At 40.2% G+C, this 72,089-nt stretch overlaps 5 protein-coding genes across 6 annotated transcripts in view; 4 read left to right on the top strand and 1 right to left on the bottom strand.

Annotated features, from left to right (window-relative positions):
• LOC124130917 overlaps positions 1 to 7,735 on the top strand; it is a 13,236-nt gene extending 5,501 nt beyond the window's left edge. The window contains exons 6-10 of the mRNA XM_046493973.2: positions 303 to 391; positions 1,474 to 1,542; positions 2,239 to 2,292; positions 3,198 to 3,288; positions 7,140 to 7,735. Coding sequence (XP_046349929.2) covers positions 303 to 391; positions 1,474 to 1,542; positions 2,239 to 2,292; positions 3,198 to 3,288; positions 7,140 to 7,216 — 380 coding nt within the window. The 3' untranslated portion in view covers positions 7,217 to 7,735. The remainder of the gene's footprint in view (positions 1 to 302; positions 392 to 1,473; positions 1,543 to 2,238; positions 2,293 to 3,197; positions 3,289 to 7,139) is intronic.
• A 9,986-nt stretch (positions 7,736 to 17,721) lies between these two features.
• LOC124127986 (EF-hand domain-containing family member C2-like) lies at positions 17,722 to 34,600 on the top strand. Of its 2 annotated transcripts, XM_046491402.2 has the most exons (11): positions 17,722 to 17,904; positions 20,020 to 20,359; positions 21,390 to 21,613; positions 23,877 to 24,233; positions 24,605 to 24,743; positions 25,256 to 25,564; positions 26,666 to 26,689; positions 29,883 to 30,079; positions 31,737 to 32,068; positions 32,842 to 32,934; positions 33,465 to 34,600. In XM_046491402.2, the coding sequence occupies exons 1-11, from the start codon at positions 17,863 to 17,865 to the stop codon at positions 33,658 to 33,660; spliced, it is 2,253 nt and encodes a 750-aa protein (XP_046347358.1). In that variant the 5' UTR covers positions 17,722 to 17,862; the 3' UTR covers positions 33,661 to 34,600. The 2 variants fall into 2 exon arrangements, with proteins under 2 accessions (XP_046347358.1, XP_046347364.1); XM_046491408.2 differs by lacking the exon at positions 26,666 to 26,689.
• A 1,234-nt stretch (positions 34,601 to 35,834) lies between these two features.
• Positions 35,835 to 42,066, bottom strand: LOC124130950 (putative leucine-rich repeat-containing protein DDB_G0290503). The gene is made up of 9 exons (XM_046494004.2): positions 41,922 to 42,066; positions 41,698 to 41,772; positions 40,428 to 40,475; positions 40,150 to 40,204; positions 39,811 to 39,900; positions 39,450 to 39,513; positions 38,674 to 38,740; positions 37,208 to 37,319; positions 35,835 to 36,226 (listed from the first exon to the last, which is right to left on the bottom strand). The coding sequence occupies exons 1-9, from the start codon at positions 41,977 to 41,979 to the stop codon at positions 36,106 to 36,108; spliced, it is 690 nt and encodes a 229-aa protein (XP_046349960.2). The 5' UTR covers positions 41,980 to 42,066; the 3' UTR covers positions 35,835 to 36,105.
• Positions 42,067 to 44,401: 2,335 nt separating this feature from the next.
• On the top strand, positions 44,402 to 45,995 carry LOC124130916 (carbohydrate sulfotransferase 11-like). The gene is made up of 2 exons (XM_048390380.1): positions 44,402 to 44,470; positions 44,889 to 45,995. Exons 1-2 carry the CDS (start codon positions 44,402 to 44,404, stop codon positions 45,993 to 45,995), a joined length of 1,176 nt encoding a protein of 391 aa, XP_048246337.1.
• A 4,680-nt stretch (positions 45,996 to 50,675) lies between these two features.
• LOC124130949 (MFS-type transporter AFUA_1G00970-like) lies at positions 50,676 to 69,312 on the top strand. The gene is made up of 11 exons (XM_046494003.2): positions 50,676 to 50,867; positions 58,171 to 58,360; positions 59,505 to 59,628; positions 60,319 to 60,458; positions 61,840 to 61,966; positions 63,501 to 63,631; positions 65,089 to 65,197; positions 65,751 to 65,873; positions 68,015 to 68,224; positions 68,690 to 68,789; positions 69,203 to 69,312. Exons 1-11 carry the CDS (start codon positions 50,759 to 50,761, stop codon positions 69,253 to 69,255), a joined length of 1,416 nt encoding a protein of 471 aa, XP_046349959.2. The 5' UTR covers positions 50,676 to 50,758; the 3' UTR covers positions 69,256 to 69,312.
• Positions 69,313 to 72,089: the final 2,777 nt, after the last annotated feature.

Here is a 72,089-nt window from a genome sequence, read left to right as displayed (position 1 = left end):
TATTTTAACAGAAAAGGGCCCTTACCTTTCTCGTTTGACCTATTTGGAAGTTTTTAATTGAAATGACTCAGTGTGAGTAAAAAAACTAAAAACATACCTCACATTTTCAGATCCTTAAACAAACTACTGCAAAACGAACAATAAACACACTTCATTCATTCATACATTTAGTCTATATGTCATTGGAACTCGAAGATTGTTGCAAATATTAAACAAATCAGAATCTAACGAATACTAGTAACGTGTCTCTGTATCTGTTTTGTTTGTTTATATACCTTGTAAGTGAATCATCTGTTATATAGAGGAAAATCCAAGTCTGCTTGATCCGACTGGCACGTTTGTTGACTGGGCAGCCTGCAAGAAACACTTCCCTCATATGGCCAGAGAATTTGTGAGTATAACCTTTGCACCAAGAGACGGGCCCATTTGCATTGGTCAGAGACTGGACTAAAGTTAGTAAAAAAGATTTCCTCCCCAAATTGCGTGTATATTGTTTGAACCCAACTCCAGACATGATCATATCGTCCGAAATTGCTAGTCTATTCTCAAACCTTGTGGATCAGGGTCGTCCAGGGCTCACTTGCACAAAGCGATCTGAGCGCTAAGATGATCGTAACTCACATACTTTAACATAGGCTTTAAAAGTCGTAACACTAAGATCGCTTTGTGCAAGTGGGCCCAGGTCATCTACATTTCCGTTAGGTCTGCCAGAAACCTATGATCGTGGGTTCGAATCCCAGCTCATGTTTTGTGATTTCCACGAAAGTGGTAAACCTGCAACACTTCGGATTTTTCTCGTACATTAATCCGACATATATAACTGAAATAATGTCCAAAGCAGCATTAAACCTCTTGGTGCCACCGGACCTTATTTGGTCCTTCACTATTCACACCCTCTTAGTGCCACGGAACCATATATGGTCCCGTGAAAATGTCCCTTTTCAACTGTGAATTAAGATGTCAAACACTGAGTGCGCAAAATCAAAATTATAACCATCACCACCCCAATCATCTCAGCTTTAATATCGTGTAACTGTATATTTTTTGCCATGTTTGGACTTCATACACGTAAATATTTGTAGAAAATATCCATGTTCTTAAGAAATATTCTGAGTGGTCAGACAGACATGCTTTTCAAACCTGTATGTGTAATCATGTAAATACATTTCTGTTCACTCCTTTACTTTACGAACGAGTTTATTCTTAAGTTTGGCATATTTTTATCGACTATCGGTAATGGGGGAATGACGCTCATTGAATGAAAATGTTAAAAGCAAACATATGGAAAGATTGCAAGTCATATGTAATTTATTTCCAGTAAAACAGGGGCTTTATTTTATTTTTGAGAAAAAAAACCTGATTCCCCCCTCCCCTTTAAATGGTTGCTTACAGGAGTATAATAGTTTCCCCACCACTATTTACATAGCAAGGTACATATGTCAAAGACATTCAGCTGCACTTCTTGTGTTCCAGCTTGACGAACAATGGGAGCGATTCAAGGAATATGACAAGAATGGTGACAGGTCACTTGACTTTTCTGAGGTAAGACGAGCTGTATTTTGTGTTGTGATCTTTGCAATAATTGTTCTGTTTATACACCTGATACTTATTCTTTGAGCCAGACACATAAATTCACATGAATGAAATCAAGACTTAAGCTGAGATATTTTTTATCTTTTTGATCTAAAACATTAATATGTTGTTTTGAAATATGTCAGCAATCACATTCAGCAAGCAGAGGTCATTTGTTTATTTGTCACTCGAATAAGGGGATGTGCGGTAGTCTTGTGGTTGAGGTATTGGAGACCCGTGAAGATCCGGGGTAGAATAGGTCTTCAGCAACCAATGCTTGCCGTAAAAGGCAACTATGCTTGTCGTAAGAGACGACTAACGGGATTGGGTGCTCAGGCTCGCTGACTTGGTTGATGCATGTCCCAATTGTGTGGATCGATGCTCATGATGTCAATCACTGGATTGCCTGATCCAGACTCGATTATTTACAGACTGCCGTCATATAGCTAGAATATTGCAGAGTGCGGCGTTAAACAACAAATAAACAAACAAACGAACAAACAAACACAGATTGGATCATAACACAAAATACAACACTTTTTCAAAGCATATGATTGGTGTACCAAGTGGGGTATTGTTCAAAAGAGTAAAATCAGCATAAAAGAAGCGTAAAACCATAATCACTCTCTAACCTGACATAAAGACAAGATTGCACATTATTTTCAGGTGATAGGTGCCTTGAAAGCCCTGGGTATGCAGTTTACAGCTGTACAGGCAGAGGTGAGATTCACATTATTGCCTCAATAAGTCCCAGTGGGGATTCTGGGTTAGAATAGGTCCCCAGCAACTTATGATGGTCGTAGGAGGCAGACAAGTGGATCATGTGATCAGACTCGGTGACTTCGATTATTTACAGGCTGCCATTATGTTGCGGGAATATTGTTCAGTGCGACGTTAAACAACAAACAAACAAAAACATATGAGGTCTATACCTTGACCTGACAGTAAGACGTCCTGATTCTAATGGTAAGCCAGAGAGTCAACATAGACTCAACATCTAGTGGGGAAGGGGCGGTCGGGTAGCCTAGTGGTTAAAGCATTAGCTCGTCATGCCGAACACCGGGTTCGATTCCCGACATGGGTACAATGTGTGAAGCCCATTTCTGGTGTCCCTCGCCGTGATATTGCTGGAATATTGCTAAAAGCAGCGTAAAACCAAACTCACTCACTCTAGTGGGGATTTCTGGGAAGACTGCCTCCATGGTCTAGTGGATAGAGCATGTGCCCAGAGAACGGAAAGTTAATGGTTTGACCCCCTGCAGTGCCATAACAAAGACTCTAAAAGATGGTACTTGTTGTTACCCTGCGTGACGCACAGCCTGGGGCTGAAACAAGGACTGGTCGGCTCGGAGTCAGTATAGTGTGTCTGAGTGGGGTTCCCGTGTCATACACCAGCATGGTATCTCAGTGGGCTAGCAATATAAGAACGACATTAGTCTTGACAAGTACAAGCAACCACACTCACACATAAATGTGTATATATGTGGACGCTATGTTAAACTACATTTCACCTCACCTCAATATTATTTCCTGTGTTTTACTGCAATCATGCCAAAAATTGCGAATAACAGTTTTAGTCTCAATGCACATTTTGAGTTGTTACCGTGGTTACATGGCTATTTCAGGAGGCCATGAGGGAAATTGATGTCAACAGGTCGGAGACTCTTGACTTCTATGAGTATCTTCTTGTGGCTGAAATGATTGCAAAACAGACAGGTACGTGGGAGTATGTTATAAGTGGCCTTGTCCTAACAAGCCTAGTACACCTTTGGCTGTCCTGTCTAAATGAAGGCCTGATACACCCTCCATGAACCCTGAGTAAACCTTTGACTCCCCAGTCTACGTGAAGGCGTGACACACCCTCCACTCCATGAACACTGAGTAAACCTTTGGCTGCCAAGTCTAAATGAAGGCCTGACACACCCTTCACTCCATGCAACTGAGTAAGCCCTTGACTGCCCAGTCTAAATGGAGGTCTGACACACCCTCCATGAACCCTGAGTAAACCCTCGACTGCCCAGTCTAAATGAAGGCCTGACACACCCTCCATGAACCCTGAGTAAACCTTTGACTGCCCAGTCTAAATGGAGGTCTGACACACCCTCCATGAACCCTGAGTAAACCTTTGGCTGCCAAGTCTAAATGGAGGCCTGACACACCCTCCACTCCATGAACCCCGAGTAAACCTTTGGCTGCCAAGTCTAAATGAAGGCCTGACACACCCTTCACTCCATGCAACTGAGTAAGCCCTTGACTGCCCAGTCTAAATGGAGGTCTGACACACCCTCCATGAACCCTGAGTAAACCCTTGACTGCCCAGTCTAAATGAAGGTCTGACACACCCTCCATGAACCCTGAGTAAACCTTTGGCTGCCAAGTCTAAATGGAGGCCTGACACACCCTTCACTCCATGAACCCTGAGTAAACCCTTAACTGCCAAGTCTAAATGAAGGCCTGACACACCCTCCATGAACACTGAGTAAACCCTTGACTGCCAAGTCTAAATGAAGGTCTGACCCACCCTCCATGAACCCTGAGTAAACCTTTGGCTGCCAAGTCTAAATGGAGGCCTGACACACCCTCCATGAACCCTGAGTAAACCTTTGACTGCCCAGTCTAAATGAAGGTCTGATACACCCTCCATGAACCCTGAGTAAACCCTTGACTGCCAAGTCTAAATGAAGGCCTGACACACCCACCATGAACACTGAGTAAACCCTTAACTGCCAAGTCTAAATGAAGGCCTGACACACCCTCCATGAACCCTGAGTAAACCTTTGACTGCCCAGTCTAAATGAAGGTCTGACACACCCTCCATGAACCCTGAGTAAACCTTTGGCTGCCAAGTCTAAATGGAGGCCTGACACACCCTTCACTCCATGAACCCTGAGTAAACGCTTAACTGCCCAGTCTAAATGAAGGCCTGACACACCCTCCTTGAACACTGAGTAAACCCTTGACTGCCAAGTCTAAATGAAGGTCTGACACACCCTCCATGAACCCTGAGTAAACCCTTGACTGCCAAGTCTAAATGAAGGCCTGACACACCCTCCATAAACGCTGAGTAAACCTTTGACTGCCCTGTCTAAATGAAGGTCTGACACACCCTCCATGAACCCTGAGTAAACCTTTGACTGCCCTGTCTAAATGGAGGCCTGACACACCCTCCATGAACCCCGAGTAAACCCTTGACTGCCCTGTCTAAATGGAGGTCTGACACACCCTCCATGAACCCTGAGTAAACCCTTGACTGCCCTGTCTAAATGAAGGCATGACACACCCTCCATGAACCCTGAGTAAACCCTTGACTGCCCAGTCTAAATGAAGGTCTGACACACCCTCCATGAACCCTGAGTAAACCTTTGACTGCCCAGTCTATATGAAGGCCTGACACCCTCCATGAACCCTGAGTAAACCTTTGACTGCCCAGTCTAAATGGAGGCCGGACACACCCTCCACTCAATGAAACTGAGTAAACCCTTGACTGCCCAGTCTAAATGAAGGCCTGACACACCCTCCATGAACCCTGAGTAAACCCTTGACTGCCCTGTCTAAATGAAGGTCTGACACACCCTCCATGAACCCTGAGTAAACCTTTGACTGCCCAGTCTAAATGGAGGCCTGGCACACCCTCCACTCCATGAAACTGAGTAAACCCTTGACTGCCCAGTCTAAATGAAGGTCTGACACACCCTCCATGAACACTGAGTAAACCTTTGACTGCCCAGTCAAAATGAAGGCCTGACACACCCTCCATGAACCCTGAGTAAATCTTTGACTGCCCAGTCTAAATGAAGGTCTGACACATAATCCATGAACCCTGAGTAAACCCTCGACTGTCCAGTCAAAATGAAGGCCTGACACACCCTCCATGAACCCTGAGTAAATCTTTGACTGCCCAGTCTAAATGAAGGCCTGACACACCCTCCATGAACCCTGAGTAAACCTTTGACTGCCAAGTCTAAATGGAGGCCTGACATACCCTCCATGAACCCTGAGTAAACCTTTGACTGCCCAGTCTAAATGAAGGTCTGACACACCCTCAATGACCCCTGAGTAAACCTTTGACTGCCCAGTCCAAATGAAGGTCTGACACACCCTCCATGAACCCTGAGTAAACCTTTGACTGCCCAGTCTAAATGAAGGCCTGACACACCCTTCACTCCATGAACCCTGAGTAAACCTTTGGTTGCCAAGTCTAAATGGAGGCCTGACACACCCTTCACTCCATGAACCCTGAGTAAACCCTTAACTGCCAAGTCTAAATGAAGGCCTGACACACCCTCCATGAACACTGAGTTAACCCTTGACTGCCAAGTCTAAATGAAGGTCTGACCCACCCTCCATGAACCCTGAGTAAAACCTTGACTGCCAAGTCTAAATGAAGGCCTGACACACCCTCCATGAACCCTGAGTAAACCCTTGACTGCCCTGTCTAAATGAAGGCCTGAAACACCCTCCATGAACCCTGAGTAAACCCTTGACTGCCCAGTCTAAATGAAGGCCTGACACACCCTCCATGAACACTGAGTAAACCCTTGACTGCCCTGTCTAAATGAAGGCCTGACACACCCTCCATGAACCCTGAGTAAACCCTTGACTCCCCAGTCTAAATGAAGGTCTGACACACCCTCCATGAACCCTGAGTAAACCTTTGGCTGCAAAGTCTAAATGGAGGCCTGACACACCCTCCATGAACCCTGAGTAAACCTTTGACTGCCCAGTCTAAATGAAGGTCTGATACACCCTCCATGAACCCTGAGTAAACCTTTGACTGCCAAGTCTAAATGAAGGCCTGACACACACCCCATGAACACTGAGTAAACCCTTGACTGCCAAGTCTAAATGAAGGCCTGACACCCCCCCCATGAACCCTGAGTAAACCCTTGACTGCCCTGTCTAAATGAAGGCCTGACACACCCTCCATGAACCCTGAGTAAACCCTTGACTGCCCAGTCTAAATGGAGGCCTGACACACCCTCCACTCCATGAAACTGAGGAAACCCTTGACTGCCCAGTCTAAATGAAGGCCTGACACACCCTCCATGAACACTGAGTAAACCCTTGACTGCCCAGTCTAAATGAAGGCCTTCATTTCTTTACGTCACAAAAAACACACAAAAAATCCTTCGATGGTACTCATTTTGTGTGTTGATGCCATGTCACTTTTAAAAAAACCAAAACGGGGCGGTCGGGTAGCCTAGTGGTTAAAGCCTTCGCTCGTCACGCCGAAGACCCAGGTTCGATTCCCGATATGGGTACAATGTGTGAAGCCCATATTTCTGGTGTCCCCCGCCGTGATATTGCTGGAATATTGCTTAAAGCGGCGTTAAACCATACTCACTCACTCACTCTATTTAAAAAACCAGGGTGTATAGAATATTTTACTCGCTCATTCTTGAGATCCACACTAGTCTTTGTTTGTTATCATTAGAACACAGACGTATCTCCCGTATACAAAACATTGTTGATTTTTCAAGAACATTTCTGTCCATTTCTTTGTAAAATACAAGAACAAATCAACATATTTTGTTTTAATAAGAACTTATTTATTTTATTTTCTGTAGGTAAAGCAACGCTCTTCAAGTCAACAGTGGTGAAAACACACAGCAATGTTGTAGCCAAGACTTGTGCCCTACAGTGATCAGAATACCATGCACCGCATTCAACATACAATAATCATAATGTCATCCGCTGAATGTTACCAAAGGACAATGCAATATAAATGGTGTGATATGTTGAATGTTAGCAAAGGACATTGTAATGTAAGTGATGTGATCTGCTGATTTTCAGCAGAGGACAATGTAACATAAGTGATGTTATTGTCAGCAAAGGACATTATAATATAAGTGATGTGATCTGCTGATTGTCAACAAAGGACAATGTAATATATGTGATGTGATCTGTTGAATGTTAGCAAAGGACAATGTAGTATATGTGATGTGATGTGTTGAATGTTGGCAAAGGACAATGTAATATATACGTTATGAGACCTGATAAATGTTAGCAAATGACAATGTAATATAAGTGATGTGATCTGCTGAATGTTAGCAAAGGTGAGGTGAGGTGAAATTGGGTTCAACGTCGCGTCCAAGATTATTGCACTTATATAGTGACGTGCATGCACGTGTGTGTGAGGCTGCTTGTACTAGTCCGAACTGATGACGATTTATAGTGCTAGCACAATGTTTATTTGTGTGTTTTGTTTGTTTGTTGTTTAACTTCGCACTCAGAAATATTCCAGCTATATCATGGCAGTCTGTAAATAATCGAGTCTGGACCAGATAATCCAGTGATTGATATCATGAGCATCGATCCACGCAAATGGGATCGATGACATGCATCAACCAAATCAGCGAGCCTGACCACCCGATCCCGTTAGTCGCCTCTTACGACAAGCATAGTCGCCCTTTTATGGCAAGCATGGGTTGCTGAAGACCTATTCTACCCCGGATCTTTACGGGTCTGCAAGCCAACTGAGATACCATGCCACAGTTAAACTTGAATACCCCACTCAGACAAAGTATACTCTCCGAACCGGCCAGTCCTTGTTTTAGCTTCTAATGCCGAGCGCCAGACAGGAAACAGCAAGTATCATCTTGTAGCGTATTTTTGGTATGACGCGGCTGTGGATCGAACCCCGGACCTCCTGCTCTCCGGGCGGACGCTCTACCACGAGACAACGGAGGCTGTCTGTTAGCAAAGGACAATGTAATATCAGTGATGAGATCCGTTGAATTTTAGCAAAGGACAATGTTATATAAGTGATGAGATCTGTTGAATATAAGCAAAGGACAATGTAATATAAGTGATGTGATTGTCAGCAAAGGACAATGTAAAATAGGTGATGAGATCTGTGGAATGTTAGCAAAGGACAATGTTATATAGGTGATGAGATCTGTTGATTGTCAGCAAAGGACAATGAAATATAGGTGACAAGATCTGTTGATTGTTAGCAAAGGACAATGTAATATAACTGATGTGATCTGCTGAATGTTATACCTATTATTATGAAACTTATTTCATGTTGTTTTTTCACAAGGCGCATGGCCAAAAGGTGACTATGCTTGTCGTACGTAAGAGGCGACTTACTGAATCGGGTGGTCAGGCTCGCTGACTTGGTTGGTGCATGTCATCGATCCCATATGCGTAGCTCGATGCTCATGATATCAATCACTTGATTATCAGTTCGACTCGATTATTTACAGACTGCCTTATAGCTGGAATATTGCGGTGTTAAACAACAAACAAGCAAACAAAACATGGTCATATTTTGTTTATCATCTACAAGTCTTTAATGTTTTGACTTTGCCTTTTATTCTTGATTATTTTTTTGAATATTTGTGATGATTTTACTTCATTTACCTATGGGATCATTATTTTGTCATTATGTTTAATTCAAAAGTGATAATGTTTGAAAACATTCAGCATATCTTGACTCGTATTGTGATATTGTGAATGGCATATGGACATGTGTGTATGGAAGTATGAATAAAATATTTATATACTATGGAGTTGAGTAATATGGAGTACACGACAGTCATGTGTCACTATCAACCATATCTGCATACCAGGGTATGTCAGTTTGTAATCTGATATGCTGCATGATATGTGAAAGATTTCCCTTCCCTTCCATCGCCGTTCACCTTCACACAATGAGTTGATTTTGTATATAATCATATCTAAATGTATGATGGGGGATGTTCTTGACCAAAAATATTTTTTGATACTTTTGTTTATATATTTTAAGATTTTGCTAACAAAACTACTTTTTTTAAGTCGCAAATAAAAGGGGTGATGAACCGTCCCTCTGTGTTAGGTAGGGAGAATTTACATTTCACTGTTTTAAATTTGTAATGAAACTATTTAATTTTCCGGACAGACCACGTGATCAGTCTGGTTGGGGCTGTTGAACGATTGGGACCTTCCACCCCCAGTCGTCGATGTACAGCAGTCAACTGTAGGTGGACGACTGGCAAGATACTGGAGAAATTGCGACATCCTGGACAACTCGTTCGTATAGAACATTCTCAGGACGGGTTACAGTCCTGCTGTACCCAAGAACCCCCCTCTCTGTCTGTCTGTCTGTCTGTCTCTCTCTCTCCGCCGATTGTTCAATATCCCGAGACACTGCATTCCAAATTGAAAGAAGCCACTGACACACTTCTTACAGGTTTACAAGGGGAAGGTTTCCAATAGAAGGGCCAACATTACCAATGGAAAGTCCTGCCCTTTGGAGTTCCAATAGCCCTGTTGTTATTTACACGGGTAACCAAACCAATCGTGGCCTTTCTACTCAACAAGGGGATCCGTTGCAGCCTCTGCCTGAACGATGGAATTCAAGCTCATCAACAGATAGAGCTACTTCGACTTCAAGTGAATTTCACCCTGAAGTTGTTAACTCTGCTAGAGTGGTAAATCGCTTTTCAGAAGTTCGACCTCCAACTATCCTAAGATCTCAAGTTCTCAGGGATCAGGTTCCTAACCGGGCAGAGCCTTTGTCAGGTTCCAGAAGATCGTTGGATCAAAACCCACAGATATCTTCCAGCAGCTATTCACAAACAGATTTCAGTCAACCAATGGCAAGTGATCTTAGGTCTTCTCTCTTCCGACCAAGCTTTGACAGTACGGGGAATACTTCACCTGTGTCTCATCCAAACATTCCCCTAACCGTTCTAAGGCCACCATGCAAGAACTCAGACTTCGTCTTCCACAACGTTTGAAGAAATATCTCCAGTGGTGGGCAATGAAGTCGAAGGTCTGCGGAGGAACTTACGTGAACGGAATACAATCAACACCAATTTGTTGTTTGTTTGTTTGTTTGTTTGTTGTTTAACGCCGCACTCAGCAATATTCCAGCTATATGACGCCGGTCTGTAAATAATCGAGTCTTGACCAGACAATCCAGTGATTGACACCAAGAGCATCGATCCATGCATTTGGGATCGATGACATGCATCAACAAAGTCCGCGAGCCTGACCACCAGATCCCGTTAGTCGCCTCTCACGACAAGCATAGTCGCCTTTTACGGCAAGCATGGGTTGCTGAAGACCTTTTCTCATTTATGCTTATCCTGATTCAAACACTGAAACACCCACCTTGCCGTCCCCGCTCGCCCTGATGTGATTTCGGCCTTAAAGAGGTTAGGACAATGGTGTGTGGTGGGTCAGCCCACTGGAAATGTCAAATGTGAAATGTATGGAAAACTTTAAAAAAATTGGTATGAAAACTATCAGACATACAGCCTACAACTAACACTTTTTCTTTTTAACACTTGCAAGTTTCAACAACAAAAGAAAGAGCGAAAACGACCACTTTCAGGGAACGTCTGTCTAACTGTGAGCACGTCATTGAGCCAGAATTGTTTTTTCACCATATGTGTGTACCGTCTTTATTTCGATCTTCTAAGAAAATCTGCTTTGGTAAAAGACTTGTGCATGTTCATGTATGGTAAAAATCGGTTCCTGAAACATTATTCTTGTTGACATATCAGTGTACATTTAGTGTCGTTATAACATCAAATTAAACCATGGCTCCTTTGCCCGTGCTCATGATATCAATCACTGGACTGTCTGGTCCAGACTCGATTATTTACAGACCGCGGCGTTAAACAACAAACCAACCAACCAACCTTTGTCCGTGCTCTAACCACAGTCCGTTGGGCTCCAAATGAAAACGATGAATTGCAAAATAACTCAACATTTGGAAAAGTCTATTGAATGTTAATACGGTACACGGCAATAAATACCCTGTACCCAACAATATCTGCTGATTGTTATATTTCTTTCCCATCACTAGAAAAAGTTGTTTAAGAAACGTTCATGCTGTTATGTGTACAAGATGACATATTGAACAGATGGGGGCACAGCGGTAGGAGGAACAGCGCAAACACGCACTGCACTGGCAAAATATCTTTCATATAATGATTCAAAGTACAACTTAGACAATAACAAATCCACAATTTCTATGTTTGATACGCTGCATTTTGCAGCCAAAACTTTTAATTTTCAAATCACCATGAATAGGGACTTATGGGATATTTTATGAACACTTCGATTTACAGTTTATTCCAAACTGGTGACAACGAATTTTGATGCTTATGATGAATAAGTGAGTGAGTGAGTATGTTTTACGCCGCTTTTAGCAATATTCCAGCAATATCACGGCGGGGGACACCAGAAATGGGCTTCACACATTGTACCCATGTCGGGAATCGAACCCGGGTCTTCGGCATGACGAGCGAACGCTTTAACCACTAGGCTACCCGACAGACAGAATAAGGGTGAATCTTGGATTCGAACCAATAGTTAGCGGATCCTGGCACATATAGCCGAACACAATTAAGAGGCATCGGTGCCCTCTTTACAGCAAGTTATTACACAAGGGACTGTTTTTTAATGTCACTTCATTTTCTTTAAATGTACACACGCCGATCTATCTTTTTCAAATTATGAAATTATTTTAACTATTCAAATGTTTTGCCTGAGGTTTGCATCGTTGGGTCAATGTGAACATAATAATTGGCAGGTGCGAACAAACAAAATATAATTTGGGAACCTTTTCAGTAAACTACGGTTATAACGTACTCAAAGGGACTACTAATTTTAGTTCGTTATAACCTTAATTCGTTATAAGCATATATACAACATAACTACAGCATATAGGGGCTAAAAAGTTAGTCGGTTGCTCGGTTGATGCATAATACTGCATGTCGTCGTATCCCAATTACGTACATCGATGCTCATGATGTCTATCACTGGATTGTCTAGTCCTGGTTCGATTATTTACAGACCACCGCCCTATAGCTGGAATATTGCTGATTGCGGCGTAAACAACAATCAAGCAGACAAACAGACCGGAAGTTAACGACGCGTGCTCAATCGGGTTGTAAACTACGCATAAAACTTCCCGACGTCATGAACAATCGGATAATGTCATCTGTTTCGTTGATTTCACGACGGCAGTGTTGTATTATAAGGATAACGCTCTTTTTCAGGGCATTATCATTTGCAGAAGCCCGAGCAATATCGGTTTTGAAACATTTACTGCAATCAACACGAATGTCACTGACCCTCTTTTACAAATATGGAAACGTCATAGAACAAACCAGATGACGTCACTATTGAACGTGAACCATTTCCTATCCCCATGACGTCACCTAACAACGGGTGTGATAATGGCCATTATTACCCACGTGGTGAAGATACAGGTGGTAAGATACTAAATCCGTACGTCACACGTGTGTCGTACAAGGTTGACCTTGTTTTATTCGTTTTGATTGGATAACCGTGACCTCTGTCACACCGGGACTACTTTTTTCATTCATAAAAAATCGCGAGACGTCATTCATTTAGCGATTACAAGGCAGAACTGAAGAAATTCATGCGAACGAGAGATATGTACACACACTTTATTAAACCAAACAAGATAGTCACACGCATCAAATTCGGTTTGCATTCTATATAAGTTATGCATAGAGGTCCTACAGACATATAATCGAGCTAGATCTATAAATCGATTTACAATGTACGACCGCCGATCGAGCGCGTCCCTTGAGCGTGACGCACCCGACCATTTTCGCAACTTTCAATATTTGATTTAACGTAAAAGGATAGGCGTGGTGAAATGAAGTCTGTTTAAACTATCTGGACAGATATCTAGACTTACTTGGGATGATCCGGTTGTGCCATCGGTGTCCCCCTTGAAGCGTATTTTGTGGCGCTGTTTCGGGAGGTGTTGTTCATGAATGAACGAACACGACAGCACGACCAGATCACTTAAAGTTCACAGTTCCGATACAAATCATTCGAAAACTCCGTGGAAGTGTGCTTGACTTCTGATTTTGTGGCCCCAAACATCCCAAATGTGAACAGTAACATTCCCTATCTCTAGCGTAAAACGCTGTGAGTGGATCGCGGTTGTCTTTTCTTATTCTGGTGGCGACCTTGCCCTTCGATCGTTCGAAGCTGTCACTGACATGCAAGCAGATTTGAGTTTGTTGATTTTCACGTCTTCAGTTTATAGAGTGGTACAGTTAACATGAATGTCTTTGGCGAACAGTCTGATTTCCCTCTTCCAAAATGGTACGGACATGATATAAATTCAGCTGATAGATCAAGGAAACCGAACCATTTTGATTGCACAGACGGGACCCCGGCAGTGTGATGCGTGTGACTGTTGGTCCGATATTCAAAGCGCGGCGCTAATGTGACATTTCAAATTTTCTTATCGGTGTCCTGCGTACTAACAACATGGCGCTTGAATTACCATAAGTTGAAGACTTTCTTCCAAAAGGATCTTGAGCGTCGGTGCTGGTTTGTTTGCAAACAGAACAGCAGGCGCATGTTGTTAATGCGTATGCATAATCATGTCAACAATGCCCATATTTGGTCATATATCAATATTCATGCGCAACCAGATTTTGCAACCGGTTTCAGTTTGGTCTGTCAACGAACGAAAGTTGTTATGTATTTACACTTAAATATATATTTAACGTGGGTAATAAATAAAATACCACACTCATTCTCGTTAGATACCATTTTTACGAAACTCGTGAACTTTCTATGGTATCTGACCGAGCGAAAGCGAGGTCAGATACCATAGAAAGTCCACTCGTTTCGTAAAAATGGTATCTAACGAGAATGAGTGTAGTATTCTCTATTTATCAAGTTACAGTGGCCCGCTGATTTCTGATAACAACCGGGCGGTTTAATGATAATTCTATCCATTTTAGCTATAATATAAGGGTAACGCTATTTTTCAGGGCATTATCATTTGCAGAAGCCCGAGGTCTTTCATTAACTGCCAGACGAAGGAGGGCAGTTGAAAAGATCGAGGGCTTCTGCAAATGATAATGCCCTGAAAAATACTGTTACCGTTATTATAGCTAAAATGGATGGAATTTTATCAACTAAAAAGAAACAACAATATCGGTTTTGAAACATTTACTGCCCTCAACACAAATGTCACTGACCCACTTTTACAAATATGGAAACGTCAAAGAACAAACCAGATGACATCACTATTGAACGTGACGTCACGATCCTATCCTATGACGTCACCTAACAACGGGCTTGATAATGGCCCGTCGTCAAGCAATATGAGGGCATTCTCAAGTTACAGAGGCCCGCTCATTTCTGATAACATGCGGGCGGTTTAATGACAATTCTATCCATTTTAGCTATCATGTACGATAAACGACAACGAGTCGTTTATTTCTTATACATGTATTAGATATCAACATTATGTACAGCCTCATGAAGAATGTTAACAAAATGAACAAGCTGTAAAAATATTTTCCCGTATTTGAGTAATGACAACATCCTGATTGGAATCTTACCGCGGCAATGTCGGACAAGTCCATTTTATGAACAGGGGGGTAAATTTGGTCTTTCCAAATCATTATTATTCTCACAATTTTCACGTCGATCATCTGTATCTTTTCTCCCAATACCGATTGTCCTATCTCTCTTACTGTGGAAAGCCATCTTTCGGCCTCTGCGTTTATCTGCGTACCCCAGCTACATCTATGGGGAATAACTTACTAGACACTTCCCTCTAAAAGATAACGTTGTCCAATAGACTGACATCACCATTCACCAAGCGCATGTTCGAATCACCGGAAGTGACGTCATGATATAACAATGTTTTTTCGTGAAATAAACCACGCTTTGCTCTTCAATTTTCTTTGCGATTTATCGCGTAGTTATCCTATATATACACACACTGGGAAGAGTGTTAGACTGCATGCCCGTTCACAAATATCCTCGCTACGACCCGTCCTAGTGAACAAATCGAAGATTTGCTCAACCAAATAGTTGACTCGATCCGAGTCTCAACTGACAGTAGTTGGTTGGTTTGTTGTTTAACGCCGCACTCAGCAATATTCCAGCTATATGACGGCGGTCTGTAAATAATCGAGTCTGGACCAGACAATCCAGTGATTAATATCACGAGCATCGATCCACGCAATAGGGATCGATGACAGGCATCAACCAAGTCAGCGAGCCTGACCACCCGATCCCGTTTGTCGCCTTTTACGACAAGCATAGTCGCCTTTTACGGCAAGCATAGTCGCCTTTTACGGCAAGCATGGGTTGCTGAAGACCTATTCTACGCCGGATGTTAGTCTACAGCAATCTATGAATTTACATCAGAATATGTTGGACACATCTTTATCATCACCTTTCAGTGATCAGCAAATTGATCAGTGATGACTGACTTTGCAATCGCCACAGGTTCATTGACAACTTTGGAAATCTCTCCCGTCACGATTATCGTGTCGGCCATTTTGACGTCCTACAATTGAAACTGTGACTGACTTACTGAGATAGTTAACAATCCCTTTCCTATACAATGATGACATTATTTGAATCTATTTGTTATATCACGTCGGTGGGCACCAGAAATTGGCTTCACATGTTGTATCCATGAGGTAAAAAGTCGAACCCGGGTGTTCGGCGTGACGAGCGAACGCTTTAACCACTAGGCCACCCCACCGCCCCAGCCACGTATGTAAGTTATAGTTATTTTAGTCTCTGGTCGTTTGCTTAACTTTACAGCACTAGGTTGACCGCTAGGAACTCTGGGTAGAAGAGTGTGTTGGAGAGTAAACTAATAAGCCAATCAGCTGGAAGCAAAGATCTCGCCGCTGCACATACAAGACTCTGGACACGCCGGGTCACTGAGGTCATAATATTGCGTATTTTGATTATAAGAACAAGTGCCAAATCACTCAAGGGGACTATCACTTATGGGTTATACAAAAGAAAAAGAAAGATTTTTTCTTATGAATATTTTATTTTTGGTACAGCTACAACACCTGTGCTTGACGTCATATTTGAACTACTTTTCTCGAGTTAACAATGTGTCGCTAGTTGCTTGTCCCTTTGTGTTTTAACGAGTACAATTGCTGTTCTGAATATCACCTTAAGTGACAGACAAGAACTCGTTATGAAACAATGCAATTCAATTATACAGAGATTAGGGATTTTCTTACGTAATTCCTGTATAATCCCCAGGAGTTAATCAAGCGATAAGCCCAATTAAATGTGAAGATTATTGTTTGAAGATTTGAGACATCAATGTCTTTAAATTTGGGACAGTTAAACACTAATTAGAGTCGCTGGGTTTATAATAAAAACAAAACCTTTAATTAGTGCCATAGCAAGGTCATGATTTGTGCAATGACGTTACTTGTATACTGATTTGCGAAAACATCCCTGAAAATTCATTTACTATCTTCATAGACAATCCATTTAAAAAATAAATGGTTCTATATATGTATGACAAGCTAAATATGCAGTGATGAAAACAGAATAAAGATTGTTGGTATGTTAAACAATTTCAAGCAAGTATTGAATTTCAACCTACAACTCAAGGTTTACGCAAGAAAATAAAACTAAGATTTATTTTCGTAATTCCATGTCTGTGTAAAAAGGCATGAACCCAAATATCAAGTTCATGGAGAGTGTTTTTTCATAAATATTATACGTTACTCCACCGATTGTTGGTAAACGGAGGTAGGAAAATGACCATTTTGGCTCACTGGAAATGTCCCATTTGAGTTGCTGAAAACTTTGACATATATCAAATACATAAAGGTATGGTTAAAATGAGTGCAAAAAGGTCGATCTTCCCACCTTCAAATGAAAATCTAAGTCTCAGCAAATCCGCGATCCAATATGTTTTTAAACATATGATGTACTGTTGTGATCTGCATCACCTATGGTAATCAGCTTGGGTCAAAAACTTTCTCATGTTTAAATATGAGGAAAACACAACACGAACACCTAAGAAATCAACCTTTTTGACACATTTTATCCTTACCTATGCATTGTCTGTTGTTATAAATCACAAATAAATATATATATTCAGTTTTCTTGTGCAATGACACATAGCTAAAATTTGTAAAGTATAACCAGAGACAATATACATGTAACTACCAGTCAGACATTTTTTTCCAACTCAACATAACGAAAGGGATTCACCGTCCGTGCGATTGAGGAAATCATTGAGGAGATTGTACGCGGGGCCTAATCTCTGCACACGACACGCTAATCCTCTCGCCTGTTCATACAGACATTTTCAGCTAGAAGACCGAGTCTCGCAAAACTTCCGCCTAGTAACCGTTGACGCATGAGCAAACCGGCTTCACAACTGGTCTTCCTTGGCAACCCATCAACAGCGAGTCAGGCATCAAGAAATAACAGCTCGGACTGGATGTAAACTGAAGTCATCTCACAGATCCAGGAGAGTGTACACATTGCCCACATTGCATCGACTTGAACATGGCGTTGCCATTTTTACCAGGAAATTCCTTCAATGGAAGCGTAAGTATTTATCGTTGTTTACTTGTTGAACTATCGGGACAGACAAATGATGATGCGTGGTATTCCTAGTGTCTCACACTGTAGTCTGTGATACTGTTGTCGTCTTTATTTACAATGTGTTCTAAAATATTAAGTTCTAAAATGTAATAGTGTTAACTGACAGAGATCTAGTCTTGAAAACTTGTTTGTTATTGTTTCTTACTGACGTTAGACACGGCAACTATGGTGTCTTTGACACAGTTCAGAATTTCACAGGTGTCGTGTGTTATATTTAAAATATGTTAACTATATGATAACTACAGTATAATATGCAAATATGAAATGACGAGGGAGAAATAACGACTTCTGCCAACAATGACTGAATCCTAGCTGTGACTTATACGTTTTGCTAATGACATCTTAAATACATATGCATGAGACTAAAGGGTGCCCTGAAATGATTGTAAAATACAGTATGTGTCAATTCTGGACTGTTTATGAAAATGCTTATCGTATATTAACTATATGATCTAGTTATTGAATGTTATTTGATGGGCATCTAGGCCTACCTCGGTACCCCCATCTTTAAGTACACCTTATCAATATGGATATATGTAGGAATCGTTTACATGTTATTTTAAGACATTTTCTAGATAAATACAACACACACAAGCTCAGAAGTTTTAATTTAAAAACCCAAAACCACCAGCATACTAAAGTCGTAGCATTTTCAGCCAATTACTCAGGTGCTAAGCAGTTTCAAACAGGATTGTTTTAACTATTGTGGATGGTGTATATAATTTGGCACCAATATTGAAGGTTTCTACTGTTTTTTTTCATTATATAGGGTCAATATACCATGTTTAGTACCCATAGGGTTAGAAGTAACCGAGTTCATAAAAAACGTATGTGCTCCAGTGCACATATCATTCATGTGCAACTACCATATTCGATGTAATAAGCACCCCACTCTAATAAGCGGCCATGGCGATATTTGCTAATATATTGGCTAGTGAACAATCCCCATTAGCACCCCTTCCGATTGATCAATGTACACAAGACTTATTTATTCGGGTATAATACGCACTCATGTGTTATATGCACCCTTAATTATGGGCAATTAAATTCTGGAAAAATATGTTTGTTGTACATAAACATTTCTGTCTGTCAGCATAAACCACAAAATTTATCTTTCAACCAAAATGATATTTTACTAAGAGCCCCTTATTTCTAATTTTGAGAGTGCCCTGGGCGCTTATTACGTATGAATAGTTTACGTCATCGGAATTCTATTGTGACGTCGGAAAGACATCACACCTGAAGATTGTTAATAACATTCAACAATTTTCATTTATAAGACTGCGGTCGTGATCAGTGCATATTTCTAAAGGGGAGCTCAATAGGATTAAGAAATAATGTGTAATAAAGAAATTTCACATGCATGTCTGTCATACTGATTTATGAAACTCATGTAAGACTTCATGTATTTACTTCACCCTCACTCTGGAAATACAAGAATTTATTCTGACACTTGTTTAAAAAAATTAGTATGAAACAAATGCTTGTATAATAAACTTTATATATACTCCTTCATTCAATCTGTGAACACCTTATCAATCTGTGTTAACTAAGTGATTTGCTTGACTTTTTAGAGAAATGAAACAAGTACATTTTCCATGGGTGTCTGAAACTGATGATTCTATCAGGGTTTTACCTTGACTTACAAAATTGGGGGTGCAGGTGACCCCCAATAATAAATTTTAAGGGTCCTTGCAGGCCTTGATGCTGTGTACTGTACGTTTAGCTAATTACTTTAGAGCCTGGAATGAATCAGTGATCATGTGGACAGTGGTCGTGATTGATGGATAAAATGGCAGATGCCCATAATTGCTTGATATGCTGCTGATACAGTGAATATTATTGTGCATTCCATGGGACGCAGCATATTATATTTTGTGTGTGCATTCTCTACATTTGTGTGTACTGGACACGCGTTTGTGCGTTACATAAAGCCCTGTCCTATACTCTAAAATGATGATTAACTTTGAATAAATTAAAAATTTGGTGACCAATAAACAGTGAAGATTTCTGATGAAATTATACATGCCATTTTACTTTACATTTTATTTGTTTCAGATGGGAAAAACAAAGTACCATAAATCTCATCACTTTGACAACTGCAACGATGTCTCGATGTTGGTCGGACATGAGAAGCCAGGTATTGGCGGTGAGCCTCTCCTGGGACAGAAGTTGAGGCCGAAGAACTCGGTGTTCCCCAGCGGAGAGGGTAGCAATGTTCCGGCGTGGGTGGCCTTTGACAGGCAGGTCCTCTGTTTTGATGCTTTCTTCCAGGAAGCTGTTCACGAGAAGAGAGAAGAACAGTTTAGAATCAGGAATTGTAAAATCTATTTCTACTTGGAGGATGACTCCATCCAGGTCATAGAGCCGAGGGCAAAGAACAGCGGCGTTCCTCAAGGTTTGTGTAGCTACTATTCCGATTTCTTGTAACTAGTGCAGAGGTTTTGTCATGAGAACTTGTAACTGAAAATTGTGGAATCTGTTTGAAAAAAATGGTGTTAATGAGTATAGAAATAGATGATATTAGCTTGTGACTTTAACCACTGGTCTGAAACCTGCATCTGGTAACATTTCATTTGGTCTAGTGAGCTCAAGTAATAATAGTCTGTATAATAACAGTACAATCTATTGAAAATGATGTTAGACAAGTTTGGGGTAGCAGGCTCAATTTTTTTTTGAACAGACTGATAGAATCAGACAGTTTCCAAGTTGGATTATTCTGTGAGGAAATGGCAGTCCTAGGTAATTTGAGGTCGGTCACTGAACTCATTCAGACAAGACTCTATTCATCTACCAACTCATGTTTTTAACACTCGAAGTCAGCTCACTGACACCACCCTTTTCTAAACATTTGAGAACTATTGTTAATAATTTTGAATTTGTCCTTTATAGTTATTCAACTAGATTCACTTCATGCAGTCAAGTCTCGTTAATCAGACACTCGTTAATCCGACAATCAGCTTTATCCGACACTGATGATGGGAACCAATTAAACAGTGCTATTTAGACCCGTTAATCCAATAGTTTCGCACTCCGACTCCGACACACCTAATTTGCAACAAATTATTGAAATAATTCATTAATCAGTTCGTTAAGCCAACACTCTTATCAACATACTCCGTGGTCATCTGCCCTCGAGTACACAGCCCGTGTTTTGATGCGAGATGAGTCGGCTACTAGCTGCATACTACAACAGTTGCAGAGATAAACTTGCTGAACAATAAACATTTAATGCTTTGTAATAAACAGAACCTAATTAATCACATGCGTATATTAACTTAATCTCATTAAAATCAGATACAAGTTCTCGCTTAATTTCGTTTATCCGTCATACTCATTTATCCGACATAACCACTTGCAACCAACCATGTTGTATTAACGGGACTTGACTGTATATATATATATCATTATGTATTGGTATTTTCCAGGAACCCTGATCCGAAGACACCGAGTGCCAAAGCCACCGCCACATGACGATGTGTTCTACACGGTGGAGGACTTCAACATCGGAGTGGAACTCAATCTGTACTCCAAGGTGTTCAAGGTCACAGGCTGTGACCAGTTCACTCAGAACTTCCTCAGGAAACTGGGCGTGCGGATCAACGGCACAGAGGACATTCCCACTGATCCCTATGTACAGCACCGGAAAGCTGTAAGTAACCCGTGAGAATAGACAGAATGGAGGACATTTGTCACGTCACTGTTTGTTTTAGATAGAATAATCTGAATATTTGCAGAGCTCCAGATAAGCTGCGTATCTGCGTAAAATACGCATCAGAAATGCAGAAATACGCAGTAAAATAAAATCCAAGCCTATCAAATACGCAACGAACATTACAGATATGCTACAAAAATAAAACTTGTGCGTATCATCAAAATATTGTGAAGTAACCCTGCATATTCGATTAGCAAATCAGCAACTTATTTTGAAATTATAAACGGGCATTCTGTCAACCTTGCCAAACTCCACGTAGACAGTTACATCATGATCATTTTCCATCACACTTTCTTGTGGAAGTATCGTGGTATTTTTTAGCTTTATAAGCTCTCAAACCCTCACGACACCAGTTTGCAGGGACTAGATGAATAGTGTTTTTTAATATTTAACTTAAATACCCACATGTGTAAAAACTAGTGGGTAACAGAAATTTGAATACCCAGATAGAATTACTGATACCCAATGATTTTAAAATGCATGGGTAAAATACCCACAACACCAAAAGCTTATCTGGAGCTCTGATATATGTGTCAAATATGCTTTAGAGTCATGTAAAACACAGAGAGATGCTAACATTTCTTTGTGTTTTTCGTTGACAATATCATCTTTGATAGATCACTTGATGTGATGTTTAAAATTAAAGTAAAATTAAAGATATAGTACGGGTCTGTCATAAGAATTAATTTTTTGTGTGATGCCATGGGTTATGAGGTATAGGCAGTGGTATAGCCTGGTTCTCACTGACTGCCTCCGTGGTCTAGTGGTAGAGCGTCCGCCCGGAGAGCGGAAGGTCCGGGGTTCGATCCCCTGCCGCGTCTTGCCGAAAGACGTTAAAAGATGATGCCCGGTCTGGCATTCGGCATTAAGGGGCTAAAACAAGGACTGGTCGGCTCGGAGTCAGTATGCTGTGTCTGAGTGGGGTATTCATGTTAAACTGCGACATGGTATCTCAGTGGGCTAGCACTATAAATCGGCATCAGTCCGGACTACTACAAGCAGCCACACACATATGCATGCATGTCGCTGTATAAGTGCAATAATCTTGGACGTGACGTTAAACCCCCCATTTCACCTCGCATCAAGCTCTCACTATTTGTACCAAAGGAGGCACATGCAGCCCAATCATCATAAGCGCTGCAATTTGTATGCACAGAGTTGTGTCCCCTAGGCATGAAAGAAAACCATAACAAAGTGTTCAAATCCCAAATGACCCTAATTGATTCTGGGTTTGTCACCACCATGTCCATACTTGTGGGTTTCAACATGGTGGTAAACCACTTAAAGACTTTCACTACTTCTGCTTTCCCCTAGTCTGTCATACAGACCCTGAAACAAATATATCCAATACAGCCCATGCAAGTCTATATTGTTTGGCAAGTCAAGATTACTGCAGTGTCTGAAAATGAAGAGAGTCTCTGGGATCCTTGTTATTATATTTATAACTATAATTTAACAACTGTTTTTTCTGTAAAATATGTTCATTTCAGAGACCAGGGCCCACTTGCACAAAGCGATCTTAGCGCTAAGACTATTGTAAGCCTATGTAAAAGTATGGGAGTTACGATCATCTTAGCGCTAAGATTGCTTTGTGCAAGTGGGCCCAGATGTTAATCAAGCTTTCCCAATACGAGCTTACACCATGTACACACTGTGTTGTAAAAATGGAATATTGTTCAATGCAGTGTTAGACCGTGTTTTAATGGCCTACATGGTTACAATGAGTGTCATTATGTCCCCTCGTTTATAATGGCTGAATATTGCTAATAGCAGAGAAAATCCTTCTTGAGAAAATTTGAAAATAGTTTAGTCGACTTTTGGACCGGGTCGGGTCGGGTTATAGGGGACAGGTACCTGGGTAGTAAATTTGGATTCGTCCCAGCCCTAAAATCAGCATAACAGCCTGTGTGTTTAATGGTGTCATTTGTTAGTCACTAAATGACTAATGAGAATGTGGGTTTGTAAGATAATATATTGTACAATGATAAGAGACTAATTGATTAAATTTTCTCTATTGTTTAAGGGGGCGGTCGGGTAGCCTAGTGGTTTAAGCGTTCGCTTGTCACTCCGAGACCAGGGTTCGATTCACGACATGGGTACAATGTATGAAGCCCATTTCTGGTGTCCTCCACCGTGATATTGCTGGAAGATTGCTAAAAGTGGCATAAAACCATACTAACTCACTCAGCTGTTGTTTCAGATGGACGAGAGCATGCAGCCACTGCGCCCCTACGAGAAGCATGACACTCTCAAACAGTTCCTGGACCATGACCGTCATGTCCTGCGTTTCTACTGCTACTGGGATGACAGTGACAACATGTTCGGTGATCCAAGGGAGATGATCCTGCACTACTTCCTGGCTGACGACACAATCGAGATTCGCGAATCCATCCCACCAAACTCTGGCCGTGATGCTGTCCCTGTGTTTGTCCGCCGAGGCAAACTGCCCAAAGATGTCGATTCCCTCAAACAGCCTGGCACTGTCACTGACCGGACAGTTCTCAATGTGTTCGGACCAACTGGACACGGAGGCCGATATATTCTGGACAGCTTGAAGGTTGGTGTGTTATTTGGGTCAGTTTAGATATTGGTGGTGTGCTATGGTTAGTGTTTGTTTGTTTGTTTGTTTGTTGTTTAAAGCCGCACTCAGCAATATACCAGCTATATGACAGCGGTCTGTAAATAATTGAGTCTTGACCAGACAATCCAGTGATTGACATCATGAGCATCCATCTGGGCAATTGGGATACGATGACATGCATCAACCAACTCAGGGAGCCTGACCACCCGATCCAGTTAGTCGCCTCTTACGACAAGCATGGTCTCCTCTTACTGCAAGAATGATTTGCTGAAGACCATTGGACTCGTGGCTGAAGTTGCAGTGTTATTATTGTGTGCTAAACATGTGCATTAACTTTGCCATTTCAGACTGGAGCTGTTCACACTGATTTCTACACGGACACTGACCTGTCAATAGGGGCTGTGTTAAGTGTGTGGGGACGGAAGTTCCTGTTGACGGACTGTGACCAGTTCACGAAGGAGTACTACCAGACCAAGTATGGCATCGGTGAGTCATACACTTGATCCAGTCTCGTTAAAATCACATCTTTTACTCTGAAATGATACCTCTCTGAATGACGATGTGAAAAACTCTCCATAGGAGGTCATCAGGTGAACATTCACATCAGCCAATAAGTCGAGACTTCTAATTCTCTGTACCAGCGAGCGAAGCATTCAGAACAGCTTATCTGATTTCCATGTTTCTAAATGAACATGAAGGGGCTGTTCCCAATGTAAAATTGTAAAACCCACACTATATATGTTGTGGATATTTAATTCACCCTGTTTTTTCGGAGCATCTACATCTATACTCAAAATTTTGAACTATCCGTGGAATATTCCCATATGATTACAATGTAACAAAGCCCATCCTTGCTGTCCGTCACTATTTTTTATGGTTGGAATATTTCTAGAATGGACATTAGCTAGCTAGCTAGCTAGCTCGCTCCCTCCCTCACTCACTCACTCACTCTCGATGAAGGTAGTAGTTCTCCACACCAAGTTTCATTTGTGTTACAGATGAGTTCTCCCCCATCAGCTACAAGCAGAGCGCCAGCCGAGCGGTAAAGAAAACCTTCCCCCCCTTCAATGGGTTCGGCAGTGAGGAGGATTCCCTGTGCTCATGCATGGGCCTGATGCCTAAACCCCCCAAGAGAGACTTCATCAAGTTCATGGAGAAGGATCGTCATGGCCTGGACAGCAACGTCCTTCGCTTCCTGGCCCGCATGGACACCAACAAGCCCATCGACATGGACAGACGGTTCATCATCTCCTACTTCCTCAGTGACGAGAGTGCGCTTGTGTTTGAACCACCCATCAGGAACTCAGGTAACTCTTCTTACATTAGCAGATACTGAACAGTAGATAATTGAACATAATTTCCAGTGTTTAACAAAATACTTCAAATTATTTTTATTTCTGGAAAAGGGAACAGTATTTTCATTAGATGTACACAGAACAGGTGGCATTGGCTTGTGATGACTTCAAATAAAGAGTCACCTGTGTCTAGATTTTGTGGGACTTTTAACAGCAGTGATTTTATTTCTTGTGGGCTATAAACTTTTCAATATGATAAATATCTAAGGGTTTGTGTTAATGCTGACTCTATAAATGAATCTCTTACATTTTGTGATTAAGTAACATATAGCATACTGCATATGGTAATAAAATGTTTTCACCCTTGAGATGAACATTAAGTCCTTAGTATTTAGAAAAGGTTTCTAAACTGAGTCAACACAATCACTAAACATGTCTTCACTGACAGGTTAACAGAATGTGCTTAAATCCTTGTTCACTGTTGAATATGTTTCAGTAGTTGTTTTTTGAATGTTAATGATTTGTATTAAATTCTAATAGTTTAGCATGTTATATTTATATTGCAAAAGTATTTCTGATGATGGTCAAGGGACATTTAGACTGTTTTGTCACGTTTCACAGGCTGATGGAAGGGTGTTATTGGCAATGATATAACCTAGGTGCCGGGTTTAAGTGACAAGAATAATTCATAACAAGTTTTAGAGTTTCTATATATTGAGATTCCTGTTATCTTTAATCTTTCCAACTCACCAGTAAAGGGTGTAACATCTGATAATAATCCAACAATAACCCATTAATTCTGTATTTTTTCATCAGTTAATTAAAATTTGATACTGGGCACACTGTTTTCATCACCTATACTATACCTTTAATTCCATTTATATCTATACTATACCTTTAATAAACATATACCCTTTAGTTTCTGTTTTTCCAGTGTGCCTGATGTCTGTTAACTGTTTCTAGTCTTGTCTTTCAATTGATCACCCAAAGCTCTGCAATAATGTTAGTTGTTCCTTGACGTTTATGAAGTGCTGAAGTGTCAGAAATAATATTATTCAATTTATTATTGCCTTAAGCCTTTTATGTCATTGTTATTCTGATCATGTTTCCTAGAATCTCCACCACAAACAGAAGGAGGTAGGGTGACAATGGTTCTCCTTGCCTACCGCCTCTTTCATTTGCAATATTGATGATAGATGGCCATTTTCAGTGAAATAGGAGCTTGCATTATTTGTTATATATTTATTTGCTAAAGGAAGATCAAAGCCAAATTTTTGCTATACTAGTTAATATTTTTTTAGAGACCGTGACAAATGCTTTTTCAAAGTCCTTTAGGAGTAGTATTTTAGATTATTCTCTTTCTTCATTTCATACATTATAATATTAAATAGTCAAATGTTGTCTCCTATACATCTGTATGGGATAAAACCAGTTTGGTTTTCATGAATAAGAGTCTTTTTTATCCTTATTGTAATCAGGCTTACAAATCATTTTTTATATTCACTAGTCTTACAAATATACCGTAGTGGTAGTCCACATGGTAAAGTCATCAGAGGTTTACTTGCCTTTGACAAGTGGACTTGTTTATTTCCAACCCTGGTAGCACATGTACTTGTATTTTGTATATTGAGATCAAAATTGATATCTGTAACACTTCTTAAGGTATTTTCTAATTTTAGCATACTTACGGTCTGTGCCAAATGTTTGTCAGTCTACTAACTCAAACCTGCCTGTTGGTAACATTTTCAGTAGATTCTAGTGTTATATTATGTAGACTATAGTTAGCAAAGTTTACAAGACCAAACAGAATATTTATTCTGTCTTGTGGCTCAAGTTGCAGACTGAATTTAGGTTTACAAGTTATATCCCCTCTACTTATTGTCAGAGTTCGTTCATTATTCTTGTACACATCTTCCATATATCGATGGATCCAAAGCCATAACTCATTCCAGAAAAACATAAAATATTCTAAATCTAAACTCTAAATAGTCTATCTAATACTGGACTATTATTTTTCATTGATATAAAAGCTATAGCCATTTCCCTAGATTAATATTTTGTTTTCATTCACCCGTTTGATTGTATTTTTCCCATTTTCACTAGATAGCATAGAATATAGTCTTTCTCCATAAGAAATGTTTTACAAAACACGTTTTTCGTCAATATTGAAGTTTAAATAACATCCTCCATGCTATTATTCTCCTCAGGATTAATTCCATCTTTAGCATATTAGTTATAATTTTTTTTCCTTATGTTCCTATTTGTTGCCTAGTAGCCTTTTCCCCTTTCTTGACTGAGAATTTGAGAGGATTCAATGAGTGATACCTCTTTCTGAGGCAAGGGAGTTAACTGACTGTAAAAGTCCAGTTTCAAACCCTTACGGAGCACCTTGATTAAAAACCCCGAAAAGATTTGGAAAACATTTGTCGACGCCCTTTTGACGGTACACATGCTCAGTAAATACTGCAATTGACCGAAATCTGCAAGGGAGTCACCATGTTGTTAATGAACCAAATATTGATTTCACGGTTTTGATTGGTCTATGGAATGGGGATAACTGGACGTTTGTAGTCAGTTAACTCCCCTACCTCGGTAAGATGTGATTCACAGCCTGGCAGTATATCTGTTGACAAAGTCAGATTGGCCACATCTCTGGAGACAATAAGGAAGCCAAGTCCTCTGTCCAGATCTCTCTTTCACAATGTGTTTTATCTACTCGTTTGAGTTAAGCCTCTCCAAATGTCGGACAAATCACAAGTTGTTTACGTTCCTATAGGTTCTAGGTCTACACAGTATTTCTGGTATACCGGTATACTGCATTGCACTTTACAATATGTATTGCATATTTTTTCCGGTATTTTGGGTAAGAAAATATAACAAGTTTCGTTATTATTTGTATTGTTAAATCTACACAGAAATTCATTCACAAATGATTTTTCCCTTCAAAATTAACTGACCAAATTGTGGAAACATGGAAGTGATTACTCTCTCATATCGTTATCTCCCCTGTATCCATGACTGTAGAAACTAGGATCAGCATGTACAATCAGTGTCAATCGCTGTCAGTCACTTTAGCTCCCAATACGTTGCAATACAGATACCTGCACACTACAATTTCCGCCGGTCAATACATACTGCTTTAGTTGTTTAAGTCTTTTGATGGATTCAAAACATACACATCAACACAAATTACTCAAGAATTATTCTTAATATTTTCAATAAAATCAAATAGGAGTTTTTCTATTGTGGGATTTACATTGTTCTGTTTGTACAAGTTGGAAAGTGCAGTAGTGACAGCTGTAATATAGTTTCCTTTACCATCTTTATATATTCATCAATCTCTATTTCAGTGTTCTTGAACAGAATTGCTTCTTTTCTTGAGTTTTATTAATGTCGAGCCATACTACTGTGTAGACCCCACTCATTCCTCATTGTAGATTCCAGTGCCATAGAGATTTGTAAACCCTCATTGCAGCTATGGACAATTACTTTTTAATTATATTCATTATTTTTTTGCTTGTAAGCTTGACCTCTACAGTTTAAAGATGCAATCTTAATCTTACTTGCCATAGTCTAGAATTGATAACAAGCTTACAATGACATGTACATGATGAAGCGATACATCCGATACTGTCCTTTTCTTGTGCTGTAGTGTTAAGAGATAGGTATGAATCTGTTGGGTTCTTGTCATGAACCTAATGTTACAAAATAAAAGGTCAGCTGTCCCTAGATTACAATGCCCCAAGAACTGAAGGATCCCCATAATTTAATTCTAAAAATGATTTCCTTAAAAATGTTTGATGTGGTACGTAAATTTCTTTGTGAAGTTAACTTGGAAAGTGATGGTTTGCTGGTAACCAAATGGTTTGGTATTTAGAAATTTTAGAGTCTATTATTTGCTGGAGTAAACTTTATGCAAATAAGTTTTTAAGTAAACAGATTCTAAAATACAACCACTTTAATAGGTTTGATCATTTTAACCTCATGTTAACATTTATTTCAATCGGTCAATCAGATATAAGGAAAGCGATCAGACAATTCAAGATTATAGAAAAATATCTCCAACTAGAGATATCCAAACATATCCTACTGTGTATCTCCTGTGGAAGACAGTACTGGATTTTATATGTGTGCATGCCAGTGTTCGAAATTAAGCATGAAAGTCAAGAGGTCATGGTCATAACCCTGATGTTGAATGTTAGAGATTGTGGGAATCCCTAGATTCAAATACTATAGCAGCAAACCTCAAGGAACTGAGAGTCCTCTGAATTCTGAATACTTCACGCTGTCCATAAATTCTAATATTCATGTTAATTGTGCCATCATGTAGGAATCATTGGTGGCAAGTTCCTTGAGAGAGGCAGAGTGAAGAAACCCTGTCAGGAGCCCTACAGTACAGAGATATCCAGCTACTACACTGCCCAAGATCTGTATGTTGGAGCTGCTGTGGAGTTCAATAAATTCAAGTTCATCCTCATTGATGCTGATGAATATGCATTCAGATACATGGAGGAGAACCCTAGAGAAGTGAGTACTAGGTTTTAAAATAGGGGATCAACCATTTGATGTTCTTTGAGCGAGGTGAGAATGGTTTTACGCTGCTTTCAGCAATATTCCAGCAATATCACGATGGGGACACCAGAAATGGGCTTCGCACATTGTACCCATGTGGGGAATTGAACCCAGGCTTTTGGTGTGACAAGCGAACGCTTTAACCACTAGGCTACCCCACCTGCCCTGATATTCTCATCTTCCTGAGGCAAGAGAGTTTACAGACTGTAAAAGTCCAGTTTCCACCCTTGCCGAACTAGGCTGGTATTATGGAGTAACATTTTGGCTGGACTAATGAGTCTATGCATAGTCCAATCAAAATCTGTCCACAGATTTCGGTCGATTGCAGGATTTGCAAAGCATGTGCATCACCAACTCAATGTCAACAGATATTTTCCAAATCTTTTCATGTTTTAAATCAAGGTGCTCACATGATTTGATGCATTTGGCGATGTAAGACCCGTTTTATCACAATATAGATCTTGATTATGGATCAGAACATCTTGACTGGGTGCTGATTGGTCCATAGGAGAGGCTTAGAAGGGATGTAACTCGTAAGAGCCACTGGTGGCGCTACAATCGAGCCCAGGAATTCCAGCCTAGTTCGGCAAGGGTGGAAACTGGACTTTTAAAGTCAGTTAACTCTCTTGCCTCGAAATGTGATATTCTTAGAGACAAGAGGACCGTATAGGAGTTTTTAGAAAAATATAATTTGTTCTAGTAAGTTAATAAAATAAGAAACAAAGCATACATCATTAGCCCTATGGCATTATGCAGCCGCTATTGTTAATGGTAATCTCTGTAATCATTTCACGATAATGTGGTTTAATATATATACCTTTCAATTATGTGAGGTATTTTATTTGCGATAGAACCAACATGTAGACGGTCATATCACAGGGGGTGTAATAACCAGACTTGTATTACACCACCTGCGGGGTTGACATGGCTTGTCAATTGCGTTTTGAATGGGCGATCGATATCAGCCTGGGTGGTAAGAAATTAGAGTTACGTCCCTTAGTGTGTCGTCTGCTCGGCTAGCTTTCCCATGACAATGTCTTCCAAACAAGGTGAAAATGTATATGATTCACTTGAAAATAGATATGTGGCTGATATGGAGGTCTCGGGTTGATATTGGGTATGATATGAAAACTGCTATATAATAACCTCTAAATATCATCTCTATATCTGACGAAAACAGCATTTATTTTGCTCTCTCTGGAGGAATCCAAAATGTCTGACATTGGCTTTCATAGTCAGCAAAACTCATGTAATAATCTCCATGTCCCAACTTGTTTGAATATTTGATTGGTATTCTTGAAGTTGGTGAGTAAATAAGAAAACAATTATAGATAACTTCTTCTTATTGCATTTAGAAACATTTTTATTCTCTTTTTCCAAGGTAGAATCTCAATAGATTAATATTTAATATGAATGCATTTATGGTGCCTACCATCCACTGTTGGTCATGGAATTCATGTTATGAAAACTATCAACCCACACTACACTATGAAACTTGAAAAGAGGTCTGTCCAAGTGACATGGACATTAGCATAACATTTAATCTGACGATTATGTATTACATGCATGATATGCTTGTTGCCTATATTAACAAAGATGTATCTGTTTTCAGTTCCCCAAGGCTGATGTGAGAGCCATTAGCCAGAAGCTGTCCAGCAGGATCGGCGAGAACAAGGAGGATATCCAAGCCTTCTTTGCCAGGAACGACTCCAGTGGCAATGGACTAGTGTCATATGAACAGTTCAGTGGTCTCCTGCAACAGATGGACAGCTCGCTGACCGAGCACGAGATTATGACTGTGGCACGGTACTACAGTGAGCAGAGGGCGGAGGATGCCATGGACCAGATGAGACTTGTGGCCATCACACAGGAACAGCTCAGGAAGAGGAACTTTGAAGGGTTTGGGACACTGGTACAGAGCTTCCTGCACACAGACAAGGAAAAGTGAGTGAAAGCATAAAGAACTTCTGTCAAATTGCACATAAGGGATGTGACTATACCAAATGTTCCTCCTTATACTGAGCAGAAAATGGTTCTCTGTAGATGAGGTGTCAATGAGAATGGGTACCTTCTTATGCTTTGTGCCCTGTGGAGATTCTGAGGTAGACTTGATCCCCAGCAACTATGACAATTATAAGAGGCGAGAAATTGGATCGTGTGGACTTGGTGAATTGATCGATTGCGTGTCATCATACCCCGAAGGCATGGATCATTACTCATAATATCAGTCACTGGGTTGTCTGGTCCTGACTAAATTATTTACATGCCACCATCATATAGCAATCCAGCTGAGTGCAATGTCAAACAACAGACAAAACATAAATAAATGAGGCATGTGACTTTATTTAAAATACATGTACTCCTCAAATCACTGAGCATCAAATAGTACCCAGTAGGACGAGATGCTAATATGTATCCAAATCTTCTCGTGCTGGATTGGTAACTTTGGTTGTAACTTCCCCATAGAACTGAGAATAAGTACCACTGATCCATTGATCTGGCTAAAATGTCATGTGATCTGCGCATCACCCTTCTAGTAAGGACTCTGGTCATCATCATTGAACTATACTAAAACACTACATCAAACAGTAAACCATGTTTATTGATTTCAAAATTATTGTTTTGAAGAGGACGATGAGTCCATCTGGCCAGTCATTCTACTTATTTCTGCATGATATTCTGAAAGACAGCCTTAACACGAATGTTTGTTTTTGTAGATGTGGCTTCCTAGATGGAGAGACCATCCGCACAGTATTCCATGCACACCATGTTCCCCTGCCTGATGATCTCCTTCGTGCAGCACTTGCAGCGTAAGTACACCGACAGCCTCGGGGTTAAAATAGGTGCTAGTTGTAATAGGTGACTTAGTGGCCAGACTTGGTGACTTGCTTTACTTATATTCATTGTACCCCTATGGCGTGGATTGTTGTTCATAATATTTATCCCTGTATTATCTGGACCCTGTATTTATAGTTATATATATAGCTGGCATATTATTCAGTGGACATACACCCCCCCAAAAAAAATAATAAAAAAATAAATAAATATATATACAAAATACAAAAACAACAACTATTATTATTGAGATATTATTCAGTGACCTTAAAAAAGTGTGAAAATATGGTCTCAATATACGTGCCTGTGTGCGATATGTTTTGTGACAGTCCCTCACTTAGCATGAATCCAGTTTTCTGCATACGTAGGATAAGGGTTCCACTTATGATTATTATAAGATATTGAAAATCATATTCAAGCAGCAAACAATCAGTGCTTGGAATGATTTTTTTATGACTACATTAAATGCAACAAAACTGTTTCACCAATGACTTATTCTTTGTAGTGCACCAGCCAATGAGAATGGCTTAATCCAGTATGAGGAGTTTGTGAAGCAGATCAACTGGCGTGATTTCCCAGTACCGCCCATGCAGTATCAGCCTGTGTCTGAAGATGCAGAATGGGCAGGCACTGCTGCCAGGAATGCTGTCAATGCCGTCAACTACCAGGCCATGCTTTCAGACATGTATGGTTCTAGTTAATTGTGCACATGCATTCACAGACTCAAGCAGCAATGCTATAACATTATAAAAGGGAAATATCTCAAGATAACTAAACTATGTGGAAATTAACTGACATTTGTATATATAGATATGGAGAGTTGTACAGGAATTTGTCTGAAGTTCATGTAAGTCAATAAAGTGGTGTGTCTCCCAATTGGTTACCAGTAGAGAAATTCAATCACATGATTTTCATTAGAAGAACATTCATTATTCATTCCGGAAACATTTTTCAACGCCAGTTGTACGGATCAAATATCAAGCATAGACATGATTATAGCAGCATTTTTGTGCTGTCGTTATTTGACCACTTAAATCAAATGTTATATGGTATGGAACAAGTTGAAATTCATACCAAGTTGTGAAAGGAGGTTTATATCATAATTTGCCTTTGTTTACATCCTTGTTTTTCATGAACACTTTGTTACAGTATCCTTTAGACGTTTTTATGGCTATTTATGAAATAATGTTTTCATGATTTTTGAGGTCTGTGATATTAAGTTCAAATATATACATGTTTAACCAAAAGATGCAAGATCAGTCAGTACTATAGTTTGGTCAGTGCTAGTGAAATGAATTCAACTTTGCCACTGTCACTATACTCCTTTACACACCAAGCAAACTGTAGTTTCAGTTTCACTGTCTTGTCGAAGTCCTTTCAAGATCGCCGGAGATACATTTTAAAATGGACAGCTTTTCACAGTTTTATTACTGGTACACGTGATATGTCTGAGGACTGGACTTGTGATCTATAAAGATCTGGACATTGAGACACAGCTTTAACATGTATTCACTCACTGCTGATGTAGTAACATGTCCATTGCAAATGTAGTCATCTATTCTTATATGCCTACATTTGTGAAAAGTGTTTTGTAAATACTGACTTATGCTATCCAAATAAAGTTGTGCATAATAGTGAAAATGTCTGTTTTGCCTTTTTTCACCTAACCTTGACAGCGCTGCAAGACATATGTGTTTTCTCTGAAAAGGACCCAAACAATTGTTTGGGAACCATTGTTTGGGAACCATAACTGATTATTTTCTAAATAGCAGGTTAGTGTTTATTTCTTTCAGTGATTTTACACATATCTAGAGGATAAATTTGAGTGAGTAAATGTTTATGCTTTAGTCAGCAATATTATTACTACATTTAATCCTTGATATCTGTAACTTTCATTGGTGCTGACATCTAGTACCTAATATCTAGATTGTGAAACTAGTCATTACAAATACTTTTACCCGTTATATTGAGTGAGTGAGTGAGTGAGTGAGTATGGTTTTACATCGTTTTTAGCAATATTCCAGCAATATCATTAGGGGGGAAACCAGAAATGGGACCCATTATATTGATATAGTTGCATAAATATACACCGATATTCTACAAACATGATGTACATGATATATATATATACTGATTCTGTGAGTCCGTCCAAACAATATACTAGTAGACATGAAGGTGTTTGACACATGCAAACAAAATCTGGGCCTCTCTCCATGAAGCGATCTTACCCCAAACGCAATCGTAACTCCCAAACTTCAACCACAGAACCTTTTAACAAAATTCATGCATATTCATGTTCTTACCAGTGACCATGAACATGCATGAATTTCACGAAAAGGTCCTGTGCTTCAACATATACTTACGACAGTCGTAGTGCTAAGGTTGCTTTGTGGAATTGTGCCCAGGTCTAGATAAATCAGAGGTCAATTAATGCTGAGCAACCATAGATTTGGGTATGATGACGTGCATCAGCAGGGTCAGCCGACAGTTTCTTCTCTTCCCACAACTTCAAATTGCAAGGGGCACGGTTGCCCAGCAGTCGTCTAAAGAGCCACAATTCGCTATGCGAAGAGTTGCGTTCCTTGGGCGCCAGAAACCTGTCATTGTTGGTTTGAATCCCGTTGTTTCTAGGTTTGTTAGCACCACACCTGTGCTTGTGGGTTTCACCAAATTGGTAAGCGTCTGCGACCTGCATCACTTCTGTCTTTCCTCCCACATTAAGCTGACATGCTGTGATATAACTGGATATACTGTTCAAAGCATCGTTAAACCCAAATAATTTTTGTAAATTTTTGTCCTTTCATTCTGCTCAGGGTAAACAATATAAGGTGACTGACATTTTTAAATATTAAATGACTGACATTTAAAATTTAAATATGTTGAAGAAAGCATTTATTGGTATCATGAATACAAAAGAAGAATGAACTTATGAAGTTAATACACCAAATCTTTTACAAATGTGGTTCCTTATGATGCCTTCATAGCTGGCAGCTCAATACATCCTAGATCCCTCATACTTATTGACTGGGAAGTTCTGCTGACTATGTTAACACGATCCTGGAGTAAGAATAATTAGTCTAGATGTATAACTTGTGGTATGCTGATTCATTAAGTCAGTTTGTATGATGTACATAAGCTCTGTCATGTTAATCTATTGCCATTTTCTTAGTCTCCTGGGACAGGGTTGTGTCGTGAATAACCTTTAAGTCTGTCTGCAGCTGGTTCAGGTAACTGTGAATTGTCTGGTTCTCATCCTTCATCATTTGCCTGCAACATACACAGAACAATTATTGTGATGGCAACAAGTATTGTAAACTGAATGGGACTTCGCTGCACATGAGACCGCCTCCGGGGTTTGATCCCCAGCCGTGTCACACCAAAAGACATTTAAAGATCATTAGATCGTACTTGTTGTTACCCTGTCTGGCACTCGGGATTAAAGGGCTAAAACAAGGACTGGTCGGCTCAGAGACAGTTTACCTTGTTTGAGTGGGGTATTCATGTATAACTGTGGCATAATATCTCAGCGTGCTAGCACTATAAATCAGCATCAGTCCGGACTAGTAAAAGCAGCCACGCACGCACATGCATGCATATCACTGAATAAGTGCTATAACCTTGAACGTGACGTTAAACCCCATTTCACCTCACCACTGCACAAGAATACTTTTCTTGATAAGTATCTTTTTCTTGTCAATCAAATAGCTGTATTCTAAGGTTAACAGCTTTAAGAATTGTGAAGCTATGAAGCAATATTAAGGTTAAGATATGAGGTTTAGTAAATGGAAATATACAAAGTCTTGTATTCTTTTTTTGTGTGATATTATTCATTTAACAGTGCCTCAAGAAAATAATAAAATTACATCTTTAAACATGGATGTGTGTTTTTACTGAACATACTTTATCAATATAAAAACTCATCAGATGGTATATGTACAATATAACACAAAAGTATCACTGCTGTAGGGGCTTAACTATGTGACCAAACTTTTTTAAAGTGCCCTTGGCAGGAAAACTGGGAAATAGTCATTTTTTAAAATAAACTGGGATTTTGTTAAAGTTCTTATTATCTCAAATTTGGAGGTTTTTCAATTTTCAGTCAGTGTAATAGTTTAAAACAACATTAAAGCCTTTTCAATCCTCTTTATTGGTGCTTTTAACAGTGTGTCACTTCCACAAAGTCCTGACCTTGGCTGCAGACTTGTGGGATGAATATTGTCCTCTAGATAAATACCTGTTATGGCTTACCAAATATGTTTGCATGTTTCCTCTGGTATTTCCTGTTCCTTGTCATCTGTCTGTGACTTGAGTTGTTCTAGGGCATCAGTGAGTCTCTTCACTTCCTGGTTCCGTTTGTTCACTGTAATGGTCGGCAACATAATATTGAGAAGTGGATGCTATAGTTTCAAAATGTGTTCTAACCTTTTCTCATTATCTCAAATGTTACATATAGCATAATATTCAGTACAGTTTCGTTTTTAAAGATAATTTCAGATTGTTAATATTGTCAAGGGTTTCTGGACACATTATTGATTGTACTTTAGGTTTGGACTGGAGATACAAGGAATGTTAGTTGCAGACTGCATTTTGTTTGATATACAACAGCATCAGAAATTGGCACTAACTCCCTTGAGCAGCATTTAGTCCTGTAGTCCTTGCCAAACTGCCCAATAGTTAAGGTATCATAAGGAATAGCAGAAATTTGCCATTTTTAAGGGTTTTGCTATATGTTATCATTATAAGGACTAGTGGACTAAAAATGTTAGTTTCTGCCGCTGTTCAGTGATACTGTATTAATACAAATAGTACTGCTCCAAGTGAAAACTCTGGATTGACAAATTTCTTAAATTACATGAATGCAGTCCTTTTAAATCTGTACATTTAACATCAATTTTCTGAAAAAGGGTGTCTTTCACTGTACATACAGTCAATGTCATGGTCAGATATTACCTTCAAAAAAAGAAGATGAACTTTTGAAGTTGCATAATTCTCGTTATAGTGTGTGGGGGCAGTGGGGTAGCCCAGTGTTCGAAATACCTGCCTGCCCGACCGTCCGAGACGGGTTGATTTCAACTCGGGCTGCCAGATTTTCAAATCCCCCTGCCCGACGGTTCGGGTTATATTTCATATGTGAAAATATTCTAAATATTTCCCGATGATAAGCATTAATTCACATGTAAAGATGAATGATAAAATGTAACCAAAAAGAAACGTTAGCTTATCCTGAGAAACATATGATTACAGTGGGCCGGCAGGTTTTGGTCAGGGCTGGCAAGTATTTCAGCTAGCCAGTCCTGTGGCCTGGCTGAAATTTTTGGGAGTTTCATACCCTGGGTAGCCTTGTGGTTAAATCGTTAGCTCGTCATGCCAAAGACCCAGGTTCGATTCCCCACATGGGAACAATGTGTGAAGCCCATTTATGGTCTCATCTGCCACGATATTGCCGGAATATTGCAAAAAGGGGTGTAAAACCAAACTCACTCACTCATAATAATGGGAAGGTTATTTCATGATGATCTTTTTTTTGCCTTCTAATTATTGCATAATCATATGAGCAGTCACTAACCAATGGGGCCAGACTCGATTATTTACAGACCGCCGTCATATAGCTGGAATATTGCTGAGAGAGGCATAAAACAACAAACCAACCAATGAACCACATTTCATTCATTATGAGTACCGGTAAATCAGGATTATATGCCTGAGAAACTTACAGTTCTGTGTCAGTTCATCCAATTTCTCTTTGCTAGAAACAAGTACATTATGAAGATTTTCGTCTTTCTATGAGAAAAGTACAAACAATTCTTAAAATAAATTTTACACAAGTGTAAAACTACATTTTCTGGGGCATGTCAGTGTTCAAAAGGTGAAGCAGGAAAGTCATGAGCGCCTTGTCATTACCCTTACACAGACACACACACACAATACTGGAATCAAAGTCTCATAAGAATGTAACTGATTGACATTTGATTGAAAACCTGTATTTATTTTTCTCTGTTGTCTTTAAGCTAGACATCTACTCATGTTGGTTGTCCCGTAGAAAGCATATGACAGCATGCTTATGTCATGCATTTACAAAATGATGTAATTCTTCATACCAGGTACCTGCTTCAGTAAATGTAAGGCCTTCATTTAGAAATCTGCAGCTTATTGTGACAAAGTAATCAACGTGTAAATTTACTGCAGGTCATAAGGACCCATACAAATCTGAAACTGCAAGCCCGACACGAGATCTACCTGCCATGGGCCTAAGGGCTGGCGCTTATTTTGAACACTGGTGTTATTAGAGTTGCATATCTTATAAGATTAGTTAATTTCATGGAATTGTGATGATCACTTATCTCATGGTTAATGCTGAAAGTTTCAAATGAAATTCGTACATCATGTCAAATACTCAAAAAAACCTGCAAGTGTGAATGCACATGATAACTATTTACTTCCTCATAGTTGAAAAATAGTAAGATGACCACTAATAAGATTTGATACCTACATAATGTGCCCTAGCCCTCATCAAATCTTCTGTAAGTTCAGACAATTTGTCTTCAAAGCTGTTGCTGGAAAAAAACAAAAAGATATATAAATATTTTAGTTCACTTCATTTTCTTAAAAGCAATAAATAATGGAAAATGTTTTATCATAGTGGCTTTCATATTTTAGTACCTGTAGGTAAGTTAGACAATGAAAAGGACACCACAAACAAAGGCACGAGTAGCTAAAACAGTCAGTGTACAATTTTACAGTTTAACTGCAGACTTTGGCATCTATCATTTTAACCATGCTACATGCGCCTACCTACATCAAAGTAACAAAGCTTTATTTTTGAAATAACATTATCTGACAAAAAAACTTACATATTTTCTTGTTGTTTAATCTTCTCATTTGCAATGTTGTTATTAATGCCAGCTATTCTATCCCTTCTTCTCTGGTTGGCTTCCTCCAAACTTGAGTTGATGAAGAAATGCAAAGGCATAATAACATAGATTAAAAAAGCATGATAATGGTTATATTTGTCTTTATTTGATTTTATTTATATATTTTTTTGGTCCTTTTTGCTAATTTGTACAAAGAGCAGGAAAAGGGGATGAGGAAACATTCAGTTCCATAAACAATTTCAATATTAATTCTCTTGATATTAATATCACACATTCTGATTTTTCATAACACATTCATTTTCAGAAGAAATATTCTACCTATCTGTTTGTCCTTGTGTCTGTGTAACTTTCAGTTGGGCAACTTTCAATGTCTCTGTAAAGTTAAGATACTGCAATTTAATATCTTAATTCACAAATAATCAAAGAGTGGTTTGTTGATTGTAGCTCTTATTGTCCTTCAATCAGCGTTTTTTATTAGATTTTAGTTGTTATAACTACTGACTATTATTAGTTTAGGATTGCAATTCTACTAGTTTAGCCCTTAGGTTGACTTATATAGAGATTTGAGACTTGAGAGCAAATATATATGTACTTACCAACCATTTTGCGATGCACATCACTGACTTGCATCATCTTGCCTTCAACTTAAATGGAATAAAACAGTAAATATAGCATAAGTCATACACTCTTCCTGCCTCAGTAAAGAACATTACTTTTACAAATCCATGTTTTGATATGAATTTAGAAGTCATTCAACTTTACAGTAAGCATGTTCTTTGATACTAGATACTGTTTGATGTCATCACACCAACAGCAGTGGTTTAAATTAATTGGCAAGGTAGCTAGGGCTGGGATAAGTCCAGATTTACTGCCTGGGTACCTGACCCCCTATTACCTGACCCTCCCCGGATACCCACTGTAGGTCTCAAGAGTTGGGTACAAAATGACCGACTGGGAAATTTTTTAAAGGATCCCTGGCAAAAAGTATTTAGATACACGTATAAGATGATCTGGTCATGAATACACAGAAGTTGACTGAAGCTTTATTTTTACTTAAACATATAAAAGTCAGAAAACATGCATCACGGTGTATAGTCAGAAGGCTATGCTAGCATTAGCGATTTGGTAAGGTAACCATGGAGCTGTAGACCCGTGAAGATCCATGTTAGAATAGGTCTTCAGCAACCAATGCTTGTTGTAAGAGGCGCCCAACAGGATTGGTCAGGCTTGCTGACTTGGTTGATACATGTATCCCAATTGCGTGGATCGATGCTTATGACATCAATCACTGGATTGTTAGGTCCAGACTTGATTATTTACAGACCGCCATCATATAGCTGGAATATTGCTGAGTGTGGCGTTAAACAACAAACAAACAAATATGGTGTTACAGTAGATCTAGTGAATATTTCTCATTAAACAATATATCATGTGACTAACCACGGTTCCGGGTAGTCCTATGGGTACCGAGACCAACTGAGTACCCACCGGAACCAAGTACCCAGTGTCCTGTCCCAGCCCTACTGGTAGCTCTGGGACTCCTGGTATTGCTGCTACATTGTTTGTTCTAGGGACCTCTTTTCATTTTTAACAATAAGGTTATGACAAGTCCCTATGGACTTCATGCATTGTATAGGGGAAGAGTATAGAAAACAGTTTTATTTGAATCATGGGGGACATGTGATACTTGTACAAATATTTACCCCCCCCCCCCCCCCCCCCCCCACGGCCTTCATTTGTACAGGGTGTCGGAAGTGTAAGGGGTTTAACCCCTTCTCAATGTAATGTTTGAAACCATAGGTAGTAAGACCCAGTCAGGGTGAGAGACATCGAAAGAACATGTCTTCCAATGGCGATGTTATTCACCTCTTTCAAGTTCGCATTCACATTGTCTTCTTTTCTCACGACGTTTGTTAAGTTTCTGCTCTAGGCAATTCTTTTCTAAAACAAAATGTATATTCATAAAATAGAAGTATTCGAACCTGTTAGGTATAGGCTTTTTATTCCACCTTATAAAACCATAACTTTATTATTACTCAAATCATTTTCATTACATAAATTTACAATTATCTTAGACAATGATTACAAACCACTCTGCAAATCCTTCAGGCTTATAAGAAGCGAGTCAACTTTGAAATTCGAGGACATTTTCAAATTTAGACTTGCAAAAAAGTGATTAACTGGTAAAATTTTTAAAAATCTCCCTCGAAAACGTTCACACAGCAGACGACATTTCAAGGCCGGAAATTACTGCGACGCCTAGTGTTCCTAGCTCCTCACAGCGGTAACGTGTTCGCGGAGCTCTCTATAATTTGGTATTTTGCGAGTAATCTCCCCTTTAAGAATCCAAGCAACGCGAGATATACCGTTGTTACCCACCCAAATTTGGGTGGGTAACAACGGTATCTCGCGTTGCTTGGGTTCTTAAACGGGAGATTACTCGCAAAACGAACTTTTGTTAAAGAATGATTGCGACTAAAGTGGTATATGTTCACTATTCGAATCAATCAGCGTTAATATGATTGAGCTGTTTCTATTTGGCATTTTAAATATTTTATTAAGTGGGTGAACTCTGTCAAGATGATGAACTTTGAACAACCGAACCAACACCTGACCAACCAGCTGCGTTTCCTAATCAGAAATTAAATCTTTTACTTATTTGACATAGCGCTTCTGCCTCTCCAATCAGCGGGTAGGGTCACAGCTTGCGCACCAGAAACACGTAGAGCGGAATGTGGGTCACGTTGGTTGACATCTTCATAACCCCGCGTCCATTGCAGCATGTCGAAGACGGTGTTTATTCGACCCAAAGCGGTTGGGATTACATTCGGACTTGCGTCAATTATATTAGTTTTCCATATAATTTTAGGTGGTTCAGGTAGGTCAATATTTAATATATTTCCTGATGATAGATTGATATTATACTACAAACCTCAAGCGTTTGTCAACCAGCCACCAAAGCACGTGTAACTTAAATTCCACGTGGGTTTTTGTTGCCATAAACCCTTGAATAAAAGCACGGCGTTTATGTATTTCGCAAGGTCCCGATACCCCGACGATTATTCAAGGCAGGCGTTTATTTATGACAGAAGGGGAGTTTTATATCAAAGCCTTGTGTCTTTTTCTCTGACAAGAACATGTCTGAACAAGAGTATTTTTTTCATTTCCACCGAGCCTGGAAATCACAGGTCGTTTCTCTATCTGACACAGTCAGAAAGCTGACAATTAACAAATAATTCTTTTGAGAGGATCTGAATGTCAATTTTTGTCGCATTCTTCCGATATTATTTTGTACCCATACACAAGAAATGAAATCAATTTATATTTTGATCAACAGCAAATACGTATATTGCTGTAATGTTGCTGACCGCAGCCCTATACAGCAAGCAAGCAAACAAACAAACAAATCAATGACAAATATTTGAAAATGCATTTGATAAACGCATGGATGGAAATCCTCGATCGAGCGTGTAGTAAACAATATACTCCTATTTAATATTCACCTTGAAATAGTTGAACAACACTTTTTTATGTTAATATATCCAAAGCTTCCATGTATTGTTTGGATCTCATGTTTATGAGCGTCCAAGACACCACCGATACCTCTTTACTGACAGCGGGGAGGAGGCTGCGTGTTCCCCCATAGTGGCGGTAGTAGAGACTAACATTTAGTCCCAGAAATCATTTATCTTATTTAAAAATATATATCTACATTATAAAAAAAAAATCCAAATGGAGAACCAGAACAATCCTTAATTACAGGGACTAACCAAATCTGCAAAGCTCTAATTTGTTGGAATTTCTGTAATCTTGTCACTGCCAACCTTCATTCCTGTTTACATGCCACAGCTACCCAGACGGCATATTTCTGACCACTCCCTCTTCCCACGGTATCCCTTCTTCCCCTAGAGTGGCACCAAGACTATTGGTTTTTTTTGGTGCTTTTAGCTCTTTGTATAAAAAATTAGCCATTTCAAATGTTAGTGACTTTCCACTAGTTTAGACAGGTGAGTGGGGGTTCCAGAGGTGTCAGTTGGGGTCACCCACATCACCTGTAAACACCGGTGGACAGAACAAGATTAACTGATAAAAACAAGCCAGAATCACGCTTGTGAGCCCTGCAGATTTACAGACCCTAGGCAATCTAGACTTGCCAAATCATTCTAGACTTGAGTTGGACTCCTTTTATATTTTCTTCTCCAGGGTCTGGGAAACAGACCAGCGGGAGTATTGCATGGGTCATATCACATGATACACAGAAGTAGAGGAAGCAATTGAAAGGGCAGTCCAGTTACTATTGCCGTGGATAAGTTACATGTCATTAGGTCTCCGGTTTCTGGTTCTGTATTTGAATGTGTATGTCACTGTGCAAACCAAAATAAATGCATTTTGTCATGAAATTAAAAAATAGTATTCGATTTAAAAACTTACGATTTTATATTGAAATATAGATTAAACGGCGGTTATCTTTTTCCAGGTGTATATTTTAAACGATATTCGTCCAATCAGCGAAATTCGACCATCCCTTATTTCAAAGGTGACGTTTTCACGCCCATGCCTGACATGCGCAATGCGCGTCTCCAAGGGAAAAGTGTGGATGAAAGACATCGACATGAAAGGCGGACCTCTTACTCTGAAGGTGACACATTGTTTTATTTGAAGGAAGAGACTGCCGATATTTACCGCAGGATGCTTACAGACGCAACACCATTCCAAAAAGTGATCACGGGTTTAAAAAGAAAAGATGTCCCGGACCTTGACCTTGGGGGGTTGGCGGAAGTGCTGTCCAATAGGTCGTCTGCTGTGGAGCTCCAACACCATCTCTATCTGCGGCGTTATGTGCACCGGAAGTTGACGTCACAGATTCCGTTCAAAGAGTTCACGTCAAAAAAATCTGTATGTTGACTGTGTATTTAAGTATTGTCTTTAAAATGTTTTGCGTTTGCATACGGTATAAATCGGATTTACTCAAATTGTCACTTAACCTATTTGTTGGTACCAGTGGTAGTACATTGTTTTATGAATATTAATTCCTTTCCGTGTTATTTGTGTTTCAGGACCAGGAACTAGAAAATATATACTTGAAACGACGCGAAAGGCTAACACGCTTCTGCAAAACGAAACCAAAGGCCAAAGTACTGGTTGGGCGTTTTCATGTTGACCAAAAACGAAAAACTTTGTATTGTGGAACAGCCAAATGTGGTTCAACGTTTTGGCGCCGGATGTTCGACGTCATGACCGGAAATGATCGAGACATTACCTCCCCTTTTGAAATTTCCTATGGTTATGCCGATCCTGTTTTGATTGAGAACATCATACAGAAGTCACAGAACGTAGTTATCGAAATATTTAGAAAATATTTTCGGTTTATGTTTTCTCGAGAACCATATGGCAGGTTGTTTTCGGCATACTTGAATAAGTTTTTTGCGGTTGAAAAACATTACTGGATTTCTGTAGGTCGAGGTATTAAACAGAACGGTTTCAACCAATCGCTTAGAAGCAGAGCGTGTGGGCATGACGTCACATTTGCCGAATTCGTCAAATATGTGATATCTGAATCCAACAACACAAACATTGTAATGGATGAACACTTCACCCCTCAGAACACTCTCTGTGGCTTGTGTAACATTCGATATGACGTCATCGGTACCATGGAAACGTTTACAGATGACACGCAATACATTTTACGAAAGATGTCTTTTTACGGCAAAGAGTTTACCTTCAAGAATTTCGAGGAAGAAATAACTGGAGACTTTATAGCGGACGAAATTACTCAAACATATATATTTCGGGATGACGTCACTTCCTGTATGACGTTTCACGACAGTCTGAAAAGATTATGGCGATTATTCCAAATTTATGGCATCTTGTCTACAAAGGATGAATTTCCATTTAGCAAACGAGAAAGTAGAACGCTGACAATGTTGAACCTGACAGAGACAGTTTTTCAGTACCGCGGTCGTCGTGGTTCCTCTCACAGCCACAATAAACACGACGCCATGTTGCAAGCATACCGAACCATTCCACACGCGGATCTCCGAGCACTGCGCTCACTACATGAGGATGATTTCAACATGTTTGAGTATGAGAGCGAACCGGCAGACATTTTTAGTGTGACAACTTCTGTCAAACAAGATGACTTCGATTATTTTGACATTCTGTGAACTTGTCGTGGGACACAGGTGGCCCAGTCGTCCAAGGCGCCGCAATTCGCCGTGCAGAGTTGTGTCCCTTGGGCACGCCAGAAACCTACGATCGTGGGTCCAATCCAAACCTGGTTCTCCCCAATTATATTTCTAGGTTTGTCAGCACCATACCCGTGCTCGTGGGTTTCACCGAAGTGGTAAACGTCTGAGACCTGCATCACTTCGGGCTTTCCTCCCACAATAAACTGACACACCGTGATATAACTGGAATACTGTTCAAAGCATCATTAAACCCAAATAACTCACTCAATCATACACAAACCATTCAAGGCATCTGCGAACATGTAATGTTCTGATGCACATGAAGCATGAACGTTTGATAGGACTGTGTTTATGGTGTGTTTCATCAAGTAGAGGAAGATGGAAACACAGTGACAATAACATGATATTTGTTTGTTTGTTTGTCGTTTAACGCCGCACTCAGCAATATTCCAGCTATATGACGGCGGTGTGTGAATAATCGAGTCTGGACCAGACAATCCAGTGATTGACACCATGAGCATCAATCCACGCATTTGGGATCGATGACATGTGTCAACCAAGCCAGCGTGATGTAAAACATGGTATTTGATGTAGTGGTGGAGAGAAAATCTAATAATAATACCTATTTTGATTTGTTTGTTTGTTTAACACTACACTGTGCACTATTCCAGCTATATATGACGATGGTCTGTAAATAATCGAGTCTGGACCAGACAATCCGGTATTTGATATTGTTAGCAGCGATCCACGCCATCAAGGTACAATGTCACGCCATCAACAAAGTCACCGAGCCCAGCCGTACATGAAGTCGTCTTTTGCGGCCAGTAAAGGTTGCTTGGGACCAATTCTTAGGGGGCTTGATTCGCTGCGCAGAGTTGCGTCCCTTTGGCGTACCAGAATCCTGTGATCGTAGTTTCGAAACCCAGATTCGCCCCGATTAGGTTCCTAGGTTTATCAGCACCATACCTGTGCTCGTGGGTTTCACCAAAGTGGTAAATGTCTGAGACCTGCATCACATCCGGGCTTTCCTTCCTCATTAGCTGTCACGCCGTGATATAAATGAAATACTGTTAAAAGCAGCGTCAAACTCAATCACTCACTGTATTACCCACAGGGTTAGAAATAACCGAGGTAATAAAATCGTATGTGCTCTAATAATTTCATTTATTATGTACTTCAGTGTGAAAGACTGATTTTTCTCAAGTTGAGAAAAGTGATTTTTTCATTGCAGTGAACATAACACTTTGACGGAACTATTGTCAGACAAGAGTTACCTCCCCTTAAATTGTCTCCCTTTATCGTAAGTGTCCGTACACAAACTGTTGACGTCCTTTTCACGTTAGTTCCACATTGACAAGGCAAAATAGGTGAGGTGAAACTGTGTTTATTGCACTTATATAGCGACGGGCATGCACGTGTGTGTGTGTTTGTGTGTGTATGGCTGCTTGTACTAGTCCGGACTAATGCCGATTTATAGTGCCAGCTCACTGAGATACCATGCCGCAGTTTAACATGAATACCCCACTCAGCCACAGTATACTGACTCCGAGCCGACCAGTCCTTGTTTTAACCTCCTAATGCCGAGCGCCAGACAGGGTAACGACAAGTACCATCTATTAACGTCTTTTGGTATGACGCGGCCCAGGATCGAACCCCGAACCTTCCGCTCTCCGGACTGACGCTTTTCCACTAGACCACAGAGGCGGCCACAAGGCAAAATAATGGAGTTAGTATCACTTCTTGTCGTTTGTTATTCTCTCGAAAATGTTTCGTTATAAACTGTAAATTTCTCAATCGAGATTGTTCGTTTCGCAAAGCGCCATTTTTGTTACTTGACCAGCGTGTATTCTTTCGCTTCCAACAGCGGTCTCCTACATCGGTGACTCATGAAAATATCTCATTCACCCCCGTCACTCGATGAGAGAAACATGACAGTTCACTCGACACATGAAATTTCCTCTATAATTTTAGGTTTACACTGGTTCTTTCATGCTGATTGGCTGAATGGGTAGTCATGTGATCTGATATCTGGAGTTCACACATCTGTGAACGCACAGAAAAGTCCACACGATGTGAATTCTTTTTTTTATGAACTGTGAACTTTTGCTGGAACTATTTTCCGGGGTTTTCGATCGCTGTTCACAAGCAACTCGTTTTTCTATTTTCTTTTTTATCCCTGCATTTATCAGCAATATAATTATTTTAGTATATTGCCTGGTCTTGTAACATTTTATCTGATTTTAAAATAAATCATTGCTTTGGTTCTTGTGTTTGATGTGATCTGTTACATGAAACAAAATGGATTGTCCTTACGGTGATTTGGATATGGAATGGCTATCTATGAATACTAGTAACGCAAGTAGGAAAAGGAAATCTGCAAAATTATTGAGGTGAACAAAATTGAAGCTTACGTCATTTGAATCCTATTGTGACGCAAGGTCGAAATGACGTCACTCTAGAAATGACGTCATAGCTGAAGATTATTTACGTCATTCGACAAATTGTGGTTTTCTAGGACATCGGTGGTGGTCAGTGCATTTTTCCAAAGGGGAGCTCAAAGGGATTACGAAATAATGGCTGATAAAGAAATTATCACGCTCACATGTGTGTCATTCTGCTGTTACGAAACTCGTGTAAAAATTCATTCTTACCCTCGCTCTCGCTCGGGAAATACAACAATACTGACACTCGTAATAATACCAGCTCGTATAATCACTTCATTGTAACGCACTTGTCATCTACACTTCGCCAACGTATAAAGGGCCGACGGAGTAGTGTAGTAGTTGGCGTTGCCGTCGTCACGCCGACTTTTCGGTTTGATTCCATCTCTGTGTACAGTGCCTGTAGCCCACCCTTGCTCTCTGTCGCTGATATTTTGGAAAGAGTTGTGTAAAGCCATAGTCACTCACGTTAACTGTAGCTTCTCCAACCTCGTACTTTGTACCCCGAACATCTTATCGTAATCAATGAACGGCCTACGCCGCGATGACTCTGCACAGTTAACAGCCACAGTGCATAGTAGTCATCCTTTACTATTCTCTCTGGAGGTGTGTGTGTGTGTGTTTGTGTTTGTGTGTGTGTTTGTGTGTGTGTGGTGTGTGTTTGTGTGTGTGTGTGTGTGTGTGTGTGTGTGTGTGTGTGTGTGGTGTGTATTTGTGTGTGTGTGTGGTTGTGTGTGGTGTAGTGTGTGTGTTTGTGTGTGTGTGCGTGCGTTTTGTGTGTGTGTGTATGTGTGTTTGTGTGCCCCTATGCAATTTGTGTGTATGTGCGTTATGTTTAGTGTATGTGCGTTATGTTTACAGTTAACAGCCACAGCGCATAGTAGTCATCCTTTACTATTCTCTCTGGAGGTGTGTGTGTGTGTGTGTGTGTATGTGTGTGGGTGGTGGTGGTGGTGGTGTGGTGTGGTGTGTGTGTGTGTGTGTGTGTGTGTGTGTGTGTGTGTGTGTGTGTGTGTGTGTGTGTGTGTGTGTTTGTGTGTGTGTTTGTGTGTGTGTTTGTGTGTGTGTTTTTGTGTTTTGTGTGTGTGTGTGTGTGTGTGTGTGTGTGTGTGTGTGTGTGTGTGTGTGTGTGTGTGTGTGTGCGCGCGCGCACAGGTTTTTCTCTTAGTGAAAATAAATCATGGGCAATTTGTCACTATATGTCATATGGTTACTTTCAAAGGCAATTCATACTACACACGACTTATTTGTACACAGTGTCAAGGTTACACGAATAACGGCATTATTTTTACAGTGTCATGGTTACATGAATAACGGCATTATTTTTACACAGTGTCATGGTTACATGAATAACGGCATTATTTTTTACACAGTGTCATGGTTACATGAATTACGGCATTATTTTACACAGTATCATGGTTGCATGAATAACGGCATTATTTTTACACAGTGTCAAGATTACATGAATAACGGCATTATTTTTACACAGTGTCATGGTTACATGAATAACAGCATTATTTTACACAGTATCATGGTTACATGGATAACGGCATTATTTTTACAGTGTCATGGTTACATGAATAACGACATTATTTCTTACACAGTGTCATGGTGACATGAATAACGACATTATTTTTACACAGTGTCATTGTTGCATGAATAACGGCATTATTTTTACAGTGTCAAGGTTACGTGAATAACGGCATTATTTTTACACAGTGTCATTGTTACATGAATAACGGCATTGTTTTACACAGTGTCATGGTAACATGAATAACGGCATTACTTTTACACAGTGTCATGGTAACATGAATAACGGCATTATGTTCACACATGTTCACTTGTCACTAAACACATGCCCACCCGTGTATAGGAAAGATTCAGGGCCTTCACTCCTTGAGACTATATGATCCTTCTTATTTATGCTATTTCAATAATTGTGTCAATTAAAATGTCTTCTTATATTATTTCGGTTTCTTTCAAAACTTTTTACAATACAATATTTTACAATATTCTGAAACTGTTCTGAAATATGCTCCAGTTAGCAATGTAAAACCCATTCATAACATCCCGTGAGATAACAGTAAGCAGTGAAAGAACTGATAACCTCAGCATCCCCAAACACGCTGGTTTATCGCGGGAGATTATCACAACGCGTGACGCAGTGACCAACTTGTTTTGTCTCTTTGACTACAGTAAGCGCGTCACGTATCTGATGATACACTGTCCCACTTTTCTCGGCCATCTGCTGGATTACCAGTTACTCAAAGAACAAACATACTCGTCTCTGAAACAAGCATGGAAGAGAAGGAGACAGGAAGATGTCACAATTTGCCACGTGGAGGAGTTCTTACCATTTTTGGAAGCATCTGTATTGTGTTTTGCATGGGGAATGGATATACCTTCGGTAAGGTGGATTTAACCATAATATTTCTTCGTCTTGTAGTTCAAAAGTTGGTGTAAATGATACCGAGTGGTCTAGTTTTACGCCGCTTTGAATAGTACGTTTTTGGTGAAATTGTCATACAGCTATACATTTTATGTATATATATTTACAATGTGCATACATATTTCCACTTATAAGCATAAAGAAATATAAAGTTAAAAGTTAAATTATTTAAGTAAAACCTTATCGTCTTGCACAGTTTGCGCACTATTAAGTACTATTATATAATTATGTGTCAAAACTTGGCCTGATTGACACCCCAAGCGACATGCCACCTGCGGCTTCACTGTAGATTAGTTAAGCATCAATGTCAATCAAGCAAAGTCAATTTATTCATGTTCATCCAAATGAGTGAGTGAGTATGGTTTTACGCCGCTTTTAGCAATATTCCAGCAATATTCCAGAAATGGGCTTCACACATTGTACCCATGTCGGGAATCGAACCCGGGTCTTCGGCGTGACGAGCGAACGCTTAAACCACTAGGCTACCCGACCGCCCCTCATCCAAATGAAAGTGTATCCTATTCATTGTACATATTGTCCAATCAGAATGTACTACGTACTTCTGTAAATGCATTCACTATCATGTATAAAACTATATACACTGTAATTGTACTACCAAGTGAGTGAGTGAGTGAGTGAGTGAGTGTGGTTTTACACCGCCTTTAGCAATATTCCAGCAATATCACGGCAGGGGACACTAGAAATGGCCTTCACACATTGCACCCATGTGGTGAATCGAACCCGGGTCTTCGGCGTGACGAGCGAACTCTTCAACCACTAGGCTACCCGACCGCCCCTTGTACTTGTAAGACAGAAGATACGGCCTGAGTGGCAGTCGACTTATAGGACTCGGGACCCACTGTCACGCTCTTGGTCGACGCCTACTTTTCTTTCTTTGTTTGTTGTTTGACTCCGCACTCAGCAATATTCCAGCTATATGACGGCGGTCTGTAGATAATCGAGTCTGGACCAGACAATCCTGTGTTTGATGTCATGGGCATCGATCCACGCAATTTGGATACGATGACATGCATCAACCAAGTCAGCGAGCCTGACCATCTGATCCCGTCAGTCGCCTCTTACGACAAGCATAGTCGCCTTTTACGGCAAGCATGGGTTGCTGAAGACCTATTCTACCCCGGATCTCCACGGGTGTCGACGCTTACCACTCTCAGTGTAATGAAGACACGGTGTACAGGAACACTTGATACTCATATGCGATCGCCTATCGCCAGTTAGGGGCGGTCGGATAGCCTAGTGGTTAAAGCGTTCGTTCGTCACGCCGAAGATCCGGGTTCGATTCCCGACATGGGTACAATGTGTGAAGCCCATTTCTGGTGTCCCCCGCCGTGATATTGCTGGAATATTGCTAAAAGCGGCGTAAAACCATACTCACTCACTATCGCCAGTTAGGTTACTGTAACGCACCAAAAAGTAACGGGTATTCGCCATCGATACACCCATAGGAAACAATACGTCAGTTGGTGACCTGGTCTCACCAAGAAGTAACAGTACCACTGGTATTTTTCGTCCATCTGACGGTATTGCCATGTAGTCAGGGAAATGATTTCTTATTCACCCAGGTTTCATCAAGGTCAATGATCTGGATGCGCCGACTCCGATTGTCATGAATGGTGCGGAGATAGTGTGACCTCATAAAACAGGATGGGATATCTTCCCCTGAAAACGGCAAGGTCATAAACCATCAAGCAGACTTATTGTGTTTTCAACTTCCTCCCGAATCCTACGACAAGTCTGGGTTACCTTCTGCTCATTAAACGTTTACACTGTACGACAAATCACCACTGTATCAAAGCTGTCTGATATCCTTTTACGTCCTGGATGTTTTTGAGACGACCCCTACCTTTGTTTTATTTATCATACCGTAGACTTGTTTGTATGACGGCCACAGACATTGGTCAGTTCAGTGATACACCCTATGTAAACTGATAAACGTTGCCTCTATCTCTCTCAAGTATAAAGAACGTGTATACATTTCCTACTACATAATCCATGTCGTGTACCTTGGCTATGGCGATACATGCATCATGGGAGCAGTGTTGACAAAACAAATGCAGCGTCATTTTGTTTATTTCTAAGATGCACATCTAGAATCTAATATAATTGACTTGATGAAGACTACATTATTATTGTAACGGAGTCACAAGCGCACATTTCTATGTCCGTTTCAGACTTCCCTCACTGGGCTTAAAGCTGAATTTGCTTAAATCGAAATTTGCTCTTGTAAAATTGCCGATAGAACTCCTTGTGACTGAAATACTTCAAACCACAGGTAGGTAGATCGGTAGTTACTTGTTATTTTAAAAGCAACAGTCTGTGAAACTTTCTATCTTGCTTTAATGGGCAAAAAATATTTCTTTAGCATTTTCGTTAGTACTTTAGCGAAGCTTACTTACTTCCTTAGTGAGTTTCACTGTCCACTCAGACACTAACCTGTTGGGAGATTTTTCTAACCAGATAGTAAATACTTGCTAATTAGACCAGTACATGTGGAGTAGAGTATCGTAGATCAGTTTACTAAGATGTAGGGAGAATCTAAGTAGAGATTACTATCCATCTTTCAAAGAATCTTTAGAAAGAAACTGCAAAATGCTCCAAATAACTGCTCACTGACCGAAATAATGTTTAGTTACCCAGTTATTCAGCGAATTTCACTGTCCACTCAGACACACTTGATTTTACTGACCAGTTAGTAAATATTTGCTAATTAGACTGGTATAGGTAGATCGTAGACTAGTGCAGATAACTAATCAGTTAGTAGAGATTACTGTCCATCTTTCAAAACATCTTCTTCTCATAATTTACTAACTGCAATAGTATATTTACTGAGCTTATGTGTTTTACTACAATTTAATAAAGGCTCGTGTCGTGGTCATTTTGCGATCCCTGTTGACAGCTGAGGAGATACAATTTGAAAAAAAACCCCAAGCAAATAACAAACAATACAGGTGAGAGATAACGTGCAATGATTTTCAAGGGCATTTTTAGTTTATTTACACAACTCTACGTAGACGTAATTGACAGGTAAAATAAAATGAAGAAATATGATTTTATTTTGGCAAACTTTGCAAACCTTCATTTGAGTACATGCTGTAAGGTCATGAAAAAAAATGCATATACAACATTACAAGGACAATATGTACCAAACACTGACTCATAATCGTCTTCTTGTCTCAAAAGCAAGAGCCTGACACCGAGGAAGGTGGAAGTGTGGAATGTCAGGTGGTGTACACGCCCTAAATGAATTAAAACACATTTGTGATGTCATTCTCTCCATTCCGAGTCACGACTTTATTTCCCTATTTAAAACCTACTTTCACACTTTGACGTACCATCTTGCGGAAAATATTTGAAAAATAAACCAGAACACTTTATAGACTGTATTTATTCTGTGTGAGTCAATCTTGCGTGATGTTCGAGGAATACATTCTCTGCTGCTGTTGCACGTGCACCAAGCTCTGTCGCGAGCTGATATTTACAATGAATGGTACAGGGCCATCAAGAGTTCGTTGGGTACGAACATAGCTTTTCAGGAATTGAGAGTTCCTCCACGGAGGATACCCGGATTCTCCACCAACTGTTACATATGCCACGTACGTATCCTAAGAATCGTTAAGGAAGTAATGGCGTAACAAGGTCGCAGACTGACCACATGGGATCGAACATAAGTCTTATTGTGTGAAGAGCCATTTATTACCCGACATCTTTTATGTGTGATGTCAGTGCGCCAACTCTGCTAGAGAATAAGGTTTTACCTAAATGAACTTCTAACTTTATATTTCTCTATTGTTATAAGTTATGGAATTTTATCATCCAAAACTGGCTCCCACAGGAGATATCGCTTGGATGAGATCAAGCGATATCTACACTGTAGATATCGCTGCAATGAAATTGCATCACAATGCTTTGCAGACCATTGTGACGTCACTGTTACATGATGTCACAATCAAATGACATCACTAATGGCTCTGAAAAAGTTTGAAGAATGATGTTGGATGATAAATAAAATCTCACCTTGTGTCTTTTGATATCAAATATATCAACACTCGTTGATATATTTCATATCAAAAGACACGAGGGTGAGATTCTCTATATGTGTGCACATTGTATATAGAATCAAGAATTTTATTGTACAGAACACCCTCATAGGGCAGGTTACAAACTATCTACATATGGGAATAAATATAATTATAGACATGAAACGTAGGTATACATATAATGTACATTATACTTAGATATATTACATATATTTGCAATCACAGTACGTAAAGATTTATATATATCATAAGGTGGCTGGCAGGATACTGTACTGATAAGCCACAGTAATTGTATTAAAGATTTAACGTCATATCTAAACGTTTTTTTTAATAATCATATACACATGTCAGAGATAATTCTTGCAACAGATTTTGCTTTTCTTCAGAACAGGAGTTCAATATACTTGCAAACATTTTGTTATCCTTTTGGCAGTTTAATAAACCTAGTGTAGGAAGAAGTAGCTATATAGCTGTCGTTCGTAACTATAATTCGGAAGGTACAAAAGAAAGTGTTTTTTATCTTCTACCTTGTTTTGTAAGGAAGAGAATTTATGGATGTCAACTTCTTTATTGTGAGGAACACAACGTTTCGGAGTACATGCTTACTCATTCATCAGGTGTTTTGGTTACATATCTTGCATATTCTCTGGTCGACAAGGCCTGTTAATGTATCTGCCTCTTTCAGTCTCCAGATTATGGCAACTGAGCCTTAATGTGGTTAGAGCTAATCCACGATCTTCACATTTTACTGCTGAAACATACTTCTTAAGTTCAAATTTATCTTTAATAAGTCCTAAATGTCTAAGTTTGTGGGAGCTGTTAGTGTTTACATGGTCACTTTCTATGAGAAAGATATTTCAAAATTTGGTTTGAAGAGCTTCATGGAATTTTGGGTAAGAGGCATTTTCACTTTTGGATTTGGGAAATACGTGTGCCATCACATGTTTAATAGACGTCCAGGATATTTTTGGTGAGGCCAAAAGAATATCCTCCTAGTACTCAGGTTGGTTGGTTTGTTGTTTTACGCCGCAGTCAGCAATATTCCAGCTATATGACGGCGGTCTGTAAATAATCGAGTCTGGACTAGACAATCCAGTTATTGATATCATGAGCATCGATCCACGCATTTGGGATCGATGACATGCTTCAACCAAGTCAGCGAGCCTGACCATCCGATCCCGTTAGTCGCCTTTTACGACAAGCATAGTCACCTTTTACGGCAGGCGTGAGTTGCTGAAGACCTATTCTACCCGGGATCTTCACTGGTCTGGTATTCGGGTATATATATCTAACATACCTATCAATGATATGAGGCATTTTGCTTGTGTGATAGAGCCAACATGGAGACGGTCATATCACAGGGAGTATAATAACCAGACCAGTATTACACTGGGCTGATATGGCTTGTCAATGCACTTTGAATGGGCAATCAGCCCGAGTGGAGAAATGAGAGTTACGTCCCCTTGGTGCGTCGTCTGCTCGTCTGCTCAGCTCGCTTTCCCGTGACAATGTCTTCCAAACAAGGTGAAAATGTTTTGCATTCACTTGCAAATAGATCTATTTACAGTTTTATGTGATACTGTAAGGTAAAAAGGTTCTTATATGGCAGTCTTTTTATAGCATACCACATATCAACCCTCGACCCCAATATATGGAATATGATATGAAAAATGCTATATAATAACCTTTAAATATCATAGAATGTCAGCTAACTGTAGGAGCTCTGAACAGCGTATTCCGGCGTCTCTTAAACCCCGTTCACATGCACCTAAAAAAATAATATGTGTGTATATTTGCATAATGGGGGTCAATATACACACGTGGGTATACTTGTCTTGTGAACGCGTTTTCCCATGTGTGTATATTTACACCAGGAGCAAATATGCACCGTGTCTGGAGCAGGTTCAAGTGTAAATTTGTACTGTACATTTTATATTGTCATGTTAACGTTTGTGACAACGCCAGGGGATGATGTAATTAATATATCTGTTGATTTGCAAACAGCAAACAAATTGGCAAAAGTTCTGTATTTTCAATTTGACGCTATTCAGTATACAGAAATGACAACTTTTCTGCCGACATCCACAACTGGGCGGGCACTGGTCATCTGGTTTGTTCTGTGACCTTTCCATATTTGTAAAAGTGGGTCAGTGACATTCATGTTGATTGCAGTAAATGTTTCAAACCCGATATTGTTTTTTCTTTTTATTTGATAAAAACTTCCATAAATTTTAGCTATAATAACGGTAACGCTACTTTTTGGTTTTTCCTTCGTCGGGCAGTTAATGGAAAACCTCAGGCTTCTGCAAATGATAATGCCCTGAAAAATAGCGTTACCCTTATATTATTTAAAATTTTGCTAAAACCCTCGGACTGTTCGAATGTCCTCGTCAGTTAAAGGCAGACCTCGGGCGTCTGCAAATGATAATGCTCTGAAAAATAACGTTACCCTTATATTATAGTTAAAATGAATAGAATTATCATAAACCGCCCGCTTGTTATCAGAAATGAGCGGGCCACTGTAACTCGATAATGCCCTCCAATTATATGACGACGGGTCATAACGCGTTGTTAGGTGACGTCATATTGATGTTCAATAGTGACGTTATCTGTTTTGTTCTTTGACGTTTCCATACTTGTAAAAGTGCGTCAGTGACATTCGTTGTGTGGTAATTGCAATAAATGTTTCAAAACCGATATTGTTGTTTATTTTTATTTGATAACACATGCTATCCATTTTAGCTATAATAACGGTAACGCTATTTTTCAGGGCATTATCATGTGCAGAAGCCCGAGGTCTTCCATTAACTGCCCGACGAAGGAGGGCAGTTGAAAAGAGCGAGTCGTTAGCGTCACGTTTCTTGGTTATGACATAATCCTATATTATGCCGAGCCAGATACTATGATTTATAAGCGACTGCCTCCTCGGCCGTGAGCGCCCGCCCAGAGAGCGGAAGATCCGGGGTTCGATCCCCCGCCGCGTCATACCAAGAGACATTAAAAGATGGTACTTGTTGTTACCCTACCTGGCGCTCGGCATAAGGAGCTAAACCAAGGACTGGTCGGGTCAGAGTCAGTATACTGTGTCTGAGTGGGTATCCATGTTAATCTATAACATGGTATCTCAGTGGGCTAGCACGTCGCAAAAAGTGCAATAATCTTAACCTCATTTCACCTCACTTATTCTCTGAAACCTATTGCAGGTAATTTCAACCCATACATCACCTCCTACCTGCGGAACAGAAGCGCCTCGACTGACGTGGCGTATGCCGACTCTGTGTGGATCTCAACCTCCAACACCATCGTCTACGGTCTGACCATGCCGATACTCACTTTACTGGAGCGGTGGCTGTCTGCGCGGGGGTGCATCATCGTAGGAGGTATCATTTACAGGTGAACAGGGTACTCAGACATTTTAAGACCAGTTTAAAATAGGTCTTCAGCAACCAATTCTTGCCGTAAAAGGCGACTATGCTTGTCGTAAGGGGCGACTAAAGGGATCGGGTGGTCAGGCTCGCTGACTTGGTTGATGCATGTCATCGTATCCTAATCGCGTTGATCGATGCACATGATGTCAATCACTGGATTGTCTGGTCCAGACTCGATTATCTACAGACCGCCGTGATATAGCTGGAATATTGCTAAGTGCAGCGTTAAACAACAAACAAACAGTTGTTTTAAACTGATATCGCTAAATAGATGACACAAAAATGTGAAAGTGTAACATTCCTAAATCATATGTCAAATATTTTCTGCATGCCAAGAGGATATTTAAGGGGTGAACATTGTGAACAATTTTGAAGTTTAACATACCACTGCAACATACTTTAATGTGAGTGATTTAGGTTTAACTCAGCTTTTAACAACATTCTATAACAGCGTGTCAGCATTACCCAGGTGGTAGTCATAACGTATAATAATTCTGTCGGAATCAGTAGAACTGAGTGTTTTCCAAAACCGCAAAGTTTCAATTCGCTGGATTGTCGGAGATGATAACCAACCCATGTCACCACGGACGGCGGAGTTAGCAGTCTTGCAGCCCACACCTAGATGGAATCGGCAAACTCGGCATTGAACGTTGTCGCAGATCCATATGACAGAATGGGTTGGGCAGGATTACCATATAAGGTGATAAATACGTCATTAGCCATTCACCCGACTGCCTTGATGTTCATGATTAAGACGCCAAATGCCCTGTTGGCCGACTGTTCTTTCGCTGTAAAGTTCAAGTCTCTATTTTCGTGGAACCATAATCCTAGATATCTGTAAGCTTTAGACTACTTGATGACGGCATTTCCAAAGCTGAAGACTATATCAGAGTTCTTGAGATTTACTGGATTTACACATCGTGGCCATTACTATTCTCCGTCCGGAACATCCCCTTTACACTCGATTTCGAATGACAGAAGTTAGATTTGCTGCTCGCTCTGAGAATTTGGAAGTCTCCACGCTGGTTGTCAGTTGCGATTTACAGATTTTACACGACTATGATCTTTAGCTATAAAACTCACTCACTCACTCACTTGGCTTGCAATAGTATTTCAGTGGCATCAACCTACTTCAGCATCAACTACAGCTACATCACTGTCGCCGCATCCTACGGCGCCATCGGGGCAGGGAAGGCGCTTGCATACCCCATTACAACCAAACTGGCATTCAGAGTAGGTGATTATACACTGTACTTGTGTGTTTACAATGTACACACATACAACGCATGCATAGGTCTAAAGGTTTAAACGAGTATGGGACAATGACCGTGTTTAGGTTTGTGTTTAGGATCTTAACACATTTCAGACAGTGAAAGCACGCTTCCCTACATCCATTCTCCTGGGGAAACCCGGGTTAGACATGAGCGCACCACCTACTGATTGTCGTAAAGGCGACAAAACTCGACCCCCGAGGAGATTCGGGTTAGAACCTGCTTGGTCCAGACTCGAATATTTACAGAGTTTTGTCATAGAGCTGGAATATGCTGAGTGCGGCGTTAAACAAACAAACAAACAAACAAACAAACTTTACAAAATTAGATCGAATGGTCAGGATCATTCTCTCAGTTGCTGTTTTTTCAGCAAACTTTTAATTATGGTTCAAAGTTAATTATGTACAGCCACCGGAATTCACTGGATATTGATAACTACGGCGAAAGAAAACAAACAATTACCATATATTCACCTAACAACTAGTTCGCACTAGACCTGCGCATTGCCATCCTATTGGTTACAGTGTTGGCTAGTCCCGCAGAGGACCCGTTTTTGACTCCCTACAAGGGTACTATGTGTGTCCAGTGGCCTAAAAGAGGCGTAAAACTCCATGTGTCCAGTCAGCCGCTCACTCCATGTGTTATTTTTCAGTGGTTTCCGAACCGGAAGGGTTTGATCTGCGGGATCCTGGAAGGAGGGTACGGCGGCAGTGGCTTCATCCTCAACCAAATCGTCACTGGCTTCATAAACCCCGAGAACCTCTCCCCTGATCAGGAAGTAGGGGACAACGAGTGAGGAGCAGATTGCCCATTGAACAGTACCTTGTCTCTCTTTGATAAGAGATTATAGTCCAACAGTTCAGCTTAGCAATATTCATAATAGTTGTGCGACTATGCTTGTCGTGAGAGTCCCGACTAACGGGATCGGGTGGTCAGGCTCGCTGACTTGGTTGATGCATGTCATCGTATCCCAATTGCATGGATCGATGATCACGATATCAATCACTGGATTGTCTGGTCCAGACTCTATTATTTGCAGACTGGTTGGAATATTGCTGGGTGCGGCGTTAAACAACAAACAAACAAACAAACAAATCATAATGTTTGTATTTTGAGTGTCCTTCCATTCATGCACACATTATTACACGCACGTAATCATAGCAAAAGTGTAACTATCAACATCTGTTGAAGTGGTGCTTAATCAGCAGGTGTATATGGTATGCTTACTTAAGAAATAAGGACGAGTGCGAGTTGTTTATTTACGATAAACAACGTTTATTTCGTATATAATATATCAACAAAATGTACAGCCTCTTTAAGGATGATAATAAAATGAACAAGCTTTAAAAATATTTTCCCTTATTTCAATAATGATGACTCCCTGAATACAATCCGACCTCGGCAATGTCGGACAAGTCCATTTTTATGAAATAGTATAAAAATCGAATGTATTCCACTACCTTGTTCAGAATACGTACTAGCATGATCACACTAGCCATCAATGGACTCTTGCTGGAATATATTGAGAAAGTCAGTTTCCTGTAACTGTACAGCTCTACCGTCTTTGCAAACATATTTTTAGTAGGTCCAACTTATTATTACCTAAGTCCATTATATAAGTGTAAACACAAGAAATAGTTTCAATATTCGTAATTGTTATGTAATAGTTTACAAAAGAAACGCGGGGCACGGGTGGCTCAGTCGTCTAAGGCGCCGCGATTCGCTGTGCAGAGTTGCGTCCCTTGGGCACGCCCGAACCTATGATTGTGGGTTCGAATCCCGGTTCGCCCCGATTATGTTTCTAGGTTTGTCAGCACCATACCCGTGCTGGTGGGTTTCACCGAATTGTTAAGCGTCTGAGACCTGCATCACTTCGGGATATCCTCTTACATTAAGCTGACACACCGCGATATAACTGGAATACTGTTAAAAGCGGCGTTAAACGCAAATCACTCATTGCAACAGAAACGAATCGGAGAGTCAGGTTGATGTTCAGTGATCCATTCATATACTTTCATACACCTACTTTGCCTTTTACGCCCAATGGAATCTGTTTCGGGACATAATCGAGACTGGTTCTTCTCTGGCTTTGGCGTTTTATATTTACTATAATACATTCCTGAACACCCAGCGAATCTTACAATAAGCCTGACTCTCATTTGCTTGTGTCCAGATACTTCACCCAGGCGATTCTTCTGGACAAGGTGCCGTACACGTACTTGCTGCTTGGAGGGATGTACACCGTGGTCTTCGCCATAGGCATCTTATTAATGAGGGAACCGCCTGATGGCTCGACCCAAGTGAGTTATGGGTCTATATATTTTTTTGACGTTTACATGATATACGGCTTTTCTATTGGAAGAGAGGCCGGTCACATGACTGCAAAACTGACGTTCATAAGCGTATGAACGACACAATTTGACGTTTATACTTTTATTTACGAGACTGTATTCTTGAAATGACGTAAAAACTGACGAGGAATACCCTGGAAGTTCCCTAGCACGAATACCTACAATAGCGTTCTTTCTGGTCATTTAGACCCTTTAATCTTGAACGTTTTTTGTTTTGTTTTTTGCACACACTGAGAAACGTTAGAGTTTGTTTGCATGATCGTTCACGAATATCCTCGCTGCGACCCATCCCAGAGAACAAAACGTACAGATGCACATCCACTATCGTAGTATCGATTCGATCCGTATCCACAGCGACAGTGACAATCTACAGCAATCTATCAATTTTGTCTCTTTTTGACCCATCTTTATGATCACCTTTCAATGATCGGCCAACTGATGTATGACGACTAACACATGTAACCGCCACAGGTTGATCAACAAGTTCGGAAATCTCTCCCCGTCACGTATATCGTGTTTGCCATTTTGACGTCTTGTACTTGATGTAAAATGTATTACGACGCGCTGTCATTGTGACTGTGTTTCTGAGGTAGTTCTTAACAGACCTTTTCCACCCAATGATGATATTATTCGAATACAACAGATGTTCCTGTAAAGCAATTTGAGAACACAAACGCTCATGTCACCTCTCTTTTTGGGGAACTATTTTTTCCGAGATAGTGAGTGAGTGAGTTGGGTTTAACGCCGCTTTTAACAGTATTCCAGTTATATCACGGCGTGTCAGCTTAATGTGGGAGGAAAGCCCGAAGTGATGCAGGTCTCAGACGTTTACCACTTCGGTGAAACCCACGAGCACGGGTACGGTGCTGACAAACCTAGAAACATAATCGGGGCGAACCAGGATTCGAACCCACAACAATAGGTTTCTGGTGTGCCCAAGGGACGCAACTCTGCACAGCGAATCGCGGCGCCTTAGACGACTGGGCCACCCGTGCCCCCTATTCCGAGATAAGCTGGTTGATGTATGACTGTAAGTGTAAAAATGATGTATAAAATAGTGTCATAAAATTTATAAGAATTGACTTTTGAAGTTGTGTGTGTTAGAGTATGAACCTTCATAGAGTTAGGGCCAACCATGAAATGTTAGTACCAGACGCTATCTTGTGTTCTAGCAGACGAGTCAATATTCATCACGTGACAGCTCAATATTGATCACGTGACGAGTCAATATTCGAGATCAGTGTCAGTCACATGGTTTGGGGGTCTACATTGAAATGTATTATTTCATCACGTGGTACCGATTAACCAATTGGAATTGCAAGGTTCTTAATAAACGTAAACAAGAAACACTCTTGTCCATCGACAGTGATACATATCTTATGTGGAACAGCCCTCCAGATGTCGCTAGTCATGTAGGTATAATGTAGTTATGTCAAAGCCCCACGAAGTGCCACTTGTCACATTGTCCTATTTTCGACCACAGGAAATGCCAGTGCAATACAACAATGACGACGAAGGTGGCGGCACAGTTGCTGTTTCAACGATCAGTCAAAAAGACATGTCCGCTGGTGTTAATATTAAGTTGGAACCCACAAGTCAGACTCACACTCCTAGGTAAGCTGCCCCATTCCCCACTCCAACCCACCCACATCACCTACCCACATGTATATACTACTCAAATGAAGTTGAAGAACACCTTCTTCCTTCATATTACTGTACTTAATCCGTCAGGCCATGGAAATGAAAGATGCGTGTGTTTCTCAACACAATGGACTTCTTTGAGTAGTATACAATTCAATGCAAAGATATTACAACAGTAAATTATATGAGGGTATGCTCTAAGAGAAATAACACATCTACCATATTGTTTCGGAAATTATTCGCATTCATATAACGTGTTTTATGGTAGACATGTGGTGGCCATTTCAAAATTTAACGCATCAGTGACAAAAATGAGATCTGACGCAATTTCCCATGTTGATTTGTATCATATATTTCCATGACCCCGGTGGGGATACGCTTACCTTTTCGCGAACACCTGGTATCATCACTAATTGATAGATGAGGCATACGTATGTGTTTTTGAATCACATTCAAATAGTGATGATACCAGGTGCCAGTCCCGTGAACACCTGGTGGCAAGACTATTTGATAGTGATTCATAAGCACGGGCTCATGATATAGTCGGAATCGTACAGGGGACACATACATATGTTTCTTTACAGTCCCTGCTGCATTCCGCACGCCCCCCCCCCCCCCCCCCCCAAAAAAAAAAAGAAAGAAAAAAAAAAGATAAAAAAGAGAGAAAAAAAAAAGAAAGAAAGAAAAGAAAAAACATTTAGATAACTCTGCACACAAATCTGCAAATTTTAAAGCTCAGTTTTCGTGAATTTCGTAGTTTTGCATCTGTGTGAGTTGTGGCAGAAATTATTATGATAAACATATCCACGGCTAGAATAACTTATTGAAATGAATCTGGAGATCACTAGTATAAACATACAGACATACACCTGTTGTAAGCAATAATACAACGGTCAACTTTACTTCAAACGAAAGGAATGTCTATTAACACGTCTAAAACCAACTATCGATTTACATTTTATTCTTTTGTGTATTTGACGAATTCGGCTGCAGATAAACGCAAAATTCTGCACAAGTTCTGCACAAAATGGGATGTTCTGCTAGACCGGTACATTTCTGCACCGACTGGGCAATTCTGCAAAATATTCCGCGACTGCGGAATTGCGAAATGGAGCGGGGCAGTGATTATGGGAAATCTTTGTTCACACATGGTTATGTCACACACACACACCAAAGGTTCCTAACAGTTGTTTCCGCGTTGTGACTATACTCCACGTGCTATTGCCAGTTTATATTCTTGGTTGAGCAGAAGTAATGATGTGATGCGCTAGAATATTGCTGGGCGTAGAACCACACTCACTCATCTTCTATTAGTTAATCTATCAGACACTCTTCACCCCAGACCTTTAAAAGATGTTAATGGGGAGAATTACGTAAATAAACTATTTGGCCTTTAATCGAGGAAATACGGTATGTCCTGTGTTCTCCAGCCCCGACATGACACCGAGGGATGTTCTGCGCTCCTGGATATTCTATGCTGTGTGGTTGACATACTTCTTTGAAGGATTTGCAGTTGACGTCAACTTCTTCTTCTACAAGGTAAACTATCGGTGCATTATAATCAAGTTCATTAAAAAAAGTATTCTGAAGAGTTTTAGCCCACATCAATAGTTTGGACAAATCGAATGATAAAATTTTAACAGAAAATACCACATATCTTGTTGGGAGTCATAGTCAACATGACTTGATAAACACGACGTTTTGTCAGAAGAACGTAGTGTATACGGACCCGTGAAGTGGCCACGATGAGGGAGAGAGTGAGTTTTAGGTTGGGTTTCTGGTGAATACATGTTCAATTTCAAAGACCGAACTACATGCCCCTCTCCCGACGTTTTAAATGCATCAAGATTGGTCAAGTCGTCCACGACGCCGCTACTTGCTGTGCAGAGTCGCGTCCCTTAGATCTGTCAAACACCTATATTCGTAGGTTCGACCGCCCTGATTAGGTTTCTCAGATTTGTCAGAACCATGCTCTTGGTTCCAAAAGCGGTAAACGTCTAAGACCTGCTGTAAGCCATGCTGACACGCTGTCATATGACTTAAATATTCCAACTCACTCACCATAAATGCTAGTACGCGTTATATGTAACAGACATATGGCGAGACGTTTATTGATGACGACTACTTCCTTGCCCTGGTAGCCTCGTTTGGATCTGTGTCTGTTGTGGCCGGGAATCTCTTCTGGGGCGTTCTTGCTGATAAGTATACGTACAAGGTAACTTTGTTCTAAAGTATTTTTTCAGCATATATAACAACTTTCTCTCTCTCTCTCAGTCTCTCCCTCCCTCCTCTCTCTCCGTGTCTGTCTGTGTCTCTCTCTCATCTGTCTGTGTCTTACTCTCTCCTGTCTATCTTTCTGTCCGTTTGCCTGTTTCTCTGTGTCTCTCTCACACATCTCTCTGTCTCTCTCTCATCTCTCTCTCTCTAGGTCTTACTCTCTCCTGTCTATCTTTCTGTCCGTTTGTCTGTCTCTCTGTGTCTCTCTGACACATCTCTCTCTTTCTCTCTCTAGGTCTTACTCTCTCCTGTCTATCTTTCTGTCCGTTTGTCTGTCTCTCTGTGTCTCTCTGACACATCTCTCTCTTTCTCTATCTAGGTCTTACTCTCTCCTGTCTATCTTTCTGTCCGTTTGTCTGTCTCTCTGTGTCTCTCTGACACATCTCTCTCTTTCTCTCTCTAGGTCTTACTCTCTCCTGTCTATCTTTCTGTCCGTTTGTCTGTCTCTCTGTGTCTCTCTGACACATCTCTCTCTTTCTCTATCTAGGTCTTACTCTCTCCTGTCTATCTTTCTGTCCGTTTGTCTGTCTCTCTGTGTCTCTCTGACACATTTCTCTCTTTCTCTCTCTAGGTCTTACTCTCTCATGTCTATCTTTCTGTCCGTTTGTCTGTCTCTCTGTGTCTCTCTGACACATTTCTCTCTTTCTCTCTCTAGGTCTTACTCTCTCCTGTCTATCTTTCTGTCCGTTTGTCTGTCTCTCTGTGTCTCTCTGACACACCTCTCTCTTTCTCTCTCTCAGACATCTTTATCTCGACATATCGGTTAATACGATGGAATGTGAACCCTCATCAGCACACATATGCCTAGATATCAACTCTGTCAAGTCACATTCAGAGGTATAGATCTCATATGACCAGAAACTACAATAAATAATGATATGCTCAAACTGAGAAAAAAGTCTAGTGGATTCTACTAACTTAAAGACTGCGATCAGAAGGCTAGTAAACAAGGATTTTACTATCCTACCTGGTAGATTGCTCATGGATGCTCAAGATTGGTAAATATCACTCATTATATTAGTATAATTCACTGCTTAAACCACACTGTAACAAATGTGGTAAGAATGTAAACACATACAAGACATGTTTAGGAATGTGTTTCAATCGATATGCACATTAGTCGTGTTCTATCTAAACACGTTTAGGGTCCAAACATATGAAATGAGCTATCGCCTCATAGCCTAAACAACACCTAAACGCAACATCCCCATAATTTAAACATGTTTTGCATTTAGATACATTTAACAAGTTTAGAAGTTAAACGTGTTTAATAATTTCATCAGGAGATAAAATTATATGTACAAATCAGATTCTCATGCACTTGGATAACTCATATACCACCAGGACTTACAATGAACTTAGTACAATATTAACATAAAAATGTACAGATAAACAAAGCTGATGGTGACAAAGAAAATTGACACTTGTGAAGACAACAGTCTCCGTAGCACAGGTAATAGCGTGACGGACTACAACTCGATAGAGGTTGAAGGTTAAAACAACACATTTATGAACACAGAGATGTTTTGATCTTGCACATCAAAGCATCCAATCAGTTGATATAGGCATAAACACGTTCTTCAACTGTTAATCATATTGTCAACATACTCAGACCTATTGACTCTGGGGGCGGTCGGGTAGCCTAGTGGTTAAAGCGTTCGCTCGTCACGCCGAAGACCCGGGTTCGATTTCCGACATGGGTACAATGTGTGAAGCCGTGATATTGCTGGAATATTGCTAAAAGCGGCGTAAAATCCAACTCACTCACTCACTATTGACTCTGGTTCATGATGTTCGTGTTTGGCAAGGTGACCTTCAAGAACGACGATTAGTATATATACAATGGCCCCTTGGAATTAACGAAGAATTACTGTACAGTAAACTACGGTTATAACGAACTCAAAGGGACTACTAATTTTAGTTCGTTATAACCGTAGTTCGTTATAAGCATATATACAACATAACTACAGCAAATAGTCGGGACCAAAAAATAAGTTCGTTATATCCGTCAGTTCGTTATAAGCGTGTTCGTTATAACCGTAGTTTACTGTATTTGTATAACGTCTGACCACTGCGCAGCCTGTTCTGATGATCGTCACATGTGTGTTCGGCGTCTTCACCTCCACATTCTGCATCACCGAGTATGGAGGAAAGCCAATGTACTTCATCTGGGTGTGCGCCATACACTTCGCCTTCACTGGGCCCTTAACCATTCTCCCTTTGATAGCCATGGAGACGTTTGGCAGCAAGCACTTCTCCATCAACTACGGCCTTCTCAACACTACAGCGGTAAGCGCGTCACGTTTTGTATCAGTCTGCACTAAATCAGGAACCGATCATTTTTTCATGGGCTGGGATTTTGTTCCAGAAAAATAATTCTGAAATATTATTGTGTTTTGGGATCAGGTGCAATAAAAAAATGTTCCCTGGATGTCCTAAATAAACGTGTTGATTCAGAAACAAAAAATTGTAGTGAGCGATAAAATGCCAGCCCCACCCGGCCCACCAACCTTCTCCCCCAATACTATTGAATGATTGGTCCTCCGCACTTCCTGTTTTTGAATTTTTTGCATTTATATTGCAATATTGCAATGCTAGGGTTCAGGAGTCGCATTAATTTAAAGACACAATAATGTCAAGATTTACAGAACATTTACGTGCAGCGTTTTCCCAGACAACCACCCTCCTCCATACTATATATGACCAGTCCCTTATTTGATGACCAGAGTATAATTGATGTTTAACACTTTGCAGGTTGCCTTCAGTTTTTTCATGGCGTTTTTCTCCTCACATGTGAAAGATACCATTGGCTGGCATGGGATATATTTACTTGGAGCTGGTTTCCTCGTCATTAGTGAGTTGCGTTTCTTCCTGTTCAGGATTGATATTTGATATCCGCTTCTGCAAAGGCCATGATTTTGTTTGTGGATATCAGATGAGGGGTTTAGCTTAGAGACAAAAATATTTTTTGGTTGTTTTACGTCCATCAGTAACCGGTAACTCTCCCACCAGATTTCACATTTCTTTGACACAACAGTGAACATTTTCACACTGTTTGTTTCGTGTTAGCTTTGTTTAGTCAAGTGTGCAGGTTTAAGTATCAACTATAAGAGTATTTAAATACAATGTCGTAAATACAATTCAAAGACCTGTTTCATTGTATGATCATCATATATATGCGGACGACATTTTAAAATGGTGCTCAACATGAGAAACTGTTTTGTCACATTTTGTGTTTTATCGTTTAAAATTCTCGGTCTGTTGCAGGTTTTGCATTTTCTTCTGTCGTCTTTTTCAAGAAGTTTCGAAGATTACAATGACACCTTCAAAACTCTTTACGCTGAAAACCTTTGTATATAAACATGATTTTGTTCATATTATCCTGTTGTTATTGATCCATATTTGCGTTCATAAAAACACCATACTCTAGCAGCTGCGGAGTGGGTCCTTGTCAACTCCTGCTTAAGCAAAGGCTAACTTTAAATACAGCTAACCCAGACTAGAAGGAAGTAGGATATATAGTCACAACATGGTTGCTTGTAATATAAATCGGTGATCGATCTTCTCCGTCACGTCACTACATGTAGAAGGGGACTGTAAATCTAATCCTTTATCTTCTACCGGCTTTGATAATCAGTTTCTTCCTCAAAGGACATTTTCCTTGCAAACATGACTTTGATCTGATAATACTTCAGTGCAAATGCACACTCACCTGTATGCAGCATATTTATGCTTGACTTTGTGTAACATTTAATTTTTTTATACATAAATAAAACGTGTTGTTATTTTTGTAATTATATAGTATTAAGGAAACACATATACTTGACTTTGTGTAACATTTATACATTTTATACAACCATAAAACGTGTTTAAATATTTGTATATATATTATTAAGGAAACACACATTTTTGCTCATTGATGAAATATAGAAGTGATATATTTTATATGTTACAACATCTGATCCACATTAATTATTTTATAACATCTATCATATTTCTTTTCTGAAGAATATAGATCTCCAGAAGATAGCATAATTTGTTATTCCTCAATAAAGACAAACACGCGTACGTCTCAAAGGCATTCCACGATAACACACCTGTTACAGTGTGTATGAATGAAGCTCACACTACAATAACACATCTGCTACAGGTTGTATAAAAGGAGATCATACCACGATAACACGCCTGCTACAGGTTGTGTAAAGGGCATACCACGATAACACGCCTAGTACAGTTTGTATAAAGGGCATACCACGATAACACGCCTGCTACAGGTTGTATAAAGGGCATACCACGATAACACGCCGGCTACTGGTTGTATAAAGGGTATACCACGATAACACATCTGCTACAGGTTGTATAAAGGGCATACCACGATAACACATCTGCTACAGGTTGTATAAAGGGCATACCGCGATAACACATCTGCTACTGGTTTGTATAAAGGGCATACCGCGATAACACGCCTGCTACAGTTTGTATAAAGGGCATACCGCGATAACGCGCCTGCTACAGTTTGTATAAAGGGCATACCGCGATATCACGCCTGCTACAGGATGTATGAAGGGCATACAACGATAACACATCTGCTACAGGTTGTATAAAGGGCATACCGCGATATCACGCCTGCTACAGGTTGTATAAAGGGCATACCACGATAACACATCTGCTACAGTTTGTATAAAGGGCATACCGCGATATCACGCCTGCTACAGGTTGTTTAAAGGGCAACCACGATAACACGCCTGCTACAGGTTGTATAAAGGGCATACCGCGATAACACGCCTGCTACAGCTTGTATAAAGGGCATATCACGATAACACATCTGCTACAGGTTGTTTAAAGGGCATACCGCGATAACACACCTGCTACAGGTTGTATAAAGGGCATACCACGATAACACGCCTGCTACAGGTTGTATAAAGGGCATACCACGATAACACGCCTGCTACTGGTTGTATAAAGGGCATACCACGATAACACACCTGCTACAGGTTGTCTAAAGGGTATACCACGATAACACACCTGCCACAGTTTGTATAAAGGGCATACCGCGATAACACACCTACTACAGGTTGTATAAAGGGCATACCACGATAACACGCCTGCTACAGGTTGTATAACTGAAGCTCACACTATGATAACACACCTGCTACTGGTTGTATACAGAGCATACTACGATAAAACAACTGCTACAGGTTGTTTAAAGGGCATACCATGATAACACACCAGCTACAGTTTGTATGAATGGAGCTCACACCACGATAACACATCTACTACAGGTTGCATAAAGGGAGGTCATACGTACCACGATAACACACCTGCTATAGGTTGTATAAAGGAACCCCATGCCACGATACTACACCTGCTACAGGTTGTATTTACTGGGTTGTTTTCGCAGCAGGTGAGTTTAAATGGGGTTTAACGTCGCCTTTAAGATTAATGCATTTATATAGCGAAGTGTGAGTGTGTATGCATGTGTGTGTGTGTGTGTGTGTGTGCGTGCGTGTGTGTGTGTGCGTGTGTGTGTGTGTACGTGTGTGTCAAGCGCTACCTTTATCAACTGTCGTGACGGAAGGTCATCATAAGGTCGTATAACCTCCTTACCCACCTTTTCCGTTTTCCTTACACATTGGGTGATTTGTTAGTGTTGAAAAGTATTACTGACAGTAACCTATAAATGAGAATTCACTTGTTGTTTAACGCCGCAATCAGCAGTAGCGAAGCTTTATCTGCGAAACTGTAAATAACCTGATATCAAGGGCAACGGTCAAAGCCGTCAGGATACGATGACAGCAATCAGCCAAGTCATCGAGCCTGGCCAGCCGATCCGTTAAGCCCAGCATTCCTAGTTTTGGTTTGGTTTGTTGTTTAACGCCGCACTCAGCAATATTCCAGCTATATGACGGCGGTCTGTAAATAATCGAGTCTGGACCAGACATTCCAGTGACTGACAACATGAGCATTGATCCACGCAGTAGGGATCGATGACATGCATCAACCAAGTCCGCGAGCCTGACCACCCGATCCCGTTAATCGCCTCTTACGACAAGCATAGTCGCCTTTTACGGCAAGCATGGGTTGCCGAAGACCTATTCTACCCCGGACCTTCACGGGTCAGCAATCCTGGGGTTAAATCATAATGCAGAATCCT

This window comes from Haliotis rufescens, unplaced genomic scaffold, assembly GCF_023055435.1.
Source record: "Haliotis rufescens isolate VD_foot unplaced genomic scaffold, xgHalRufe1.0.p SCAF_9, whole genome shotgun sequence".
In the NCBI taxonomy this organism is placed as follows: domain Eukaryota; kingdom Metazoa; phylum Mollusca; class Gastropoda; order Lepetellida; family Haliotidae; genus Haliotis; species Haliotis rufescens.
This window is presented reverse-complemented; position numbering and strand designations above follow the sequence as displayed.

Coding starts and splice junctions, on each gene's coding strand:
- LOC124127986 (XM_046491402.2), top strand. CDS start 17,863: ATGGCGTTGCCATTTTTACCAGGAAATTCCTTCAATGGAAGC. Junction 20,360..21,389: donor GAACAGCGGCGTTCCTCAAG/GTTTGTGTAGCT, acceptor GGTATTTTCCAG/GAACCCTGATCCGAAGACAC. Junction 30,080..31,736: donor TGGAGGAGAACCCTAGAGAA/GTGAGTACTAGG, acceptor ATCTGTTTTCAG/TTCCCCAAGGCTGATGTGAG.
- LOC124130950 (XM_046494004.2), bottom strand. CDS start 41,979: ATGTCCTCGAATTTCAAAGTTGACTCGCTTCTTATAAGCCTGAAGGAT. Junction 40,205..40,427: donor TGTGCATCGCAAAATGGTTG/GTAAGTACATAT, acceptor TTAACTTTACAG/AGACATTGAAAGTTGCCCAA. Junction 38,741..39,449: donor TGAGGGCTAGGGCACATTAT/GTAGGTATCAAA, acceptor CTTTTCTCATAG/AAAGACGAAAATCTTCATAA.
- LOC124130916 (XM_048390380.1), top strand. CDS start 44,402: ATGCGCGTCTCCAAGGGAAAAGTGTGGATGAAAGACATCGACATGAAA. Junction 44,471..44,888: donor GCGGACCTCTTACTCTGAAG/GTGACACATTGT, acceptor TTTGTGTTTCAG/GACCAGGAACTAGAAAATAT.
- LOC124130949 (XM_046494003.2), top strand. CDS start 50,759: ATGGAAGAGAAGGAGACAGGAAGATGTCACAATTTGCCACGTGGAGGA. Junction 50,868..58,170: donor GGGGAATGGATATACCTTCG/GTAAGGTGGATT, acceptor AACCTATTGCAG/GTAATTTCAACCCATACATC. Junction 63,632..65,088: donor AGTCAGACTCACACTCCTAG/GTAAGCTGCCCC, acceptor TGTGTTCTCCAG/CCCCGACATGACACCGAGGG.